The sequence below is a fragment of the Dermacentor silvarum genome, chromosome 4 (genome assembly GCF_013339745.2).
Source record: "Dermacentor silvarum isolate Dsil-2018 chromosome 4, BIME_Dsil_1.4, whole genome shotgun sequence".
Taxonomy (NCBI): Eukaryota; Metazoa; Arthropoda; class Arachnida; order Ixodida; family Ixodidae; genus Dermacentor; species Dermacentor silvarum.
Window position 1 is genome coordinate 161099828 of NC_051157.2, and position 72089 is coordinate 161171916.

A 72089-nucleotide genomic window follows, 5' to 3' on the forward strand; every position below is an offset into this window, starting at 1 on the left:
ACGAGATAAAACGTAATGCGGCATCCGAGTTCTTACTGTCCGCTTAGACATGTATGAAGGCGTTTTGATATCAGTACAATTGGTGCATTCAGTTAGGCTGTTGGTTTGCGGGTGGTAAGGCGTAGAAAAGTAATATCGAGATCCTCAATAGCACAGTAGTTCTTTCACAACATCAGCTGTAAACGGCCGACTGTGATTGCTTATCCCATAACGAGGGGCTCCGTAATGAAGGATAGTCGAGTAAAAATTAAATTATGGGGTTTTACGTGCCAAAACCAGTTCTGATTATGAGGCACGCCGTAGTGGGGGACTCCGGAAATTTGGACCACCTGGGGTTCTTTAACGTGCACCTAAATCTAAGTACACGGGTGTTTTCGCATTTCGCCCCCATCGAAATGCGGCTGCCGTGGACGGGATTCAATCCCGCGACCTCGTGCTCAGCAGCCCAACACAAGGATAGTCGAGTGCAGTAGAAACTACGACACAGCGAACGTGCAGTTGAGAGAATTACCATCGTTTCTGTACAGCATGCTATATATCCACGCATATATTTATCCAGTGGCACCCGGTGGAAGACTTGGGAAAAGGACCGAGTAAATATATACCGCCTTTCAAAAAAGGTGATGTCTTTGGCACAAGCGGTAGCAGAATCCTAGCAGGAGCCGTAGTTTGTTTTGGTGGGGCTGGTGGATCTCACAGCTGGCGAAGTACTGCTTGGTTGTATTTCAGAATCAAGGGCCAAAAAAGTCACAGTCCTGCGCGGCACACGCAGTACAGTCACAGCGTAAGCTGGTTGAGCGGCGCAAGAGTAGCTCCAATTTCGGCACCACGCACAACAAGGTCTTCGCGGCAAAGTGTCTTCGCCTCGATTTTGACGAGAACGATCTGAACTGTCTACCAGCGTCGACGGCGAGCTGCGGCTTGTAATGCTTTCTGCACAGCAGTCTGCTGAGCCCGATGAGGCCGGGTTGTAGCCGCACGCCGTGCACGTAGCTCTACGATTCGCTTCTTCAGCAGCGGTCCGTGCCTTGCGAGGAGACGCCATAACATGTACGAAGAGGCACCCAGAATACGTGGCGCACATTAAATATTGGGATAGCGTTGATTGCGCGCCTCTTCTGAATGGCATCTCGTCGCACGCGGCGTTGCAGGCACGTTAACTAGATGGCCTTAGTGAAGGATCGCGCTGCTATTCGTATTTGAAGACGGCGGAATCGGGAATGTCCGATGCGACTTTTCCTAAACAGTCGTATAATTTGTTATCATCAATGCCATTACTCTGTGAGGGAAGACGAGATAAGCATTCGGCATCTGTATGACGCCGACCTCTCTTAGAAGCAGCGGATAAGTTGTATTCTTGAAGCCGCAAAGCCCAACGAACCAACCGGACCGCTGCGTTGCATAGTACAAGCCAGGGGAGATAACGATGGTGGGTAAGAATCTTGAAATGGAATCCGTAAAATATGGTCTGAACTAGTGGACAGCGAAAACGACTGCGAGACATTCCAGTTCCTTTACTGTATAATTGATCTCAGCCCTCGTCAGAGTGACACTTGCGGATGTAATAACCTGTTGGGGTTCGTCCTGAAACTGGACGAGCACAGAACCAACGCCTACACCACTTGCATCCGTGTGGAGTTTCGTGAACGCCTCCGGATGGAGAAGTCGCCAAAGTGGCCAAGAGGTGAGCAAATATTTAGGTTGCTCGAAACCAGACTCGCACTAACCGGTGCAAACATATGGAGTGTCATTGCGAAGCATGTTGGTCAGCGGGTAAGCAAGCTGGGCGATGTCTCTAATAAACCTTCGAAAATAAGAAAGATGTCTTTCATTGCATTGGGCTGCTTAAAGTTTCAATCAGCAGGATTCTTTTGGCGGTCTGGCGGTATACCGGCCTTACGAGATATAGTACCGTATACAGAATATACGAGATATCCCAGCACCAGGAATTGACGGTCCCCGAAATAGCACGTTGTGTTTAAAATGAGTGAGTGAGTGACATAACTTTATTTGAAATCCGGCGATTGGGAGGCCTGGGCCTGGGGCCGCCTAGATGGCCACTGGGAGCTGCGGCTCCCGCACGGCATCCATGGCTGGCTGGACGGACCAAAGTTGGTCTAGGAGTTCTGAGCTGAGTAGCGTGGCCGACCACCGCGCCCGTAGATTTTTCGGGGAGACTGCCATTTTTTCTTGATATACTTTACATCCCCACAACATGTGTTGAAAGGTGGCTCTGGCAGACTTGCATAGCTTGCATATATCACTGGCGTATATCTCGGTGTAGAAAGTCTTTAACTGCACGGGATTCACATACGTTTCTGTTTGTAATCGCCTCCAAGCAACGGACTCAGTTCTGTTCAGTTTACTGTAAGGCGGTGGTAATATTTGCCCCTGATTTTGATAGAATTTTGTAATATCGCTAAATCTTGTTAATCTCTCTTTTTCTCTCCAGATCTCCTCCTCCGCGTTCCCCTGACCGATCGAAGTCACTCATTGCTCAGCTCGGCGAGTAAGACCTCGAGCTTCGCGGTGTGCTACCTCGTTTAAAATGAGGCCCCACAGAAATATGACAAGCAGGACCGAAAGGTTGAAGTTGAAAACACGAACTTAGAGACACAATCGCAGACAACAAACAGCCCTTTCTCTGTACAATAAACGTAATTTTATCACCTGGTAAGTTGAGGGGACTATAAGGGATCAGCGAGACATAATTGTGGCAACATCCGCTGATTATCAAGTGTAGAAGCAAATTATTGAGCCTACAAGGCACAATCAAATATATAAGCTTCACGGGACGCAATAATCTTTAACCAATTTAAACACTTTGTACACAATAGTGCATGTCAGGATTGTTCATCAAAACAAGTGCATTGATGAAAATACATTTAAAACGAGTCGCTTGCACTTCTAAACACCATCTCATTGTACGTCTGCTGGAAGTTTGAATAATATGGGCAAAGTCCTAATAAAATCAAGGAAAAAGTAGATGGCAGGGTGCTTGCTCTCAATATTACATAATACGAGTTTGTGATCAAGCAGTGGGATTACATCATTCATTGCATTTTACAATGTTTTACGTCACACATAATTTTCAAGCGGCTAGATTAGGTCCTTTTCCAGAAGGGTAATAATGAAATTGTGTACATTTCAAAGCCTTGTTTTTTTGTTCACAGTTTTCGGATAGAGTCCGCATTCTTTCATTCGAACAAAGCATTTGGAGACTTCACAATTGCTAAACCGTTCTGAAGCTGTACGTCTTTTATGATTGTGTAAATGCAACAAATGCTGTGAAACCCAACTCAATAGAGGAAATGAAGTGTAACCTTAAGGGTGTAAAATCCATCTCCTATTAGTGAATAATTCTGCATGTTTGCTCATGCAACTGTCACCTTTCCTTCCAGTGCATCCTGCTTGTGTGATGTCCTTAATACACGAACCTCGATCAGCTTGCCGAAAAAATTGTTCATGGTATTTAGTCGAGTACGTAGCGTGCAGAGAAAATTAAGCGCCGGAAAGCACGCGAAAGTTCCATTTCTGGTAGGTAACAGTGCATAGTAGGCACATTTCCTGAGATATCCCAAAATATAGGTGGCAGACTTCAAATACACTTCCCCTCTTCCCTATTCACACATTCTTGGCGAAGTGCATTTCGCTCAGCTCGTTAATTTTCCTGAGGCGAACACATGAAGCCTGAAAAGAACTATCATCCATCTATAAAGTTTGAAAATGCTACAAGGAATGTGCTCATGACACCATTTTTTATGCGAAATGCACTTTTTCTCAGTGAATAAGACATACTAAACAAGAAGCGCACTATCACCCGTGAGACAGCACGTCGGATTGCGTGCCTGTGGAACAAGGGTCGCCTGGCTTTGCGAAAGAATGGTGTTTGTCAACCAAAATCAATGTTTGTATCACCCTGCCACTGCAGTTTGCCAAATTGCAAGGCTTCAACGAAGCCTGTAAGAATGATTCCTTTGGTACCATCACAGAGGCTTTTTCCTGGTGCGTCGTTTGACACCTTGGAGAATGAGCACTACGAAGGCAGCTCAATAAATTGTAGTGCTTTTACTTCAGCGAGCGGCGACAGTGTGCGGCGAGGAACTTGCTTCGGTATTACCTTACGCCGAGGTAACCAATTGAAGAGCAACCCAAACAGCGTCGGCATCCAAGAACGAGGACTATTTTTATTGTAACCTCGCAGCAACCCTCTATGGGTTTAAATATGCGGCGGGTTCACTTCTTTCATAGTTTCTCAATGAACGAAGTGTCATGCACCAGGCATAATTTCAAGTGGCTGGATAAGTACTTTTGAAGCTTTTCAAAACACTAAATAGTTTATATTCGCATATCGGATGTTCTTGTAGTCAGATTTCGCGTGGACTCCACATTCTGTAAACTTGACAAAACTCACTAAACAATTCAAAGATATCAATTTTTTCTGCGCTGCACACTTTCTCTGCTTCTGAAGGTGCAAGCAATGTGAAAGTAAGTTTTCAATCAAAGGTATAAAGTGGCGTTTGAAAGGGTTAAAGCATTCACAAGGTTGAAATTGCTTCAATAATCGTTGCAGTGGCTTCCTGTCTGCGCATTTCAGATTATTGTAGCAAAAATGAGGGAATATATTTGACTACCTGGAAGCACTGGGAGCGTTTAATCCTTCCACTACTTTTTTTACAGCGAAGCTGATATAGGCGAGGTTCCAGGAGATCGCGTTCCGCAACGGAAGTAGATAGACCGGAAGTAGATCAACGATTTCGGCTCCATGTGCGTGCCTGTTTCCCGCCAGCTGTGCGTTAGCACACGTGTTAAAACGGATGATGGATGACCCATTGTTATACCTGTCGCCACCGCCGATGCCTCTTTCACAATTGTCGCCATATTCGGCGGCGGCACGACCCACCAATTCTTGTGCCCCTCTGTGTCGTGGCGTAGACGTCGCGCTGGCGCTATTATCAGCAGTTGCCCTTTGAACTCGCTATGAGCCGGACGCTTGTTTAACCACACCTTCCACGATACTGACGCTACCGTGCAGTGTTCCGCTCCTATGAACGCTGTGGCTCATACGCTAGTCTATGACGATGGGGCGGACTTGGCACAACAAACAAATTAGTAGGTCATCGTGCCGGGCGCTATCAAGACACCGGTGTCCTTGCTCTTTGACTAACATGCCGAAGAGGCTCAATATATTCAATAATGGTAACTTTTTTTCAAGTTTTAGAATTAATTTATCATGAGGGACCGTATCGAATGCCTTACGGAAGTCCAGGAAAATTATTTCTATTTGTCCGGGTCTTGTCAAGGGTTGATGCAAAGGAATGAACTACAGTGACCAGCTGTGTGACAGTCGAATACCCTCTTCTGAACCCGTGCTGAAAGTTAGTTAAAATTGAATGCTTTTCTAGATATTTTGTTATGCTTTTTGCTATGATATGTTCGGTGAGTGAGCATGACTACGTTAAAGATATAGGACGTTAATTTTCTAGAAGTAGACGGTCTCCCTTTTTACAAATTGGTGCTATTCGGGCTGTTCTCCAATCACTCGGTAATTCAGACGACAATAATGAATGATGGAATATTATAACAAGAAACTTTGATAAAGTTACAGCATATCTACGGAGAAACAAGTTAAGGATATGGTCAGGCCCACTTGAACATTTCGCTTTTAGGTTCAGCACCATAGAGCATACCAGCACCAGCATACGATATTAAATTCATATAAAACGGTTGGTACACTGGGCAGTTACGTAAACAACACCTGAGATTCGAGAAGGAACTGTGAAAAAACATATTAAAGTGATGAGCAAGTTCAACCTTCTCCGTAACCATCTGTCCATTTATTGTCATTTGGGATATTGGTTTCTTCTTCTCGGCAATGTAATTCCAAAATTCGCTTGGATCGTTTGTAATAAACTTAGGCAGAGATTAGCTAAAATAATAATCATTTGATCTACGCACGGCAAGTGCAAGCGTTTCTTGCACCAGATACTAAATTTGGCTGCGCACGGGCCTTTTTAATCTCTTAATTTTACGTTTCATATGAATGACGTTGCGATTGATCCATGGCGTTTGCTTGTGAACGTGTTTTTTCTTTTTTGGTATGAATTTATCAAGCCAAAAATGACACATGTCCTACTACAGGTTGATCAAAGTTAACTCCACAGGCTTTTTTTTTTTAAATTTGGCGCTTAGATGTACGCGAAGACCACCTCTACAGTAAGGTTATGCGTCCAGGGGAACACAGAATGAGGTGGTAATTATTGATGCCGGTGGCCTAATAACTAAAATTAATTAACTTTTTAGTGGCTGCTGTAAGCAGGCGTGTTTGCATTGAAAAGTTAGAGGCAGTCGTGTTTCTACACATTTTCATTTGGCAGAATTCTTCTAGCGCATCCGTCTCTGAGATATCGAACTGCGAAGTTTAATTGCAGTTCTCAAGATTACGCATGCAAGACAGTGAGGACCGGCGCAAAGCTGCTTCCTTTTGTGACGCTGCTTTTGTGTTTTGCGTACGCGCTGTCATATCTTGATTTCGCCAGCCGAGAGGGAAAGGGGGACAGTTATCATCTTTGCCAATGCCTCCTCCTCGTTTTCAGACTAAACTAGAGCACTGCACGGGCCCGGCCCGGGCCCGATTTTACATCGGGCTACCCGCCCGAGCCCGACCAAAAGTTTATGGTGAGACCCGGGCCCGGCCAGGGCCCGAAAATAATCTACGTTACCCGCACGGCCCGGCCCGCCACCCCTTTACCTTAGGCCCGAGCCCGGCCCGAGCCCGGCTCGAAACCGGCCCGAACCCGGCCGGAGACCGAAAAAGACCACCAAGCGGCATTAAAAAATCAAAATAAAGAAGATAATGAAAGGAATTTGTTCTTAAGGCATAAATACATGTCATATGCAATTATGAACACTATTTGAGCGGTCTGAACGCAAATACCAGCGCGCGAAGTAGTACGAATGACCCTGCCGAGCAGTATTGCCAGCACTTTCCAACAGCGCGACTTTGATGCCGCCCAGTCCACTTCTATCGCCACGCCGCCACAGTATTTTTCCACGTCGGGCGCCTCACTGCAAAGCATGCGCCGCCCCAGCCGCTCGTCCCACTCAACCGTGTTGCCGAAGCCACTCTAGCCGAAGCGGATCCACGACCACTGATCTCCACGGCACGACAGGTCCTGAGTGCAGCGCATGGATAGAGTAAATTTGAATTGAATCTTTTATTTTTACGTATCGTACATGAAGGATCGCGGGAGAAAGAATTGCATAATGGGAGCTTGACTAGCTCCCACTTCCTACAAAAGGGCTGCAAGGCAGTGACATCTAATAGTAAAGAAAACATAATATACCAAACAGAACATATGCAAACTTTTACAATAACAATAATGCAGAATTATTACAAAAAATAAAGTTAACAGGATACAATAGTTATTGATAAAGCATAGCAAAATGAAAGAGAAAGGGGAAATATATACGCATGTTGAAAAGACATAACTGGATTATAGTGACACAATTGGATACATCCCACATATAATGAATAGCTGGTATAAATTAGCATGGAAATTATAAAAACAATGCAATAGCGTCCATTGAAGTCATATTTTCTGTGTTCATATTAATACCACTAAGATAATTTAACATCTCTGAAATAACATTGCGTCGCATCTGGTCACCATAGTTAGTACGTGAACGAGGCACTAACCAACGATCATGCTAGCGTGTATCATATTTACTCCCAGCGGGTTTTAGGTTGGCTAGATCAGAAATTATTGTTATTTGTCTGAGTTCTTTCTTTATCGCCTTACAAATGTTGTAATTGTAAAGACTCTGCATACCTATTACCTTATATTTTTCTTGTATATAACTTACAGAATGATTAGACTGTTTTTTAGCAACAATCTTAGAAAATCTACTTTGAAGTCTTGTAAGCTTATCAATGTTTGCGTTGTGTCATCCCATACGAGAAAACAGTAGTGAGCATAGGATAGAAACAACGAATGGCAAATGATAAGTATTGTTTTCAACGGAAGTAGATAATGGTTGTGATAACTTATACCAAGTATACGCGAAGTTTTTGTTACTACCTGCTGTACATGTGTGTCCCATAACATGTTATTAGAAAATATGACACCTAAAGTTTTAGCATGATCGACAATTTGGATAACATCGTCATTAAGATACAGAGAAGAAATTACATTCACCTGCTTGCCTTTTACTCCAAAAATAACCGCCTTAGTTTTTTCTGCAATAATTACTACTTAGTTTACTGTATTAATTAATCCCAGTCATATAACTTCTGTAAAATATGATTGCCTCTTTGGATTAACGGTTAATATCTTCGTGTGCAAAAAATACACTCGTGTCATCAGCATAAACGATATATTTTGCTGAAAAATCTATGTGCACAATATCATTTATGTATAAATTGAAAAGAAAAGGCCCTAAGATACTGCCGTGAGGAATACCAAAAGAATTTGATTTAATCGTCGAAGCAAAATTACTTTTACATACATATTGTTTCCTTTCTCTTAAATACGAGCCAAAAATATCTAAGGCGCCACCGCCTTAGATGGAGAAAGAAAGCTTCTCGTTCATCCATGGTGTAGCCTAATGTGCTGCTGGTAGGTGGCCGGTTGAGAACATGCATGCAATCATAAATGGACGCAGTGCCATATTTCAGCCGCGTGACGAATTATCTTATCTTACAAGTAATCGTTTTCCCAATTCGTCTTTGAAGAAACAGCAAGTCGCGAACGCGCTTACACCGCGCTGAAAGCATTAATTACGTTTATTTAGGTAAGGAATACAATGGCATCCCTTGGTTTGAGGTGACTTCGGTCTTTCTAGACTTTTACATTTTGTTCAAACAGCGCAAAATAGGACGGAAGAAGAAAAGGGAGGTACACAGGGAGTAGCACTGCTAGCTTCCAGCTGCGCCGGGGCAACAGGTTTTTCAGAGTCGAGACGCGCCAGTTACATGCATGTTACATGCGCGAGTTACATGCATGTTACGCTGCATGTTACATGCACACCACCAGAAAGTCCGAGCCCGCCCCGGGCCCGGGTCAAAAAGCCCATGCCGTGCCCGAGCTCGGCCCGAGGCCGTGTAAAAACTGCTCTACCCGGCCCGCGGGCCGCGCCGGGCCCGGGTTTTTGGGTAAGCCCGAGCCCGTGCAGTGCTCCAGACTAAACGCCGCACGCAATAGCGGCGTCACATCAAGGAGGGGCTTTTATTTATTTATTTATTTACAAATACTGCGAGCCATAACTCTGGCCCAAGCAGGAGGGGGGACTATATACAAAATAGGAGCAGGTTTGTCTACGAACATGCCAACAGGACATATTAATAGAGCTTATTAATCCAAACAGGCAAAACATATTAATTCTGCGTCACGAAATCATCAAAGTAATGTACATTGAAAACGAATAAATACGACAACATTCACAAACAAGTCGAACATAACAAGGAGCAGCAGTATTGTACAGTGGAGAGGACTAAAAAAAATGCTTTTCTTTTTCCTTGATAAAATTATCTGAATCGAACACTTCAATTGGCGACAAAGTCCAATCAGCAGCAGTTCTGGGGAAAAAAATTATGCTTAGATCCTTCAGTGCGGGCAAATATTGGAGCTGGTAAGTGTGGGTGAAATTGCCTGATTTTCGTTCTAGCTGCTGGCTTAAACAATCAGGGAAAATAACATTTACCTTTCTCGAAATAATTTTGTGCAAAAAGGCTAGGCGAGCAACTTTTCGACCGGCCTTCAATGTTGAAATATTATTTTGTTGCATGAGTGAAGATGGGGAATCACACCTTTTATACTTTCAAAAAATGAATCTTATTGCTCTTATTTAAGTTCTTTCCAATTTTGCAATATCTTTTTTAGTGTGAGCATCTCAAATGGCCGCCGCGTATTCGACCTTCGACCTAACGCAACCATTATAAGCCACCAATTTTGTACTTATACGAGCATTTTTTAGTTTTCTCTTCAGAGTCCAAATTTGCCTGAGTGCAGACGTACAAACGCTTGAAATGTGACTACACCATGTAAGTTTATCGGTTAAAATGACACCCAGATATTTGTAGTTGTTAGGTTGACAGACTGAACTATTACGAAGACTATATGGAAACGTAGTAGGTAACTTCTTTCTTGTTATACGTAAGAGTACTGTTTTCTCCATATTTAGCTGCATGTCCCACTCCTGGCACCATTCATCTATTGACTGCAAAGTCTTCTGAAGCAAAAATTGGTCGGTTCTAGACGATATTTCTTTAAAAACTACACAATCGACCGCAAACAATCTGACACCCACATCTTTTGGAATTACTTGAACTAAATCATTAATATAAATTTAAACCGACAGTGGTCCTAACACACTGCCCTGCAGAACACCAGATGTAACTCGCAACACATCGGAGAAGCATCCACGCACTTTAACAAACTGAGTTCTGTTATGCAGATATGCTTTAATCCAATGAACAATTGCGGATGGGATCGAGTCCTAGACATTCCAATTTCAACAAAAGCCTAGCGTGGGACAATGTGTCAAACGCCTTGCAGAATTCCAAAAATAATACATCGATTTGACCAGACACATCAAGAACACGAGAGAACTCGTGAACAGTTGACACAAGTTGCGTGACAGTCGACATATTATTTCTAGAACCATGCTGGTATGACGACAACACATTTTCTTGCATCAAAAACTCATAAATGTAGTTGGCAACAATGTGTTTTAATAAGTTGCAGCAAGTGCTGGTAATCGAAACAGGACGGTAATTTTTTATCGACAAGAGATCGCCTTTTTCGATGATCAGGACAACGCGTGCCTTACTCCAGTCGAGAGGTATGACGCTAGCATGAAGTGACAATTGCAATATGTGGGTAAGGAAACCAGGTATTTGTTCAGCGTAACAGCTTAACAACGCGTTAGAAATTGCATCGGGTCCAGAAGATTATTTATGGTTAATATTGAGCAACATTTCAAGCACTCCCGCACGTGATATAGTTACATTCTGCGGCAAAGGAGACCTTGAAATAATCGTGTATTCATCACATTCCGAGAGAACGCTCTGAAAGTATTTATTAAATGATTGGCAATCTCTATGGCATTAGTCACAGGAATGGTATCCACAGTTATCTTTGATATATCGTTTATACCACTGCCTAAATAAAGGCAAAATTTAGCGGGGCTCGATCTAACATATTCTTCTAGGTTTCCTACAAAGAACCTGTGTCTCGCTTTGTAAACTTTTGTTACCAGTTTTTGCTTTATTTCGACAAACTGGGGCGTTAAAGATTTGTGCTGTTTCACAGACTCTTAATATTGCGCTTATGATGTATAATGTCACGAATAATCCAAGGATTAGATTGGTGTTTGTAGATTTTCCTAAGTGGAAGAAAATTTTTGACACAGTACTCATTAGCACCGCGAAAAAGTTCCCATAATGATTCGACATTGTTATTGGCGATGGCAAGATGTGTGTCGAAGTAGTCAATTACAGCAACGTCATCTGCCAGACAGAAGTCTCTAATGAGAATAGGCGACGACTCTTGCCTTCTATTATTACTATCATTTTTATTTCAATCGAAGTAAATTTATTTATGATCTGAAATCCCGGATTCTGTTTGAACCAATCCTCTATTAAACTTTTGGGAAACAAATAAAAGGTCTAGAATAGAATTTTCACGAGTAAGTTCTTTTACAACTTCTTCAAGACCGAGAGCAAACATTAGATCCAATATTATGTCACACGAAGTAGAAGATCCATAACAGAGGTTATTCCAATCGATTGCCGGTAAATTGATGTCACTTGTTATTATTAAATTTTGATCACGGACGCGTAGAAGGTGATCATACAAATCAAAAAGAACGAATTCTTTGCCGTCAGGAGGGCGATAAAAAGCACAAAGATATAACGCTTCCCCCCAAACAGACACTTTCAATAATAGAGATTCAAGCGATTCAATCCGCTCGGCAAAAGATCCATCAATCACACATTCCTTGTGACAACTGCTACACCACCGCCGGTAGAAGCACGATCACATCTGTACAGTTGATAGCCTGGTGGCACAATTTCTTCGTCATAAATGGCATTGTGCAACCATGGGCGATATAACGTAAAATGATTCCAAACTGTTTTGATTCCAATTTCTGCAATCAGCCTCCACGATTGGTCAAAACATTTTCCGGCCACTCCCAGCAGTAAAACGTTATTGAGCCCTTTCGCAACGCATACGACATCGCCCTGCCAACTCTTCCTTGCTGAGGATCTGTTTTAGCGGCATTCTTATCCTTACCGTTGCACGCAGCCGCGATTTTCGACTAGCCACCGCAAGCTAATTAAGGCGAAGTGGACCAATCGGAGAAGCAGGCACCACCCTCTTCATGCGGTTATCTATTTTCACTGTGCTGGTTCGGTCCCACGGAAGCCCTCTCCACTAGACCATGCTCCTCGCCTCTTGTCAGGCAATTAGATAAGAAAAACCGCTGAGTGTAGACGATGTTATTGGTTTTGAAAGCTAACAAAGGTGACCTCCTATAAACGAGGAGATTGTTTGATTGGGTTGTTCAGACAACGCTGTGGGTCACCGCCCGATGCTTGCGTCGGTGGTTACGTAAAGATAGCTTGCAATGACGTCAGTGAAAGGAATTCTGGGATATGCGTCTGCCATGCTTATGAACCGCTCCCTCTCCAACAGTCGTTGCAAGCCCCGCAAGACGTGTTGTCACCATGGTCATCTGCATGATGTTTGGTTGTTGAAACCGCAGTGACACCCGCGGGAGAAAGAAAACCGACTAACAGCAACTTCTTTTCATTACCGAAGATCGTGGAGAACCAGTGGGAGCGCACGAAAGCGTTGAGCACGAAGCGGCACAGCCTATGGCTGGCGCACATTAAACGTGCCAACTTACTGAGAACCGCAACCTGCGAGTCTGCGGCGCACACTTCTTTGCAGGTAAAAAATTCCTTTCGACTTTTACAGCGTGATAACGGCGATATATAACGAAAGGTTAGTTTTGTAACTTTGTTCATTTTGCCTTCTTAGGGAAGCGAGGTAAACTGTTCGGCGAGACAGACACTGACTGGGCATCCGTCGCTTCTCCTCGGCTACAGCGCCATGAGCACGGATCCCTCACGACCCAACACCTCGAAAAACGACTGCGCCGAAAAGTGGCAAGCGGACGCCGAAAAGCGGGAAGCCAAATTGCAGGAATGGCGTGCCGAGGCCGACGCGGCAGCGACAGGGATCCAGCCGTGTGCCGATCGTCCCCTCTCGTCGCACCCGACTGGCGAAACCAACCAGTTGAGAGACCTTGTAAGTGAAAAAAAAAAGAAACCTCTGCGCTTACCTCTCCAAGTAGGAGCACTTTGTCTTCTCCGAGCCTCCTCGCCGACGAACTCTTCACCCAACCATTCCCAGGCGCAGTGTGTGGGGATCGACGTTCTCGCACAGTTGAATTTTTTGTTGTACCGTACACGCGCAGATCCAATCAACTGTGTGAAGTAGTCCTCGCAAAAGGGCAGTGAAGTTGGAAATTCTGGCATGTCCACGGAAAAGACGAATAGAAGCCTGTCACGACACGGAGAAAACAACTGCTCGACGGATTCTCGCAGCGCGCGCGCGTCAGACTAGCGACAAGCGGTTCGCAAGCAGGGAGTCCGCGGCAGCGAGCCCGCGGATGTGACGTCACGTGCAAGCTATGTATATTTGACGTCAGGAGTTTGGAATCAAAACAGTTTGGAATCATTTTACGTTATTGCGCCCCATGTGTCGGTAATCACGCACACGTGCGGATCATACAGTAACAAAATAACTTTAAGTTGGTTAGTTTTATTTGTAATGCTTCTCGCGTTCAATGAAAGCAAGCGCAGTTAGGTCGGTGCCTGACCGCTAGCTCAGCCTCATTTCATCGTGCTTTTCCGACGTCTGTTTTCGAGAGTTAGAACCGTCATCCCAGCAGTAAAACCGGTTATCATGTCGGAATTTATCGTGAAGAAGCGATACCTTCTTACCATGCTCTTTGTCTTGTTTTGCGTTTACCCACACCAGCTTGCGTTTCCTCAATGTATCTGCGCAGTAGTCATTTTGAACATATATGCGTGTTCCTTTTAGTTTAGCTGAGCAGCGGAGCACCGCTTGTTTCTCTCTATAATCTTGAAAATACAGGATAATCGGTCGGTTGGCGGATGGCATTCCCAATCTATGAATTCTTGCCACTGAAGAGCAGGTGACTTGAAGTTTCTCCTCAAACACTTCCTTAATAACCATGTTATGCAGTGGAGATGCAGACTCATTGGGCATGTGCGGTATCCCAAAAACAACAAGATTTGAGCGACGGCTGCGATCTTCTAAACCAACCAGCTTGCTGTGTTGAGACTGAAGTGTACCTTGGATAGTGTTTATAGTTGCATGTAAAGTTTCAATTGACCCTGTTTGAGCTTGCAAGTGCCTAACATTGATTTCAAGGTTATTCAAACGTGAAGCAAAGTGAAGAATCACCGATTCAGTCGATTCAAAGCGTGTTTTTAACTCTACAAGTTCGGTACAAATTTCGGCTTGCCCCTGCAAAATGCTCTCGAACATCTCTTCAACATCAGGTCCAGGATTCTCTTCAACATTCCCACAGAACAACATTTTACAAACAGAAAGACACTCATATGCAATATTCAAACAGGTGCGTGGGCACGGCACAACCAAAAATACAATTTCATCGCCACTCCAAATATTGAACAGAGAAGAACTGACCTGTGTTAAGAAAAAGAGTTTCTTGATCACCGGCATGGTTCCAGCCACTTCGCCGTGCCCACTGTCGGTGAACCGTTGCGGGCAGTCTTTTAAAGGGTGTTTGAATGATGACGTCACTGTCAGTCGCTGCTCCTGAATAGGCCTTTCCAGCATGAACACCAATATTCCTCTGCTATTTCTTCTTCCTCCATTCCCTTCCCCCAGGGCAAGGTAGCCAGCCGCGCTGTGTCCTCGTTAGACTACCTGTCTATCATTCATATTTATTTATTTATCGTGAACTGCGTTAATGTACTGCTCAGAGTTCCGTATGCAGTCCAGTAAATCAAACGCTTCCTTTCGAATATTAAAAAGAGCATTTTTTTTGCTATCCCGAGAGCTGGCGTGCAAATTATAATAAAAGCATATCAATATTTATTAGAAATATTACACTGCACAAAATGTTTAATTAGGGAGACAAGTATGCGTGCTTGCTGGTTCACTTCTAGAATCCTGGACTTAGACACTCTGTGCACGTGCATGTTAATTTGCGTATCCTTGTTCTCTTGGTGCCGCATGTACGTAAAGCATGAAATAATGAAAATAAAGTCATAAATTATGAAAAAAAAGGATTTCTCTGTGTGTAGCCATGCCTAGAAAAACGCAAGTGCGCGCTCCGAAGCAGTGGCCTGCAAGACGGTGCAGGGACTCGAATTCTCTTACCAGTTGCTCCCGTTTTTTATGGACTACAATGTATATGTGACATTCTGCAAGTGAACTACTCAACACATTTAGTTTGACACACACAAGTTGGCTGACGTCGCCGTGAGTGCAAATAAAACAGAAGTTCACAATATGGTGCAGCTACTAATACTTGCATCTCTTCTCTAAAATATCCCGGCAGTTTTCATGCATGCCTTGGGCTGGATGATGGCATGAACAGTAGGCTAGCCATTTTGCGTATAGGCAACGTAATGGGGTCGCGAAGCCTGCTTCTGGTATATCGCATATCTCGTCTTATGTTTATGTCGCGGAATCCTTTTCTTTTTTTCTCTGCCGACCACCGAACTCAATTTTTGCAAGCTGCAACTTCACACAGTTATGCGTAAGTATACTTATCTAAAGGGAACATGTTAGAACCATTCACACGTGGAGTTACCATTGCACTTGGCAATAACTTGTGCGTTGTGCCTTTCGTCGTGGGCACGGGATTTCCTCTGAGACATCGTGCACAGTTGTGAAATTTATCTCACTCATTTCTGAATTTAATGATTATGCTGACCACACGAATTGCGTACAAAGCTATTTGCAATGTAATAATTCAGTGGAAAAGTGTTGAACTATAGCAGTAAATCGGCACTGGCGTTAACATTGTATAAGAAGTCTCAAGGAATTGGTATAATGAATGTGCACTTGCTAAGACTTAATGAGATGTAGGGTACATTAAAGCATCGGTGAGGTTCCTCTAACATATTCTGCAGCAAGCGCCTAACGCTCTTAGAGCCTACGTATTTCGTTGAATAGCTGTCTCAGAGGTACGCCGAATAAAATAAGCTTACAGGAAAATCTGCTTGAAGCTAAACCGGGAAATTTGCCCCAGTGCTTCTAATGAGTAAGCAGGCGAATCTCGTTGCCGTGAAGACGTATTATTAACATTTCCAGTTTTGCCTCTGTAAAAAAAAAAATGCGATGGCAATCAAGCGCGCGTAAATGGCGGCACCCGCGTTCTCCACTGCACTCAATCAGCGATTGTAAGCGCCCGTAATCATCTCCGTGCTCCCCTCTGAAGTGGGCTGCGCAGTAAATGGTTGTTTTTTGTTCTTTTTCCTATTAAATGGAGTTTTTTTTTGTTTTGTGTTGTGTAATTTTTAATTCGCAAGTAGAACTTGCTTGTACCGAAGGTACTGTCGCAAAGAAAGAAACCAGGAAAAGTGTGCGACGAGCCGAGCGTCCTCGCATACATCATCGCGTGCGCATTTGCTAGACACTGCACTTAGCTGAAGAAATGTTAGTTGTGAGAACAACTTAATTTTGGGCGAAAAAAGCACCTAATTTGATCCTTTTGTGCCGTTTCCCTCGCATAACGGGGCTTTCAGAAAACGAATTTTCAGGGGACATCTAAGCTAGCAAACGCTAAGAGTTCGCCAGGTGAGAAACTGTTCTGTAATTTATCACATCAAGTTACTTCAAGAACTATATTTACAATTCTATTGCCTTATAAAAGACATTAAATTTTTTATATGGTAAGAATCTGAAGCTATCGAATGAACCTTTCTCTACAAAATTCGTTTTCCGCCGTAAAAAACGACAAATTGCACAATCTATACTGTATATTGCACAATTTACTCGAATATGACGAGCAAATGTATTCAATTAGGATTATAGCAAGTTCATAGGCACATTGTCCCAATTAGCACTGTAAAGACCGTGAACTTTACAGCCTCAAAGGTAGTTCTGCCATTTTTCGGATAGTACTATGGATCGACACGTTCACCCCCATTTCTATCCTTATAACGGCCGCTTCTATTCGCTATTTTGAGGCTGCACCATTCTCTCTGCCTAACACTTTTGAAGACCACCCATCGGTTCCGGCAGCGCTTCTTGCTAGAGCATAATTTGTTCGAACATGTTCCTTGCGGATCGTGCGGCGCATCCCAAGGAGTTTTGCTTAGCTCCTAATGGTACACTTGTCATATCGACAGCGTCGGCGCAGGTCGCAAGGCTGTTGATTGTTGCTGACCAGTTATATCCTAATCTTACAAGTAAAAAAAGTAGGCTTTAGGTGTCATGCATCAGTCAAGGCACGAAATATTATCGGCGACATCATAGGAGAAACAAACAAAAAAACGCTGTATGAGTGCTGAAGTAACCACGGGGAGTTGGTGTTATATTCGAAAGGTCGGCGTACATTGCTTACTGCGGGCAAAACCGAAACGCTCCCTGCCAGAGGGCATACGCCCACTCAATACAGGTAAAATATGCCATAAAAACACGCCTACAATATCATGACTACTTGTACTGACAAGCAGTATAGGTGAGCAAAGCAAGTATCATCCTCAAGCCAACATTTTGTCTAGCCGACTTTTCTTCGTCCCACGTTCGTATGATTTCTGCAGTCTGCAAGCGAATTGTGTGTGGGCGTAAGTTTCCTTCTTCGAAATCCAGCCAGTCTTTTGTTCTCTTCTGCACATGGCCACGCGTGGCGCCCTCGGACGTGCTGGAATTAAAGTTCGCGCGCTTGATTACGTTTAGACTATATATCGCCCACAACAGTGAATGTCCGCTTTGGTCAAGTGGCATGCTTACCTCGCCACGTTACTTGCGCAAGTATTCAGGGGAGCTGTCGCCCACAGCAATCCTTGAATTGTGCAATCGCTGGTTTGTCTAACTGTCTAACTATCTACCTAAGTGTCTAACACGACACCTGCGAAGTGTGTGTCACGGTCTTCATTTCTCACCCTGTTTCCACTAAAACCTGCAAAACCAGCTAGCCCAATGTCGCACCCGTTTGCTAGTTGCCTATATTACAGACACAATTATATAATGATACACCGGTCAACTGGATGACATTGCCTAATTATTACCGGTCCTTCAAGCACTCGACTGCAAATATGTGAAACATTGAAAGCGGCTCTTTTAGCAACTGGACGAATATGCTGACCAAATTATTCTTCAGGTTTTTGTACCTAAGTCAGAGGCTATTGCTTGTCATTCTCGAGAGCGACTGCGAGCTTGATTGTAAGGTCATAGGCTATGCAGGGCGTTTCAGGTAACTTTACCCAAGTATTAAAAATGCAAACATAGGCGCTACGCGTGTCGTATTTGCACAGTAATGTTCTGAGCCGTATGGAGCATGGAATGATATTTTTTTCAATCCGCCAAGCTGGGTAAATAACAAAGATTACTTAAATAATTTTTCATTGTTAACTCTAGCGAGAAATCCTAAATACAAAAGTTGTAGCGCTTGTTCAGAAACATCACAATATTTCATCTCAACTAAGACAACAACCCTGATAAATTTTTCCAGCGTTTCTATAAATTGTGCTAAATTTAAAAAAAATACCACGTGACTGTCGCCTAACGCGCCGCACTTTTAGTGTCCTCAAATGTAAGTTGAAAGAATTAACAAATGCTGCTGGAAGAACAGAGGTCAATTTAACAGGCTATCGGTGACTGCGATGGACGTTAAGTGACAAAAGGGGCGTACCGTTTAAAAAAACATTCAACGAAAAAGCGACCGTAACATGCGAATGCGATACGGGACCGCAGGCAGCATTTGACGCAGCGCAGACATTTTTTCGTTTCTTTTTGGTCCAATGAAGAAACACGATGCAGGGCCAGAGGGTGACAGTGTGATGAACGACATAGATAAAAACCACGATCGCAGTCACCGATAGTGCTGTTCAATCAACCTCTGTGCGGAGAGCAGCCTTTGCTAATTTGTTCAACTTACATTTGAGGGCACTTAAGGGGACACTGGAATGCATAAAGTTTTTGTTGGGGGCAAAACTATGAGTTATCAGTGGAGAAATTCGGAAACAAAGACCAAAACTCCCTTCCTCAACTTCTCTCCCCCCAGATTCGACACTGAAGCAGTGTCGTCGTGGATTTCATTGCTCTCAGCGAATCATAGGGCGCCATGATACGTCACCGCTTGCGTAATCGGCCGAGGCGCAGGCTCCATCATAGGCTGCATGGCCGCTGCGTTTGTGTTCGCAGCAACTTTTGCTTAGCTGTTCTGTAGCCGCGATGGATACCGTTGCTGACGCCGAACCTTGCAACGAAGAGCTCGCCTGGAAAGCAGGAGTGCATTTCAGCGACTTCAGTGAAACGGAGCGCGAAATGATCATCCGTGCTCGGGCGGCAGGTGTTTACGCGTACGATGGCGGCGAGCCGCCAGCCGCACCGACGGAAAGCAAAACCTCGTTTTCGTCGACGGAAGGCGAGGCATCTGGTTCACCAGGCGACGATGTTTCCGATGACGTTTCCGACAGATCAAGCGCAGAAAGTTGCGCGCGTACTCGGTATAGTTTTTCGTGGCTTTTTTATTGACATTCAGCACTCACCGAGCCTCCAGTTTGCTACTACAGGGGCACCAGTAGGAGATTTGACAATGAGGAGAACTTCGGCTCGAGAAAGGAATGGCCTCTGGGGCACGCCAAGAGACTTTCCGAGGGCAGGAATGTATACGTAATCCGAGGGCGAGAAACGCAGAAAGCACACCATCGGTTTCTCTGGCTGTTTTGCCGTTTTATCATCCGCGGAGCACTGAGGGATTGCGAACGTTGGGGCTCATCGCGCCGCACCACATGAAAGATAACAGTGGGGTCAACACTGCCGCTACCCCTGAGCAACCGCCTTGGGCCATTTATACAGCACTCAACAGTACACTCACGAGGCATTTTCTGGCTGTTTCCCGCGAAGTCAACGTTTTTTCGAGACACGCAACACGCAACCAAACACTGTAACACTGTAGAGCGGAACAGGCGCGCGCGATGATGCATGGAGAAAGAACGAAACTATCACGGACCGCATGTGGCGGCATGCCATTTTTTTTTTCTTTTTATTTATTTAATCTTGCTTCAAACTTGTACTTCCTCGCTTGAAACGGTTCAAAAAGTTGGCAAATCCTGTTTATGTACGTTCAAGGTGTATTTTAATTTGCGTTTTATCAAGCATGATAAATCGCTCTCGACCAATCGTGACCGGGCTGCGTTTGTGATCTCCGCTGTCACGAACGTGTAGTGCAGGAAATACGAAGGAGCGGCAGCACCTATCCCTCATGTTTATCGCTATTTTCTCGCTTGTTATACCTTTGTTCGCGGTAAGAAGGATATGACTGTGATCATGAAAGGATAATCTACCATTAAAGCTCAACTTCCGGCTTCTCTTTAGTGTCCCTTTAAAGCACGGCGCGTTAGCCTCCGCTTTAGGCGGCGTGGTATGTTTTTAAATTTCGCACACTTAAAAGAAAACACTGGAAAAAATTAGCCAGGCCAGTTATCTTAGCAGAGATGAAATAATCCGATGTTACTGAACAAGCGATTTTGTACTGAGGATTGTTTGTTAGCGATAAGTTTCGTATTGAGGATTGTTCACTAGCCATAATCATTAGAAAGTTAATTAGGTAATCTTTGTTATGTACCAGTTTGGTCGATTGAAAATAATATGACGGGCTCCATACGGCTCAGAACAATGCGGCGCCAAAACGACACGCGTATCGCCTATGTTTGTATTTTTAATACTCGGCTGAAGTTAGCTGAAACTCCCTGTCTAAGTGTTTCATGGCAAGCGTAAAACAACATCGCTTCCTCAGCATCATCGTTGGCGACTAGAATCGGTCGTAGCCTCCAGTTAGCTCTGTGGATAAAACACCGCGCTCTCGCAAGTATTGTGGTAGCATTCAAAGCTACTGACAACGGCTACGATGAAATAACCACTCTTTGTGGTCTTCGCGTCAGCCGTGCTGTCATGAGTACTGTTTACTTTGCCAATAATGAGTTTCTCACCTCACATGATGGCTCTTCCAGAAAGATATGATGGCTCTTGTAGAGAGTTGGAGGAACTAATCTGCATTGGTTAACGCCTGTTCTGCATTGCTGAGTGAAAAGCGCATAGTGGTCAGCGAAGCGGTCACTGCGCGCGCGTATTTCACCTGACTTCGCGAGTAATTTACTGTTCTAGTTAATTTTATTCTTGCAACCATGGTGATGTTGCCCGCGTACCCATGCGAATACCGTTTTTTACGTTCTTTCCCTGCGCAGGCTCATTTAGGCCGTTTCTATGCACGCACAGTTACCGCATTACCATTCCCGAACTCTAGCACCGGAGCTAGTCCGCGCAGATGAGTTTGACGCGTTAGTTTTTGCATTCTGTTGCTTCCCAAGCACAATGACAACGCTCAAAGATGGGTAAGCTTCATGCCGCACCACACTGTTTCAGTTAAATAGACTTGCTTTGCGTGGAAACTGAACGCAAAAAACTACAACGCGTCGCAGACGACCCTCGCTTCCCGCGCGCTTCGCGAGCGCGAAAAGCCCACGGGTCGGGAGCAGTAGCGGCGCGGCGCGGCAATTCACAGAAAATGGCCCTCGCCGGAGCCGGCGCTTTGGACACTCCCCTATTTTTCTAGATCACTCTAACGTGACTAGTGTGTACTAGAATACGGTCGACTGGGACGAGCGGCTGGGGCGGCGCATGCTTTGCAGTGAGGCGCCCGATGTGGATAAATACTGTGGCGGCGCTGCGATCGAAGTGGATTGGGCCGCATCAAGGTCGCGTCGTTGGAAACTGCTGGCGATACAGCTCGGCAGGGTCCATTCGTACTATTTAACGCGCTGATATTTGCGTTCAGACCACTCAAACGGCATTCATAATTGCATATGACATGTATTTATGCCTTAAAATTCCTTGCTTTCTCTTCTTTATTTTATTTGTTTTTTAATGCCGCTCGGTGATACGCGTGCATTGGGCCGCAGTGTCGGCTTTCAATCTACTATGTTATTGAACGGTTCTCTTTGGGGAACAAATATTATTCTCGTTCTTCAAGCAGCATGTATCTCTTGTGTGTATTGTTGCGCATATAGTTTTCCGTCAGTAGGTCTTGCGAAACGCAGACGGAGAAACACATGTAACCTTCCTGCTTGCCGCTTCAGACAAGTATACAGCATATCTGCCCCATCCAGCACCTTGTACTCAGATTTACGAGAAGCATTGTTATGGATAAAAAAAAGAGTAAACTGTAGCGCAACATTCCATTCAAGTTTCCGCCTTCCTCGCTTAACAGAATGCGGAGTAATTGGTACGGAATCATTTATTACGGTAGGACCTCGAGAGCCGAAAACAGTTTTAGTTAGTCATTCTATATGCTTATCTTTGGCCATATAAGCCGTACGTGGAAATTTTTTTCCCTGTCAATACTTCAAAAAAAAAAAAAAGAAGGATGAAAGAAAGCTGGCGCGGTAGCCTAATTAGTGGCTATGTAGTGGATACGGCGTTGGGCTGCTAAACTCCATGGAACTTGCGGGTTCAATAAAGGTCGCGGAATTCGACGGGAGCGAAATGGGAAAACCCTCGTGTACTTCCATTTAGGTGCGCGTTAAAGAAGCCCAGGTGGTGAAAACAAAACATCATAATCATATCCTGTTTTTGCCACGTAGACCCAAGAATTTATTTAACCTAAAAAACAGAGAGAAAAGCATGTGGCTGCTTTCTTCGGCTTTTTTCTAGGGATGCAAACAAAATAGTCGTAAATTGTTCTCGAGTCTGATTTTCGAGAAAAACATGTTAAGCTTATCAATATTTCATACATAAATGTAATGCCGTTCCAAAATGTATGACCGCTCAACTCAGCAGCTTGTATGTTATTGCGATAGCAATTATATGGACACTAAAAAGGAGATTTCTGCCGTCGCCGTCGTCGTCGCCGTCGCCGTCGCCGTGAGGTTCCGTATGACGTCAATGGAGATGAAATCGTCGCCGCGCGCCGAACGCTGTATGTGCGAGTGAAAGGGCGCGAGGGGCGCGCGCTTTCACGGGGAGTGAACGCACGGCGGAGAACAAACGCGCGTTCTGCGCCGTGCTCGCTTAAGGGCTGCAGAAGTAGGCGTCTCTTTCCTCCTTTACAATCACCATATATGTAGAGCAAACGCGCCTTCTTCCGACGCGCGAGAGGCCGTGGGGGAGGGGGGGGAGGGAGGCGACGTTTAGCTGCGGCACTAAGTGCCTATTTATATCAGAGGCTCCGGCAACAGTCACCAACGCCGCACGCATTTTGAGCGAACGCGGGCAAAACGCCGACGGCGTCGACAACAGTTCTGCGTGTTGCCGGTGCTGCTGCATGTCCAAGTTTATACAGCTGATAAAGCTAATATCATTACTCCGTATAGCTCTCTACAATTTTGCTATCGCAATTGATGCTTCGCCTTTCAGGTAAAACTGCGACAACTTTTTATAAACGGCGGCTTTCAGTTATCCGGTGCACTATCATAACGACCATAATGAAACAATTAAAGGAACGGCATACCTCACACACACGTAGAAATATGTGCAGATCTGTTGCGTTCGTTGAAGATAAGTATGGTACCACATGGGATACACAGTTTTAATGGCTTGCAAACATGGTGAGACTGTCAAAACAGTTTTCCTTGCCTTAATTAAGTTAGCAGATTTACAGGCTGCCCCCAAAGGGGGGCATTTATATTGAATGGCAGTTAGGAACTTGTTAAGCAGGACTTATTAACACCCGTAAGTTAATTCTCTCAGAAACTGCTCCTCTGCGCAACAGCCACGACTCCCCGGCATCACATTCATTCGGAATAACAGTCCTCACTTGCATCGGTCACTCACCTTTGAGACTTCAATGCTGCTGTTATGCGTTACATTCGAACGGAAATGACTATTCGGCGTAGTACAGTATATCAATAACACTTGCGTAAATATATATAAAAGATGGTTTGGCCTGCTACGAATATTGTTTCTGCGAATGAGAGTTTCATATGCAGTATTCACTAATAAGTGTGTTTGTTACTGCACGAACGTGCGCTTATTACGGACGGAATTTCTCACTTTTTCAATTATTGCATTTAGAATATTTGTTATTTTTCCCTTACACTCATGTCGTGAATATATAAGTCTATGTACCCTTTGGTTTACTTGCCTAGAAATACATTCGCCCCTCTTTGCGCGACACAGTTAATAAGCTTGGTTTATTTGACTATAATATTGTTTTCTTCGATCATGGTCCCTGATCAATATCCACCAACAAGAAGCGTGCGTAAAATGACACGATATCAATAATAAAATGTTCTTACGAAGCAGCATATTGCAGAGACACCAGATACTTTTAGAAGAGAGTGGTAAAAACAGCAGTTCACTTGGCTAAAACTACATTTGGTACCGGCCATCAAGAGTCATGGGCGCACCAAAGCAACTAAAACATTAAAAAAAATGTACCGCACAGATGTTCTGCGAGAAAAACTGGACGTCCGCCAGTGTCCGCGTAGTGAACGCGCGCTCGCTAGCAGACGATGCGCTTGACAACGACAGCAAAATGGAAGACGTCGCGTTGTATAATCCATACCTCAAATATATATGTTTGGCAAAAGGGTGTAAACATAAATTTTCAGTTGAAATAAAGCAATATTATAAGAGCGTACTATGCGCAATCGGCTTCGGCGCCCGCAGCAAAACTACGTTGAAGATGCCGCGGAGCGCAGCTTCGCCCCAATCCTGTTCGCTCGCAGCGCCCTTGCACAATTTTTCCACACGCGGCGCCTCAGCGGGAGAGCGCCGTTTGGCCCACTCGACCTAGTACACTCTGAACGGGATGCACTATGTTTTTTCGAAGGTCGAGCAAGCACCATGTTTGATGTCCACTCGCTTTTGCGTTGTTTACTTGATCGAATGCAGCCCGCGCGCCGAGGCAACGATGGGCGTCGAAGCTAGCGCGCGCCATTCGAGCCGGGTCGTGCTCGTGGCTCTCGCGTCCGTAGTTTCCTTGTGGACAACATAGAGACGCTCCCGCAGCTTCTAGGAGAAGAGTTAGAGGCGAAGGGACGCAGTTGGCGCTACTTTAGTTTTTTTCCAAGGACTTTCCAGATGCTTGTTGCATCTTGCCCCGCTCAACCGACCATCAGGTTAAACTCGTCTGGTTGCCAGCTCATGTAGGCACCGTCCACCCGCACCTCCCCAAGCTCAACGAGGTTACCCACTCCCTAGCGCGAGGGCTCGTTAACCGCGCGGGAGACGGGGAGGCTGCCCCCACCGGTAGAGATCGCCTGACACGCTACAATGATGTAGTGAAATCCTTCTACTTAAAGCGTAGGACGTTCCCCGGCCAGCACAGCAAGCTATCCCGAGCGCAGGCTACAACTTTCCGCCTGCTACAAACCAACACTTACCCCTCGTTACACTTTTACAACAAGATTTACCAAGACATTTACCCCAATCCCACGTGCCATATCTGCAAGACACAGCCAGCCACACTTGCACACATGCTTTGGGACTGTACACAACAATACCCCGACACTAACCCCACACGACCCTCTTGTCGAGATGGCACGCTGCCCTGCGTAGCTCCAACCTCGACGACCCACTGTGGGCGACCTAGCAAGCCTGCGAGGCGGCGAAGAGGCAACACCTCGACGTCCCCACGGGGAGGCCTAGGCCCACCACCACCTCTTGCTGGTTTTAATGAAGTTTATTCAGTCAGTCAGTCAGGACTTTAATCGATGCTTGTAACCGAAATGCGACATTAGTTCAAGCCCTACATTAACATGAGAAAATATTTATTCCACAAAAAACGAAACTTATTGATTAATAATAAATAATAACTTCTCCGATTTTGTTTACTATTTTGACTTCCTGCCTTATTTATGAACCCAAGCATAGCTCCCACTTATCTCTTAATGATATTTTCAATCGAAGCACTATGTCCAAAAGTATCAACCAAAACGCAATTTTCTGTCTACTAGAATAATCTCTGTTCCAAGAAAACGATTGCCCACAACACGCGAAATGCTCAGTACCGCATAATATACCTTTAGGGTACTTCACCAAGCATCCATAAATGAAGATTATTGAGTTAGAGCAGGCGCACATTAGGACATCTGTCTGAGGGAGGACGTATCGAGCTACATCGCCGTTACGGTTGTGCGTAACGTGCCTGTTGCACCATAAAAGCCCTTAGCTATCACAACCAACTGAAGTGGGCTCTTGAAACGAACAGGTTACTGGTACCCCAGTGAATAAACAATGTGGCTTGGATGACATATGAAGAGAAGCAAACCTCTGTCTGCGCTGTCGGCAATGTATTTGGTCTGCTGAAGGAGAATGGATGAACAATGCTTCCTTAACAAATGATTTGCCTGTCTTGATTCCGGTGCTTTTCCTCGCTACTTCTCCAGCGTACCTAACATGATACATTAAGCAAGGTCCTTGTGGAGACTGGGTGCTGCATGCACGAAGGGAAAACCTTAACGATCCTTAGAGATTCAGGGGCCTTTCCTAGTCCCAGCAATGGAATAACTTACCGACCCGCCGTTGTAGCTACATGGCTGTGGCGTTGCCGTTGTGAGCTCGAGGCCGCCGATTCAATTCTGTCCGCGGCCGCGGCATTTACATGGGGCGAAATGCAAGAACGCTCGTGTACTTAGATTTAGGCGCACGTTACACTTTAAACGGCAACTGAAACATAACATGGCCTCTACCGAAACAATTGCAAACTGCTTTCTGTAAAGGAGTGCCATTATGTACTGCAGCAGCAGTACCTCATGCAGTACCAAAACCTTCCCCAAAGAGGCCAAGATATGAAGTCAAAACTAAATAAATGTATGTATGTATGTATGTAGTATGCATGTATGCATGTATGTATGTATGTATGTATGTATGTATGTATGTATGTATGTATGTATGTATGTATGTATGTATGTATGTATGTATGTATGTATGTATGTATGTATGTATAGAGTCGGCTAACGAACTAATGGGAAAAAGGAGGCCTCCTTTACCCCTCCAGCCCGTTGTACGGCTTTGTCAAAAAGCTCGAGGATCTTTTCATGGAGTGCTTCTGTCAGAGCATTATGGATATGCTGGCAGTTCAGAGCCAAATTTCCCTGGAAATGAGCTGCAATGCACACGCTCCTACCCTCAAAGCTAATTTAATTAGTTTTTACGTTGTCACACGTCTTCATTTTTATGTCAAAGGACTTAACAGTGACAAGGCAGGAAAGCGGCAGAGGGCCAAGCAGCTGAAGTTGAACCCTTGCACATGAGGTGAAACACGTGAATCAATGGCTGAGAACTAACTGAGAATAAAAGCTTTGTGACAGCCTTGTTATCTTCATTTTGTTTACCTTATATAGCTGTACCTAGGCATAAAAAAGTGTAACCTGTATAATGATGGTTAATAATAAACACAGAAGGCTACTGTCAAGCTTGAAGCAACTAAAGTGGAACAATGAAATATTTAAGCCATACATGCAAATTTATTTCGGCTAAGCAAAGGCACAAATCTGGCTAGCATGCCTGCATTTTTTTAGCTCAGCTAGGAAGTATGCGCGCAGTTTTCTGACTAATTCAGTGAGGACTACCAAGCATAATCTTGATACAAAATCGTTTTAGGTTAGGTCGACACGGCATGAAGCCATATATTTAGTCGCCGACGCTCTAATTAAACAAGATGTGCTTTCTAATTACTTTTTATGATTGCCCCATAACTCGGAAAATTTGAAGGCCCCTCCCGCAGAAGCAAAATCCGTCGGCGACCACCTATTTCCATGAAAAAGTCTAGCAGTTAGGATAGGCAACAAATTGCCCAAGAGTTGCCGTCGTTCTTTTCCGCAAGGCAAATATCATGTGGCAAAGATTATGGCAAAGATCATGTGGCCTAAACAAATGTAGTGCTTGCTAAAGATAAGTAAAGACTCTTAAGTATGCCAAAATTAAAAATAAATAAGAGTGTGCACTGCTTCGAACTGAAACCAACAGAAGCGCAAGGAAAATGAAGCTGAGTAGGCCCACTGCCCGTTTCTAGGGCACTGTAGCTATGCTGAAGTCGTGGCCAGACCCCTACAGATCCCTGCGGCGGCGCCACTCAGCTACTCGGAAGTCGTCGCCAGCCCCCCCCCCCCCCTCCCCCTCCCCTTCTCTTAAGGTGGGCCTCTCACTTACACCGGAGTCATGACTGTGTCCGACCACACCCCGCCATGCCACCATTTCACCAGCCACCCCGCACAGCGCGTACCCCGACATGAATGGGACCTGTCACAGCGAATCGTTGGCGTAATATTGACAATCGGCAAATCTGTTTTGCGTGCGGCTACGCAGGTCACACGTCACACGCTACTGTAATCGCGTCTAGTCGCCTAACGCTACACCATGTACGCCAAGTTGTATGGTAGGTTCCCCACGCCTATATTACGAGAAACCTTCGGCATCGTCATCAATATTCCGCCCGACGCCCAACACCCGCCGCTCACCTTCTCCACGCCGACGCTCGCTATCACCGATGCGGCCTCCTCCAGTAGCTCGGGAAGATGAAAACTAATCGTCGCAGTCCACGAGGCAAGGTCTGCGACGGAGTCCCTTGTGTCGATCGCGTCGAAAACTGTACGTTTGCCCGCATATGACATTCTGCAATAAATCAATTGTGACATTTCGTTGAAATGAAAGTGCTGTTCAGGAAAAAATAACTTCCAAGTTTATTTTTTCCGAATAATGATGGTGTTCACTATTACGCAGTTCTTTGAAACAAGTGCGGCTGTGTCCGGAGTTTATGCAGTGTCATGCACGCAATAAACAATAACAAGAAGGTTACCCGCAAATACATTCTGCGATGGCACCAATGTAAAATAAGCACAGCGCGTTTCTTATGTTTTGCTTATATCTCAATACAAATAGAAAAAGAGAACTGAAATAAACGGCCATGATGACATCCTGTTGACGCATTGACATGGCGAGCGTTCATAAAGTACCATGTTCTATGTTATTTTCCACGGCAAAGCGTCTATTTTATTAGGAAATGCCAAACTGCTGTGTTTAATTTTTTTTCGTCAAGGTATAACTAAATATCGGCGGAGAACAACAAACTTCGGCATTGTCGCAGGTATATCAAAAAATTGTGCAATAATTTCTCGAAATAAAATGTGCTTCACTAGAGTGATGAAGGGTACACATAATAGTTTATTATGAAATAGACATGATAAAGATATGAAATAAACTTCACGTAAGTCAACTGAATAATTCCCCGTGTGCCCACAGTAAAAGTGACATCCAGGGATGAACGAGATATTCAAAGGTAACCAGGGACGTCTAAGCCTTCTCTCAGCCTCGTAACCTACTATACATGGCACGCTTTCTCAGCCCTGTTTCATCAACCTTTAGTCTCGAGTTCCTGCAGCGTGCCTGCTGGTACTTGCATTGCAGTTTTTCCGGGGAACCTGGTGGAAATGCAGAGTCCGTGGAGTACATCTTTCCTTGAAGAAGCTTTGAGTGTTGTTCGGTGCTGGAAAAAAAGAGGCCGTGTTTCATGGAGTTGAATTGTTTTCAGCGAAAGTGGCCCCCAGCCGCTGTTCAAGAAATGCCCTTATGGTAAATTATTATTTGTATGGTGAAGCATTGCTTGCTCTGAAGAACAAGCAAGGAACATCAAATGCTGGTCACTCTACAAAAAAGACATTGTTACATGTCGGATTAATTCCGCTAAGGAACACTTTGAGGTGGACTTCAGGCAGACAGGAAAAATTGTTCCCGAATCTCTCTTGCTGCAGAAAGGTGATTCCCGGAATTCTGTGCCTAACTTCCTATATAACTGGCAGTGAACCGAATTGCCTCAAATTGACTTCGGTGCAGGACAGAATCGTTGCGTGATACGAATCATTCTGATTTAATTGCTCTCTAATGATTAATTGGAAAAGTTGTTAAGCATCATGCATTCATTGATGAGTCATAATTGCAAGATTAAACTAAAGGACAAGCGAACGTCTTAAATTATTGAAATTTTAGATAATAACACTATGTTTGCTCGAATTCCACCTGGGCGTCAAAGATGGATTTGTAAGGCTGAATGCGGTATAAATTCTTGATGTCATAAATATAGAACAGTAGCATGCAGACAAGCTACAAAAGAAGTGTTAGAAGGAAGAAGCCAGCCTCCTTGTAAAAAAGTTAGACTTTTGTTTCCTCATTTCCCTGACTGCACTTTCTACCTTAATTCATCGTAAACGATGAAAAACAAAGAACAAGCAACGAAAGCAAAAAACAACACCGAGAAAACTCCCTCACAACTGCCCTTGACAATCCTTGCGCTATGTCCTTCTTCTTTTGTGCATCGTTTGTAATAAATCTGTTCCGGCATAACCATTTTCCAGTTGTTCAGTCATGATTGTTTCCTATCAAAGCAACCTTTAATTTATTATGAATGAAACGTGGTAGTATAGAAGGTCAGATCGTGCTTTTACTATATCCTTCTACACTCATGTTGAAAATTTATTTGCTGTTATGAAGGCGCAAGTGACGTTCCTTCTTTCAAATGACCGAATTCAATGACTGCAGGCATTTCACTGTCTTTTTTTGTGTGTGTCAACGTGTGTATTTGTGTGTTCTTTTTTCACCTTCTCTCTCTCACTTTCTCTCCGTGTACCTCACTTCACTTTCATTTTCATCTGTTTTGTATCTCCTGACCCTTTTTTCAATGCAGGCTCGAAAACTTGACTTTTTGGATTCAGGTAAACCTAGCTGCTCATCGTATCTCATCTCTCTGGTTAGCCTTGTCTGACCGTCCCGTCTGTCCGTCCATTCTTTCAAGCTGACAACGACCGTAGTCGTTATCGACGACACAAACGATGCTTTTGTTGTGGTTATTCAACCACATCATACCCACTTGCGATACTGCCCCAGAGTGAAAAAAAAATTGAATGTTCTCCACAAGCATCGGTGTTTCGACCACTAGAGAACTTTAGTTTGTTCGTAACCGTCTTAACGTTTGCGGATTCCGGGTTGCGGAAGAGGTGTGCGGCAGCAACAATGCTGGCAGTGACATATGGTTACACGGTGCCTAACTAGAGAGCGCACTAAACTAATACTAGAATGACTTTAATATGCTACTTCAATAATGGTGTAAAATGTTGGTTGCGACATAATCAATAATTTTAAGTACATATACAGGGTGTTTCAGCGAACACTTTTAAAATTTATTTAAGGTTGCCTGTGGCAGGTAGCCCAATTCTTGTTAATGTGCTGGTCTACTCGAAGAGGTGGACATTACTTGCACAAAAAATTGAAATGCATAATAGACTAATTAAGAAAATGTACTAATTAAGCGTTTAACTAATTACCTGATGGCCTATATTGCAATTTACAAATTGTAGCCGTGGAGTTCGCAAGACGGATCCACTTAGAATTATTTCTCAGGTTGACACCAGTTTCCAGATAATAATGCCCGAACTTTGCGGAGAAATGCATTGGCGTTCCAGTTAATTTTGTGCTTCAATGCATAAAGCGACGTTTTCTTAAGAACCTAACTGGAACGCCAATGTATTTCTCCGCAAAGTTCGGGAATTAATATCTCGAAACTTGTGTCATCCCGAGAATTCGTTGCAAGTGCGAACTCCACCGCTGCAATTAGTAAATTCCAATATGGGCCATCACGTAATTAGTTAAAAACTATAATTGGGCTATCAGCCACAGGCTACCCTTAAGAATTTTTGAAAGTGTTCGCTGAAACACCCTGTATAATTTTTAATCCGTAAGAATTCAATGGCTTCCAGCGTAAGTATTCTAGTTGTATGACTGCAAGATGAGCGACTGGAAATAATGCTTATGCATATCTGACAAGTCCCACTAGCGTGTTTCTGCAGTAATGTTTCGAAGATAACACTGACGTGACACAATTTTTCTCTAAAGACACTGTAGTCAAACAAAAATTTAGAGGACGCTTAAGCTTCGCCTTCAAGAGTGGAACGCAATAGCATTCAAAGATACTTGACTGTTTCTCACACTTCCCGGCAACTGCAGCTTATGTAGCCGTAATGTTTACCGGGAAACGCTAGCGGTGAACGCTATGCACGAAGGCGCGCTTTCTGGTATAAACGCGGCCTCTTTCGTGGGCCGGCTTTGTTTTATTGTTTGCACCTTTAATATTTCTTCCTGAGAAGATTTAGCATAAAAGGCATGCGCTGTCGGTGTTTTGTTTCATGACAATTGTTTGTGGGCCGTTACTCTCAAAATTCCGAGGAATAACGTTGTAAAGAATGCAAGACAAAGTCTCAGCAACTTTAGTGGTAAAATATATTTAGAGGGCCTGCGTGGTTGGGGATGATATTTGTCGGCCGCGGGCGGCAATGCCGACGCCGACGTCGGATTTTCTGCGACACGGTGTCCTGAACGCTATCGTGTTAAAACGCCACAAGTTGTCGCTACTACATTTGCTGCTGTCATCCTCGGCTCCGCTAACCCAATGCGCATATGTGAAAAATCTTTATGGAAAAACTAAAACTGTCTAATGTCAGTGAAAAAAAAATGCGTCTTTGGGAGTCACGCGCACTAATAACCGAGCTATTGCGTAACAACAATAGCGAATTGGTGCCTAGACTTTGCACTGTCGTCGAACTCTGATAGCAGTAGCGTCTCTCCGTGCATTTCAGAGGCCAGAACAAGCAATACTGTAGTGAACGAGGATTACGCTAAGTTCCTCACATAAAAATTGCTCTTGAAGGATGGCGGTGTGTTTTGCGTGCCACTCTTCATTGCTGTACTCTTGAAAATTATGTCGGTGGAACAAAGGAGGCATATATGCTAATGATAATGATAAATTCAAACATGGAACATATTCGCAATGGGTAATGCGCCCAGAATAAGGCGATTGCTGGAAATCAATGGCGAAAGCGCCGATGACTTCAATGCCATCAACTGCGTCACAGTGACATGCGCAGAGTTAAGAGAACTGACAGGTATCACAGCTGACGACTGTCCCATACAGCAGCACTGCAGATGTACAGGGAAAGCCAAATTACTCACATTCCATAAGTGCCACTGTGTCATTTCGCTCGTGACATCATTTGTAGCAGAAGTTTACGCTTCAGAAGTCATTATTCCCCAGGCTCCTTTTTCCAATAATATCTCCTTATTCCACTCGATAAAAATCAACGTTAGACAAGATTGCAAACACAAATTCCCGCTTCTGTAGAAAACTTGATCACGCCGAATTCATGAATGCAAGTTTCAACGCACTTTAACAACTGTGCATGTGAGAAGGAACAGTACAGGTCAGAGATGTCGATAGAAAAGGCCTTCAATCATCTCTCTTAGTGAGCCTTCATGTAGTCTAAAATGTTCTCCAAACTGTTAACTAAAACGGGTCTCTGTTCTTGAGAACGTTAAGCAAGTCAATAAACAATGTGCAAGATATAATAATCCTGCGCGATGCGGTGCTCTGCTCGATTTGGTTTTCGCTAGTTCTAAAATTGTTGCAAAGCGTTGCAGAAGTGACGTCATTGAGGGAATTGCTGATCACCAGGCCTATCTTTTCTTCTTAAATTTCTCGGTTACTAAGTAGAATCTTGTTTTTCTCTGCATTTCCCGATTTAATTCGCGCTAATGATGCTTCAATAGTAGACACTCCGTCTGATGGTTTTTAACAATTTGTTGCTCTAAGTTCTACTTGTGATGTTAACGCATTGGTAACTTATGTCGAATGCTTGGTTAAAAAATATGCAGTGTTTTATTCCTTTCAAAACAAAGAAGACAATTGTGAAAATTTCCAGGATGATATATTATATGTAACATCTAACACGGCGTGTAAACTTAATATGGTGTAAGAGGCGCTCAAACAATCAAGCAGCCATGACGAGTTTAATTAAAGCCAAAAAGGAGCTTAGACTGAAAATTAACTGCGTTAAGGATTTCTTGTTCCCTGTGCAGCTGCACGACCTACCAAAAGCTATCCCGCGTAAATTTCGGTAGCCTGTTTTGCCACGTGATACGACGGCTACTTCTATGGTGATTAACAGTGATTCTACCAATGATACATTTCATATATCAAAGGCATTTAATTAGTATTTCCAGTACATTTTCACTGGTGACTGGTCATTGAACCAGACACCATTGTTCGTACGTAGTGACCTATCCATCAATGACATTAACATTACCGAAGAAGATGTTTTGAACATAATATTGAAACCCGATATTAGGAAATCTGCTGGATCGTATGGCATTCCGAAGTTTTTGGTACGGTACTCATTATGGACCTGCCATTACCTTGCTGTCATAATTCACAAGGCACTGGGATCCTCCACAGTACCCGCATCCTGGAAAATTGCTTTGTATAAGTGAAATTCTTGCTATGCGACCCTCCTAACCTGCCAAGATTCTCAAAAGCGCTAGCTTGCAGGAGCGAATTCCTGCAGGAGCTTTATGTCGCCTTTTTAGGCACGTGTTCGTGAGGCAGTTAGCGCGCCGAGCTTTTCGCTGGGAGTGCCGGTTTGGAAACACGAGTTCCTAGGTGAGGGCCACAGATTTGCCGCTGGTAATGTGAGCTTCGGAAGACAAATTAACAAAAATTTATTAACTTTTAATTAGCTTATTAGAGGTCATTGTTTTATTGCGAGATTGAATGCAGTCACTTTTTAATGCACCATCAATTTCAGAAATTTATCATGAAATTTAACGATAAATTTCTGCTTTTCTTAGCTTGCAGTGTACAATTTTTTTTCTCGAAACTTGCCTGATGAATTCCTTGTTCCCTCACTCCTTTGTCCCTTTTCGTTTATTCTTACGCCATCCCGATTGCGTCACTGGAGCGCAGATTGTACAGGGGTCCGGGCCTCAGTCAGGCGCATGCTACCGCCTTTAGTCCTGACCCTTCTGGTTTTCTGTAAGCAAACTGGAAAATTTGTGAATAAGAAAAATCCAGACAATGTCGAAACCGACCGCCAAGCGAGCGCATAATGGGCGGCTGCGATATCTTATACCGAAACGCCCCATGGTGACCAGCGCGAGAAAGCCAGCTACTGATATTACACGCTTTGCTTGGTATATAAGAATGTGGAGCCGTGTGTCCGGTCAGGATTTGCTGTGGCATGCTATCATTCAAACTTCGCCCCACACTACTTTAGGGGGCGTTGTCGTCTGACGCAGCGGGAATCAATCACTCTCGATATCACCTCAAATGAGCTTTGTAATTTGATGATAAATATCTTCAATTAGGCTTTCAATATATTTAGAAGATAGGTGTGCTATAAAATGTCACTTCCTCAAAATTAGCCATGTTGTTAACTTCTCCCAAGGCACTACCTGAAGAGATAACTAATGAAATTTTGTTAATAAGTCTTCTGAAGCTCACGCTCTCAGCGGCAAAGTATGTCCGCCTCGCCTAGGAATTATTCAGCAAAAATGCCACGCTAGCTCCGCGCATTCCATTTTTCAATACAAATATGTGTTTTGTAAAGAGAACAAAAAAAACACCATATATATGCATGTGCCAAGGTCACCTCAACAGCCAGACAGAAATTTACATATATACATTTTGCAAAGTGTGAGGAAGAGAGAAAGAAAACGACCGGTTTAAAAATATGTGCGCAGTGTGCCCCAATTTTGCGTGCGTAACGAGTTTATCTAAGCACTGCCGTTAGGCTACCTTGAATACGAAAAACGCGCTACCTGGAAGTTGTAGATATTGAGGCCTGGCTGAAACGTCGGAGAGCATAGGACTCGGCGAGTTTCTTGTGCACCGAAAAACACTGATTGAAGCAATCACATTTAGTTTGTTATTCTCGATTTCCACCCTGGTGAACACGTAAAAAGATCACGAGCTAAGACAAAGTATGTGAGTTGTTCTGTTTGAAGTGCAGTCTAAAAATGATCACATTGTCTCTATTGTTACACGCACGGCTGATCAAAGTGCTTTCTGTAACCTAGAGCTTTAGAATGCACACACCACTTTCAGTGTGTTAACTTCACTAGCTAAGTACTTTACGTTACATGTCTTACTATAGCGTTTAGTCATCGTGCCCTACTCCCCTTTGAATCCCGCGCAACGAGAGAGAAGAGCTACACGTGAACGAGAAACAAATCCCGCTTCACTAGCACTGCCATCCACCAAACAAACAGAAACGTGCAATGTGAACGTTTGCAAGGAACCTCCGCTATAGTTTAGTTCCTGGCTAAAGTTTTCTGCAGCAATAGGAGTAAAGGAGGCCTAAACTAGGACAGACGCCCACGAGCGAACGCTTATCACGTTCTGCCAGCAATGACGAGACAGTTTTCGCGCACGTGGGATGCTCCAGACAACTCGGCAAATACGGACTCTGGCAACTCCAGTTTAGAAGAGGTTAATTATGACAGTGTGTTGCAAAAAGCATGCAAACAAATAATCGCACTCTCTAGCTTGGCAAGCACTACCAAAACGTCAAAAATTTATACGATCTGTAGCCCCGCCTTTTTTCTGTGGCAGAATGCAGACAGCGGTGTTAAGCAAGAACCTTCGCTGAAGTATTCAAGGGGTACATTGCTGCACATAAAAACAGGAAAAAAAACAACAGTGATGCTGGCTGAAACACACAATACGAGTGAGTGCTTAAAAAATGTCGCAGTTTCACCCGAAAGGCGAAGCATCAATTGCGACAGCAACTTAGCAGAGAACTATACGGAGTAAGGATAGTAGTTTTATCAGCTGTATAAACTTGGACATGCAGCAGCACCAGCAACGCTCAGAACTGTTGTCGGCGCCGTCGCCATTTTGCCCGCGTTCACACCGAACGCGCGAGGCGTTGGTGACTGTTGCCAGGGCCTTTGGGGGCGGCTCGGAGGTTTTCGCCGAGATCAGAACAGGAAACTCGTCGAGCAGCGTCGGAACTCTTTATCACGTTCTCGCCTCGCTACGTTTTCTTGCGATAGCAATTATATGGACACTCAAAAGCAGATTTCTGCCGTCGGCGTCGCCATCGCCGTGAGGTTCCGTATGACGTCAATGGAGATGAAATCGTCGCCGCGCGCCGCCGAACGCTGTATGTGCGAGTGAAAGGGTGCGAGGGGCGCGCGCTTTCACGGGGAGTGAACGCACGGCGGAGAACAAACGCGCGTCATGCGCCGTGCCTCCCTTAAGGGCTGCAGAAGTAGGCGTCTCTTTCCTCCTTTACAATCACCATATATGTAGAGCAAACGCGCCTTCTTCCGACGCGCGAGAGGCCGTGGGTGAGGGGGAGAGGGGAAGGGAGGCGACGTTTAGCTGCGGCACCAAGTGCCTATTTATATCAGAGGCTCCGGCAACAGTCACCAACGCCGCACGCATTTTGAGCGAACGCGGGAAAAACGCTGACGGCGTCGACAACAGTTCTGCGCGTTGCCGGTGCTGCTGCATGTCCAAGTTTATACAGCTGATAAAGCCAATATCATTACTCCGTATAGCTCTCTACAAGTTTGCTATCGCAATTGATGCTTCGCCTTTCAGGTGTTTTATATAATACGCATTTGGTGCCGCAGCTAAACGTCGCCTCCCCTCCCTCCCTCCCGTCCCCCACGGCCTTTCACGCGACGGAAGAAGTCGCGTTTGCTCTCTTGATATATATGGTGATTGTAAAGGAGGAGAGAGATGCTTAATTCTGCAGCCCTTCAGGGAGCACGGCGCAGAACGCGCGTTTGTTCTCCGCCGTGCGTTCGCTCTCCGTGAAAGCGCGCTTCCCTCGCGCCCTTTGACTCGCACATACAGCGTCCGGCGCGCGGCGACGATTTCATCGCCGTTGACGTCATACGGAACCTCACGGCGACGCCGACGGCAGAAATCCTCTTTGAGTGTCCATATAATTGCTATCGCAATAAAATATGTCAGAAATATATACAGTCACTCTTTTAATATTTGAAATGGGCCCTTTAGATTATTTATCGTCACACGTGAGGACAGACGTTTTTGTTGTTACCTGTCATATTGTTACGTGCTGTAGGATTTGGGCGATGACAATATTTAATAGGAGGGATAGGACTGAGCCCCTGCTTCATTCTGCTATCCTTTTCGATATCTTATGTTCTATCTTTAGACTCCTTTGAACTCGCCATAAGGATAGATTACGTCTGTTTTATTTGTGAAGGCTAAAGACGCTGGCAAAATTGATGCTCATTTAATATATTTGAAGACATGTATTCGCGACACCTGTGTGCATTTATGCTTTTCGTTACTATAGACATCCAAGGCTGCAATATTTCCATACTTACTCTGGCCAGTATCACGGTGACCAAATAGCCTCACGCACACATCCCACCGGTAGGACAAATGTATGTAACCATTTAGGATGTCCAAGGAGCCCACCTTTTTTCTGAAAACATTCTTGATGTAGGCTCAACCGCCATGCATGCAGCTCCAGTACACACTGGTGGCAGAGTTACCTATGGCTATTATTGTAAAGATCATTACGCGTCCCAGAGTGAGTGATTGGCGCAGCTGTCAACAGGAACGCTAAGGTGTGCGCGCAGAATGCGAATGACAGCAGCGGACGTCAGAACACTGCCCTGGCTTCAGCTAAGCCTATTGAGCCGAACGAGACGAAGCGCCCTGTCACAAAAGAGCGCGTAATCCAAGCGCGCACCGAGTGTCGCTCAAGCCAGCGAAAGAACACGCCGGCCCCGCGGGAACTTCAACAGAGGGGGAGAGCGCATACGCCTCAAGCAACAACGCTAACAACGGCGACGAAACGTCTGGAAGAGGCTCGGCGAAGCGACGTTAACCGGAGAGGGAGAGAGAGAGCACACGCGCGCGCCGAGACACCTCACCCGGCGAGTCGATAGAGATAACTACAGCGTGAACGCGCGCCAACAGCATGAGTCATCATCACCCCCCCCCCCCCCCCCCTTGACAAAGCTCCGACAGCAGCGGTCGAAGGTACGAGAAAAGAGTAGAAGCTTCCCAAGCTTTGGCCATGCTACGAGATCACGACACCGATAAGAATGTTCGAGAACGCCTGTGGAAGCTACATAACCGCCGTGCGAGAATCATTTAGTGGAATTCGGGGATCCAGGAATTCAGGAGTTGAGTCCGCACCGTGAAGTGATGTAACGTGAAGACCAAGCGTCTGCGGAAGAAGGGGATTCCCCGGCAAGCTAGTCGACGAGTTATTCGAGCGTCTGCATTTACGGAAGAAGTTCCTTCTTCGAGATTTGTCCCCAAGTTACGCCGAGATCGTCTGACTCCAAGACCAACCAGCACGGTGAATACGATTGGAGACTTAGTGTTCCTATTTATTTTGTACTTTACGTGTTGGACTCTTAGTGCTTGTCGTGAATTATTTTCTTGTGTTTAATACCCATCTGATTTGTATTGTGTTGTGTCTAGCCTAAGTGTGCAAGTTTGTGTGTGTAACTGCCTTGTGTGAAGAATATATTTCGATGTGTTTTGACAACTCTAGGCTCTGACTTGGTCTTTGGACAGCAACCGGCGTTCGCTGGCGCACCAGAGGGCCCATTCTTAATTGTCCTTGCTTTCGTGGGATTATCTTCGGAAGCTGATAATTCGGCTTTGGAATTTAGTCCGGCGTCTGCGCCTCGTTCACGGGGTCTGTGACACGCCCCCTTTTCCGTCGATGGGCCGCGCATGCGCCGTCGATATCAGAAGAGCAAGAGGGAGGCGGCGCCCCCACCACGAAGGCACCTTGCGTGTCCGTGTAATTGTTGTCGCAATAACAAAGAGTTGCCTTCTAAAGAAGTTGCTGAATGAAGTAGACAACGTGTTCGATGACTCTGATGCAATGCTAGTTGATTTAGTTGTCGGGTTTACCAACGCAAAGTTACGCTGTGGCTATGAAAGACGCTGTCCTGGGGAGCTCCGGGCTAATTTTAACCATCTGGCGTTGTTTATTGCGCGCAGATAGCTAAGCACACGAGCATTCTTGGAGTTGGCCATCCACGCCCACGTGCGCCCTTTGCCACCAGAAATCGAACATCGGCCTCGTCTTCTACAGCGCAGTGCCGTAGCCACTTCGCCATTGCCGCGCATAAGTGATGCTTGTCAAAGACCAGATTTCTGTAGAGGCGTAAGTGGAATTCAATTCAAGTTAGTCTTACACGAAGACATCACTTTCTCAACGTTACTACCGCCGAGTAGTTTGCAGCATTGCCAAAACTGTGATTAACTAAGACAGAAGGATGGTTGTCAAGTAACTTAACAAGTAATACTGGTGTAAACTTTCATGACTCATCGCGATTTCCTTGGTGTCCTCGATGCGAAAAAAGACAGCGACTACGTACATGCACGTAAAAAAACAGTTAATGTAAGATCTCGACTTCTAGAGGGTCGAAGCAAAAAAAAAATTATCGCTACTAGCGCCATTTGCCGTGTATGCGCCAGCTTATATGCACGCGCTGGATATACCTGTTATTCCCGCACGTCCCACAGCATCGCCACCCGCGTCGAGTTTTCGTGCTTTTGAAAATAAGGTCTTGTGTATTGACTTCAAACGGGTTTTTCGTATCTCGTATCTGGCTACGTATCTCGTAACTGCTTCCAGAAAAAAAAAGGGGGTCAGTGAAGTTTTGATGCTAAACAAGGGCAGGTCATCGTAATTGCGCTTGAAGTACGATACAAATAAGATTCGAAATGAGTGAGTAGTGAATATGAAGAAGAGATGACATCGAGAGACATATTCCAGAATTATTCATCGAAACATTGCAACCACCACGTACGTCGACTTTGCTTTCTTTGGCATCGCCAATTGAGCGAGCCTTTAATTCTTTTATTTTATAAGTTTTTTGTACATATTTAGACAATTACTCCTCTGAATTAGATATGCTTTGTTCTTGTTTTCTTTTGTGTCTTCTCTTTTTAATCTTTCGCACACCAAATTAAACGGTAAGTGCACTGCTTTCTGGCACCGTGATAAACAACTCGACTGAATTGAACTTCGAAGCTTTTCAAGCATAATAAAAATGGCGAAAGACAAACAGCACGACAAGGTGCTTACGTCTTACATCATTACACCAATACGTCACTACATCAGTTTGTGATAACACTATCGAAAAATTGAAGGCGTCGAGACAACGGCATGCAGTCGTACAGATGATTAGAAAAATATTTGCAGTCATTCGTACCTACATTGTACAGCCCATGAGATAAAGGACTTAATTGGCAGATATATGATTCAAGTACTGTTTTCAGCTAAAAAATAAACATATTTGCTCCCGCCTTCAAAGGAAACCCCTTGCATACACTATTGAACACAGTGTACTGAAGGCGAATGACGGGCGCCTAGATAGTTGCAAGTGTCCAACTTGCACGTTCATTCACATCACAAGACCAGTGGCGCCAGAAGCAACACCACTATGCATCCGCTACAACTATGTGCTATGCTCCTGGCTCGCTAGTTTGGCTGCGTGTCCCGTCCACTACTCCTGGACTTTCAACGAAGCTGGTCTCCAAGTACCAGGGTCCAAATCGTGTACTTAACCAAACATCTCCGGTGAACTACCTCATCGAGACGTCAGAACAGTCTTCTGACCATCGTCGTCGCGTCCAGGAAATTGTCCACGTGTCCCGACTCAAGCAGTGCTACGATCCCGCTGTGTTTTCTAGCCCCTAGGTCGCCAGGATGGCTCCTTATTCCGTGGGGAGTTATTGTACTGAAGGCGTATGACAGGCGCCTCGATGCCTGGAAAAAGAAGACGACGATGATCGGTGGTTGTTGTTGACACTCTAGCTCGCGCTCGCTGGTAGCCAGACCTGCCTTTCGAATAGCCTTCTACAACGCAACGTCCAGCAGGCCTGCTTGAAGACCAATGCCCCCATTTGAACAGTAAGAAGTTCTGGAACGTATTTAAAACATTGTATGAATGATTCTGTTTAGCTGTGGTAAGGTGTATGCAGGTAAGTGTGCCCGCTGCATTAATGTCCATCCAAGCGGGCGTCAGGCACCACAAAATTCCTATGGACGTCCCCATCTAGCCCACTTTTGCAGAAAGTGCTGCTGCTATTCTGTGTTTGGGGAAGCAGAGGTGGTTGTCGAAAGTAGTAATCACCTCACAGGGGAATCAGCAGGGACCTCCCATATCGGCAATTGAGGAAATGCTTGTGTGAGCCTTCCTTCTGTCCTGCTACATGAAAGGAATTCGCTCTCATGATGGTTAGCTCACATTCACGTCCGGCTTCAACATAAGTCAGAAAGAAACAGGGACACGACAAGCACGCCGGGCTGGCGCTAAGCGCCAGTCGTATGTCTTCGTCTCGTCATTGTTAAGGTACCGCTGCGGCTAAGTATCGGTTACAATATTTGTTATTTACCCCTGTTTTGCTCCGCATGAGGCGATCGCTTCTAGATGTGTATATGTGAAGCTTGCTGAATATAATATTCAACTGCGACTAAGAGCCTGGCCGTGTCATTTATGTGTTTTTCTGCTGGTAGCGCTTTAACGTTATATGAATATCAACTAACCAGCACGCCTGTTCATCTTGCTGCAATTTGATTTCGCTTACGATTGCGCCATGCCAGACGTATTAGCATACGGCAGCTAACAAGGCTAAGAGTGCGGCAAGGGCTAGTTGTTGGTATAGCAATTCAAGCGTCTACTAGAAATTACGTGAGGACGAACCCGAAGCCGAAAATTCAACCAATCTAAAGTATCCGCTTCCATTGTGTCGATCGTGTTTTGTCTTCGCATTCGCGTTGTCTTCAGTGCAGCGCACTTATAATCCTAGGAAGGCAGTCGAATCTCAGCCTATACTAAAATATAAATAAATTCTGCAGATTTACGCGCCCCATCCACAATATGATTATGCGGCACGCAATTGTTGAGTACTCCGGAATGATTTTGACTACGTAGAGTTCTTTTAGGTGCAACTAAATCTAAGTGTACATGAGCGTTCTGAATCAGAGCTTTTTCTGGCTGTTTCCCTGCATTTATGGATCCTGGCTGCTGCCTACAGGCTTCTGGCTGCTGTCTTGCGCATTTGGCGGGTACCGGACCATCTGCAAACCAGCACCGAACACTGTGCAAACCGAAGCGGAACGGGACGGCAAGTGTTCTTTTGAATAAGCACGGAACTTCAGCTCTAACAACACACGCCGTCGTCGTCATCCATTGTCGTCGTTCGATTGTTGTCACTTCATGACCTTGATTTCATTCTGATCAGTACTTCGCTGTCACGCCGTCGTAATCCTTCTGTCGGCTTCACTCCGCGGTCGTCCCTGCAGTTACAGCTTTGCCGGCATAACGCCGCTGTCGTTACACCGTCCTCGTTACTCCGTCATCGACATTCTGTTGTCGTCATATAGTCATCGTCATGCCTTCCCTTTCACGCAGTCGTCGTCCTCACGCCTCAGTCATGTCGTCGTCATACCTTCGTTACGGTGGCTAGATCAGTAGGCGTGCCGTCCGCCGGGCGTGAAGAGCCGTTCAGCGCTTCTCCGAATCATGACGACAAAATTGGCGCTGCGGTCGTTTTGCAGTGAACGTTCGGCGCACCTATCCGTTTCTATCAACTGGAAGCTGTCTTTAAGTGACATCAGAGACAGTTACGAATTATATCAATGCATGTCAGTTACTTGTTTGTCGAAAGTATCGTATTTGAGTCGTCCGTCGGCTGCCTCTAGGATCGAGAAGTAAAATGTACAACTGCGTGGTCAATTCTAAAGATCTTTCACGTAAGTCTATTATTAAGGACACTAGTTGTGAATCGAAGTGATAACTTTGTGGAAGTTCTAAAGGCGAGAGAGACGAAAATTCGTATTTCGAGCCAGCATATATACAGGAGCCCTAGAGCGGCGTGTGGCAGCTTCATTCGAGCACGAAGTGTGCTTTCTTGAGACCGCGTCTGAGTATTGTTTTTGCTTTAATAAATGCGCTGAACCTGTGTGTTATTGTAGCGACCGCGTGAGTATTGTTTTTGCTTTAATAAATGCGCTGAACCTGTGTGTTATTGTATATATTACATGCCCAGCAATGAACCAGTGGTTGTTAGTTCAGCGCCTTGTCTGTCGTACTCACTTCGTCCTTCCTAGCACTGTTCCTGTCCTAATGTACCAACCAGCCCAGACCAGCACACTCCACCAGGAGTACGCTCATTTCCTCAATTGCGTGCAAATTAATTAGGTCTTCCCCAGTACCACTGTTGCTTGACCACAGACACTAGCGAGAATTTCGCTGCCACAAAACTGTACAAGGACAACCTTTACATAGGGTGATGCTGTGGCCACCTTTTGAGCAAACTGAAAACGCCGCAATTTCTGGGCTATTGTTCTTTGAATGCGGCGCCCATGAACTGTTGGGCAAAGTGCAGGCCGTCGCATCAATGTTTTTTGAGTGGTTACAACAGGCGGATCACAACAAGCGCTTCTTCTCTTTGCAGCAGTGGTCTTTGATAGGTAAGCGGGTGCGCCGGCCAGTATTCATGGAACAGCATCGCTTAGTCGAGGATATGCCCTCGGAATCTGTACAACCTGCCCGCCTATCGCACGAGTGTAGTGACGCTCCACAAACTGGTCCTCAAAGTGGTGCTCGCACACTACCGAATGCGGTTAAAGTTCTTTGTCAGCGAGGCGAAGGGGTGCACCCTCCCGTTTTTTGAACAGTTCTGGGTCACGCGGTGTCGCAAAAAGCGGTATCTTCTGCCCTTGACTCGCATGTTTGTAGCCGTACTTAGAATAGGCGCAAAGCAAGTGGCGTCCTTCCTGGTTTTTTTCGGCGTAGCGGCATTTTCACTCGGTCCTGGATCCTGAGGAGCTTGACACTGAGGAGTGTTATCCACGGGATTCATTCCACTAGCCTAAACATTGAGGTAATTGATCAAAGAACTGCGCAATATCACGGCTGCGAATGCGGCTCAGCGTGCCGTCTACCGCTTAGCGGACGACATAATGACCGTTTTTGAGGTCGACTGAATAAAACAAGAAACATCACACGCTTGTGGTGTCTTTCAGCGCATATTTCCCACTTTATTTCGAGTTTTAGTTCGAAAAAACAAAGTATTTGAAATCTTAAAGGCGCGCCATAACTGTAGTCTGAGTAGCAGACGACGCGCGCTTTGCGACAGACCTCCGACCACAGCGCTAGTCCTGCTGTCATGACGCGAAGAAACCGTGAACTACGCCGGTCGGCACACCTACCAATCTAGCCACCGTACCATCGTCGTCATGAAGTTTTGGTCATGCATTCGTCGTCATAGATTCATGGTCGCGAAATCGTCCGACAGCGTCATGCTTGTTCCATCGTCGTCATCCCGTCATCGCTATTACAGCTTTCTCATCCAATTTTGAAGCTCTCATCTCCATACAGCCGTTATAGTTCCAGCCTTAGCATCCAATTGTCCTCTTGCGGTCATCGTCTAACCATTGTCATCATTCCAACGCCGTCATTCGGCTGTCGTCAAGCCATCGTAGTCCTTCCTAATCTGATTGCAGTGACGCCGACTTCGTCGTTCTAGCATGGTAATGCCAGTGTCATCATGCTATAGCTTGTAATGCCATGAGTCGTCGCCATTTCGTTGCTGTCATGCCACACCGTCACGTTCACGCCATCGTCTTCGTTCTATCGTCGTCATTCCGGAATCATTATTCTACTGTCGTCATTAGAGCACTGCACGGGCTCGGGCTTGCCGACGCTTCCCTGTCTTTCCTTTACCTTCTCTCTCTCTCTCTCTCTCTCTCTCACTCGAGCTTACCCGAAAGGCCGGGCCCGGCCCGGCCCGGGCTCAAGGTCAGTTGAAAGGCACAAGGTCACTTGAAGGCTCAAGGTCACTGGGCTCAAGGTCACTTGAAGGTCACCTGCTACAGGACCTAGAAGCATTTCATGGTTAAAAGTAAGCAACGGTCACACGCATGATTCTATCCTTCCAAAGCAGGCCATCTCTTTGAAATACTCGGTGGTTACACTTCGTGCAACTTTGTCGCCTTCTTTCCTTGTGACTTCTCAAGTTTTCAGGCGCGGTGCTGGACTGCACCAGCTCCGGAACGGGCACATTTTGACCAGTACTTTGAATCGTAGCACCTTACCCGACGTGGGAACTGTAAGACGTTGTAGCGACTTCATTTTCTGCCCAAAGCAAAAATGAAGCTTTACCACTGTGTGGCAGCTTTTTCTGCGTGCCCCTCGCGTCATGTACTGATGCAAATAAACATCACTGTCATTGTCATTCTTCGCCGAAGTAAAAAACGTTACAGGCCTATATAGAATTCACGACATCGCCGTCACACGATCGTCTACAACGTTGTTCTCGTCATGCTGCTGTCGTCACACACACACGTGCGTTTGCCACCCATTCACACAACTACTCATTTTACAGGAACACATTGCTCACCCTGGTATCGTATGACGGAACCCTAAACAATGCGGGATAGGCAGGTACCTGCAAAGTGCTTCGCATAACACAGAATCCCACGGTGTGAGGGATGAGCAGAATTGTGTTTTTTTTTCATTCAGCCCCCATCGTAATGCGGCCGCCTACATTAAACCAGTGACCTCGAGCTGAACAGTGCAATGTCACAGCCACTAAACTACCAGCAGCAAGCTAGGCAACAATATAGAAAGACTGCGTTAGCGTTTCTTTGGTTTCCATATCCTAAAAGAAAATTACTTTTTTTGATACCTATGGCACATAGTAATGATATAACTTGTCGTTGTTAAACCTTGTTTCTTTTACATTTTGTCTTTGCACGCAAGGTGGATATTTAGGGGCATGAAAATTTTGTTCCGGTTTTGGACGTGTATCGGTGTGTCTCATCCGTGTCTTTGTTACGCTGTTTATTGTGCAGACATGTAGAAACAGCGCATCGTGGCGTGCCCTTTACTGTAACACTTTAACCCACGTTGCCTTTTTTCTCGCCTGTACAGTGCTTTTAGGGAAGTATTTCTCTGCGTGACAGGCACTCCTCTCTGTGGTCTAAACACGATGTATTTCTAGTTACTGTATTTTTAAATTAGGACACCTAGTCTGGAATCCTGCTGCTTGTGAGATTACATTTCCTCACCCGTTCCGCCCATAACTTCTGTGATTGTTGGTTTTGTACATCTCAAAAAGACAGTGGAGATAAAGAGTAGTTGTGCGCCCGCTAACACCTGCGGTTACTCAGTTTGCCTCTAAATTTGACATCCTTCAGAATGCGTCTGGCACAGCCGCCAGATGAAGCCGCGACTTCGTGTTCAGGAGCAGAATGCCAGTGCAAGCGAGACGCAGTTGCGTAACTAGGATTGTACCGCCGTGCGTATATGAGTAAGATAATACTTGAAGAGCGTGTTTAAGAGCTACCCCCGTCGGTGGCTTACTTTGTACGTTATGAAATAATCATAACTGCTAACTGTAGTGTTGTCATTAAATAAAATGATGGTGCTTTAGCTTGTGCATTGGATGCACCTAATGATCCCCTGGTGATCAAAATTATTCCGGAGTGCCCCACTACGGAGTGCGTCATAATGAAATCGTGGTTTCGGCACGTAAAACCACAGAATGCAATTTATTTTAGCCTGCATTCGTTATCCTATATATATATATATATATATATATATATATATATATTAATAGTTAACTCTAAAATTACTGTCACCATTATACTTCTCTACAGGTCATATCATCAAGTTGACTCTAGATGAAACTTTTATGTTCACCAGGCATTGTACACGATGCTGAAAAAAAAAATCCGTATGAAATTTGCTGTGTAGTTGCATACCAAATAACACTAGTTCACCACTCGCTCACGGCATTGGTGGTTCCAGCTATATTCTTCAATTGTCATTTCCTTTACCTTGACGTTCATTGAATTTAGTTTCTAATTTCCAGCGTCGCCTTTAACACACTCTTGAATAACGCATGCGAGTGTTGTGTTCCTTTGAAACAGATATGTCAGCTGGTCTAGATGTACTATCGGCCCAAAAAGTTTACAGACCAAGGGATCTTTAAAAAAAGCTAAATATCTCCACAGCCTCAAAACGTAGCCTGGTATTCCCATTGCCAGCCTCTACTGGTATATGCGAACAAGATTATAATGTACGGTTTTGCTGGCTGCTTTTAAAGGCTACTCGGATATGTAGCGTTTTCTGAGATCCCGCGGTACGTAAACATTTTTTTGGTCGATCGTACATTGCATTTGTAAATGGAAGTCTGACAATCGCACTTGTAAGGAGCAGCAGCAGAAAAAAATCTAACGTATATATGTCCCGCAGTATTGTAGTACGCCTTGAATGACTGTTTTAAGCATAGAATGTTTTAACTCCCGTTGTCGGCGACCTTCAAGTGACCTTGAGCCCCAAGTCAGAGCCGTTATCCGGGCACTCACACAAGAGTATCCGGTCATTGCAACGAGAACATCTGGGCATCGTTGCGAGAACAAAACGAGATCATCCGGGCAACCAGTCAAAAGTTGAGAAAAGTTTCATGCTGTGGCCCCCAACCAAAAGTCAAAAGTTTCATGCTCTTGCCCCCAACCATTTGTACAGGACCACATTACATAAACTAGTTACTTCCTAAACAAGTTACAAAAAATGTTGCTTCCGAGTTTTTCCTAATGTTTGTTCACAGTATCGCTCAAGCTGTAACTTCTGGTACGCTGAAATTTTATTTGTTGTTTCCAATAACGACGTTCAAAAGGCGGATAGAGGGCACCCTACATCTTTTGGCGCTGATACAGGGTTGTCTGTGCTCTTTTGAACGCCAGCGGTTCGTGAGTCGCGGGCGGTCCGCGACAAGAAGAAAAAGTAGCAACAGACGCCGAGCACGCTTCACTGATGAAATTAGAAAAGCGGTTAAAGGCGGTGGCATCACACGTAGCAAGACGCCCTATGGTAGCCATTTCATGCTTACATCTACTCTCGAATACGTGAGAGCCAGCATTTTTTTGTGTTCACTTTGGTTTGTAGTGCACCAAAGCTCGTTTTTCAATTATGACAATAATTGCTCAAACGCACTCGCGCCTGAGCACAGACAAAATTTGCAGCTCCCATACAGCTGTTATAGCAGTACGTGTTGGTGGACGCTGGAACTCGAATGAGGGTGTTGCAAGTCATTGTATGACCGTTAACGATAGCACAGTGAGTTGGCTATACATGTCCTCGGGGTCTGGGAGCCAATTGATCTCTGAAACACGTCTCGGAAATATTCGTCCTGAGGACACGCCGCGATATCTGTGAGCTGGCAGCACCTCTAGCGCTGAAAATGACTCGCCGCCTCGGCGTATATATTTGGCATCGCACTCAACTCCATGCTTCATCGATCGCACACCACAGTGCAGAAAGCGTTGGCCAACGAGGCTACGTGCTCTGGTTTCGAATGCTCTGATCAGCGCCAGCCCTCTCTGGCGTTCTTACTCGGCCTTATATGCCGGTCCCGTAAGTTGCTTAAATTAGGAACTAGGGAACAGCCAGACATCACGTTTCCTTAAGAGTTACTTGAGTCTTGTAACACTTGGACAGTTCCTTTATCACGTTTGGAACGTAACGAGGTTAATTACGGAGTTGGTTCATGCTTAGTTTTCTGGTAAAATAGTTGTGAAAAGAAGTCAGAGTCTGCATCTAATGAAGTTCTTTGAGTTCTCAGGAAATACAGTTCACTAGTGCACTACACCTATACTAGTGTCCATTGAAGTAACAGTTCTGTTAAGTTGCGGTCACCCCGTCTTCCAAGGCATCGCAGTCGTCCATGCAGGGCGTGTCCACATCTCAGAGAAGGTTCACAGAATGGCCATATGTAAGTTTCACTTTTAGGGTTTCAGGAGAGGGTGATGTGAAAAGAAAATTGCCTTGTTTTGCTTTATTGTCTTTGAAATTTTAAAGCGAAGCTTTCTTTGCTAACTTTCCCAGACTTGTCTGACCGTAGCTAGGTGCTGCTGTTCTGCTGAATAGCTCATACGCCGGAAAGCGCTACCATCTTTACCGGTCTTCCGAGTGTCTTGTTTGTTGGCCTCGTTTTCTAGGAAATGAGTGGGTGTCAAAATAAACGGTACCTAATTATTCTCATTGCGAAAGATATGCGTTACCAAGGGCACAATTTTTGATGCCTTCTTTCGCAGGGTTTCGGTTCAGCGCATAAGCGTGGTCGGTTTTTGACTGAGTTAAGTGCAGTTTACTGTTTCCCTACCACAAGGACTGGCCCAACTCTAGTCGGCGCGCCGACCCTGGATACAGTGCCATAGCAAAGGGGCCGATGTTGGAAACAGTGTATAGACTGAGACAGTGCGGTCACGTATGTCACGAGGAGTGGGTATTCGTGTCTTGCCGTCTTCAGTGGCAGGTAGTAAATCGCTATGGCGCAGAACGATGTTCAGAATAAGATCAGTTGCATGACATCTAATTATCCGGTTCACGAAATTTTCACAAGGGTTCTGAGCCGTTCTTGTTTGTTTACGTCTGCGCTGTTTCAAAATATTCTACGAAAACTTGTCAAATCCGAACACGTGGGTTGGACCGGAAAAATGTTTTCTGTTTATTTCTACAAGACATTTACGGCAATTTACCTGGGATGATTGTGCAGGGCAGAGGTAGACAGGAAACAAAGCCAGTTCATCGGTATCAGCAGTTTCTCTGTTGACAACTCGTAAAAAAACGCCTCTTGAAAGCGTTCCGGCGTTCCAGGCACATAAAAAACAGATAAAGAGAGACGATGGCTTTTGCTTTTGTACTGACTGCGACAGGTTTGCTTCTCCTGCCGTGCTATTTATTGCACTGATCATTTATGACTTACATCATCGCAGGGGATCTTGTTCTACAAAAAATTAAACTCACCACTTATTTTGTGTCAAGTTCCTCCTTGCGCTCCTGAATTAGGGCCACTGCTTCCGCGTGATTCGCATATATGGACACAAATCTCCACTGATGAATGAAAGTACTGATTCCTTAGGCAAACCCTATATCAACAGCCTGCTTCGTCATTTTCTTTACCAGCATATTCGCTGGGCTGCAGAGCAATTATGATTATGGGACATTATACGTATACCAATTCCGTGCATAACGCGGACTTGATGTTGCCTTAAAGCATGCAGTTTTACTACCACTTGCTCATAAATTGTGCTTGTTGCATTCTCCTACTGTATACTGTCGCCAGCATCTTCACCTTTAATGATACGCTGCACCCATTATATTATTACGGAAACCGAGCATACCATTTTCGTACAAAGTAGAATTTGTCTGCGCACTAAGAAAAAGCCCTCTGCGCTGGGCGTAGCCTTTCTGTATCTTGAATAGCAGGTACGTCCATGCCCGTTGTACTTTTAAAAGGCGCTGGCTACGGTGACTCACTGCACAGATGAGAAGACGTTCGGGCTTTATTCCTGAATCACTAGATGTTTTACTCAGTCTCACATGTCTGTTATCTCGAGTGCGTCATGTGCGCGCAAATTGATTTGTTTACAATCTATTAGTTCGGTTAAAGCTGCCTTGATGCAGTGAATGTCTTGGCTTTTAACTTCAACTATACCGGGTGTTAAAAATTAAGCTTTACGGAATTTTTAAAAATCGCCTGTGGCAGGTAGCATAATTCTTATCATTGAGTTGGGTTATTCGAAGAGGCGGACGTTAGTAGCACGAGAAATCAAAACACTTATTCAACTAATTAAAAAAAGGGACTAATGAACTTCTTAGTTAAATACTTTACAACACATATTGCAATTTACGAATTCTAGCTGGTTAGTTTGCTAGATGCATCCACTTGAAATGAATTTACAGGATCACACCACTGTCGAGATATATTTCCCAAAGCGCTTGAACGAAATACACGGGCGTTCAGTTACTTTTGTGCTTCAATGTACAAAACAGCGTTTTGGTAAAAAAGTAAGTGGAACAACTGTGCATTTTTACAGCGAGTTTGATGGCGCATATCTCCAACCTGGTGTCATAGTGGAAATTTATTCCAAGTGGATACACCTGACAAGCTCACCGGCTACAATTCGTAAATGGGAATACTTGTCGTAAAGTAACTAAGAAGTTAATTAGTAAATCTATGTTAATTAGTTGAATATGTGTTTCGACTTCTCATGCTACTAATGTCCGTCTCATAGAATAACCCTAGCTCAATGATAAGAATTCTGCTACTTGCCACAGGCGATTTCTAAAAATTCCATAAAACCTAAAAATGAACCCCCTCTATGTGAACCGCCGTGGTGATGTAATGGCTTTGGCATTGCGTTGCTAAACCCATACCACAATTCAGTAGGATCCAAAGGCAATAACAGCCCCGTACCGTGTATTGGGTGGCCGTTAAAGAAGCCCACGTGCACGGTCGAAATTATTCCGGAGTCCCACAGTACAGCGTGCCTCATAATCACATGGTGATTTCGGCAGGAAAACTACAAGATTTAAAATATTTATTGTACATTAGGAAGACTATATTTATAATGGGAAATACAAAAAAAACTTACTATTTCAAGAATGAATTGATGCGGCGTGTCTGATAGTATGTTACCACCAAGTGCTCTCTTTCGCGTATCCCAATAATTGAGCCGGAAATTAGGCTTTTTAATGGGTTTAGCAAGGGGGTAAAAAAGATGAAGTATTTCTTTCGCGTTTGCCGAGATTCATCCAGTGAATTAAACTTTATAAGCCTGTTGTTGGGGTGCGAAAAAGATAAAACAATTTCAATGAACTAGAATGATGGTGTACAAATATGCAATTATTATAAATTATTCAACACATCTGAGCATCAGCACACGTTCCTTGGTTCCTTAAAAAACTGTTGGATGGTTCTACAAAAGAAACATATTTTCAAGGACATCTTGAGTACCAATATATTGAGCAAGCGGAATTACATGCTCCGTACATTTCTAGACACGTCCTATTCGAGGCGCCCGAGAAGCAATCATTACCTTAGCCCGCTCTTTAGATGCAGTATAGAGTGGCCAGTGCCCGCGCCCTTTACAGGCAATCATGAAAATAGCGCAGGAATCAGTAGCGCAGGAATCATGAAAATAGACAACGACAAAAACACAAACGCGAGAAAACGCCATGTTTGCTAGTATTTGTGTTTTTGTTCGTGGCTGCATTCTTTCTTCCGGCTATCAGTATCATTGCGCCCAATGACAGGCTTCGCACTCATCACGTTTATTGCGATAGTAATTAAATGGTCACTCCAAGCGGATTTCTGCCGTCGGCGTCGTCGTCGCCGTCACCGTGAGGTTCCGTATAGAGTCCAATGGTGATGAAATCGTCGCCGCGCGCCGTATGCGGTATGTGCGAGTGAAAGCGCGTGAGGGACGCGCGCTTTCACGTGGAGCAAACGCACGGCGGAGAGCAAACGCGACTTCTTCCGTCGCGCAAAAGGCCGTGGAGGACGGGAGCGAGGGAGGGGAAGCGGTGTTTAGCAGCGACACCAAATGCGTATTTATATGAAAATTTTCACAGTTTCACCCGACAGACGAAGCATCAATTGCGATAGCAAATTTGTAGTAGGGATAGTAGTTTTATCAGCTGTGTAAACTTGCACATGCAGCATCACCTGCAACGCCCAGAACTGTTGTCGACGCCGTTGGCGTTGGTGACTGTTGCCGGTGCCTATGGGGGCGGCTCGGAGGTTTTTGACGAGATCAGAACGGGACACTCGTCGAGCAGCGTTGGAAGTCTTTACCACCTTCTCGCCTCGCGACGTTTTTAATAATTACGCATTTGGTGCCACATCTAAACGCCGCCTCCCCCCCCCCCCCCCCCACAGCCTTTCGCCTGACGGAAGACTTCGCGTTTGCTCAATCTATATGGTGATTGTAAAGGACGAAAGAGATGCTTAATTCTGCAGCCCTTCAGGCAGCACGGCGCTAGAACGCGCCTTAATTTGCTCTCCGCCGTGCGTTCGCTCCCCGTGAAAGCACGCGTCCCTCGCGTGCTTTCACTCTCACATACAGCATACGGCGAGCTGCGACGATTTCATCGCCGTTGACGTTATACGGAACCTCACGGCAACGACGACGCCGATGGCAGAAATCCGCTTTGAGTGTTCATATAATTGCTATCGCAATAAAATGTTACGAGGCGAGGAGGTGGTAAAGACTTCCGACGGTGCTCGACCAGAGTCCCGTTCTCATCTTTTCGAAAACCTCCGAGCCGCCCCCAGAGGCACCGGCAACAGTCACCAACGCCGCGCGCGTGTGGTGTGAACGCGAGCAAAACGCCGACGGTGTCGACAACAGTTCTGCGCGTTGCTGGTGCTGCTACATGTCCAAGTTTGTACAGCTGATAAAAGTACTCTCCTTACTTCGTATAGCTCTCTACTAATATGCTATCGCAATTGATGCTTCACGTTTCAGGTGAAACGGCGACATTTTTTGTCGGAACAATGCGATTCATGGTTAAGATTGCGTTAGAAAGAAGAATAGATGCTTTCCGTCACAGAATGTGTCAATTGACTTCTACCTTTCTATTTCTCGTGTTTTTCTGCGCCCGCCAACATTTCCGACTTACTTTTTTTTCGATGTGAACGCTCACAAATATCCAGAGAAATAAGAACATTTCATTTGACGAAAACATCAAAATTTTAGTGCTTTATTGAGAGCGCAGTTAATCCCTAATGATTCGATAAGCATGGCGGCCGTGCTACTTAGACTTTTGAAAACGATTATCCGTCGCTATGTTTCTGGACCTAAAAGGAGCATGTGACAATGTTGCTCATGATGCCATACTTGATGTTCTTGAATTGTTTGGCCTTGGTAGCCGAGTGTACCAGTGGACCCGCAACTACTTACACATGAGGTTCTTTTTTGTGTTAAGGTCCGACGTCTCAACACTGCACATACCGTGGTTTTTCCCCATGGGGTGTCTTGAGCCCCACACTATTCACCCTTGTTCTTGTCGGTTTCGTGGAACGCATATGCTGTCCAGATATCAATGTACGCCGATGACATCTGCGTGCGGACGCCTGGTGTAACAAGTCCTCAGGTGCGCGCGAGACTTCAAAAAGCCGCGACTTCTATATGGGCGTATCTCAGCGAACAAGGCCTCGAGATTTCGCCTGAGAAATGTGCTCTGGTCGCTTTTACGCGGAAGCCAATGACGTCCTACTCCGTATTCATCAATGAGCGAAACGTCTGCTACGCCAGGACGCACAGGTTCTTAGGGGTGATCACCTGATCGAGACCTCAGCTGGAGTCCTCATGTGGTCTACCTGAAGAAACGCCCAACGGTCATTTCACACGTTTTCAAATTTCTTGGAGGGAAAACGTGGGGAATGTCAGTACACATGATGTTACAACCCTACAGGGCGCTGTTTCTCGGACATCTGAGGTACAGCTTACCTGTACTAAGCAATACCTGCAGAAGCAACATCCGCACAATCGAGAGTGCTCAGGCGCAAGCAGTAAGGGTTTGTCTTGGATTGTCGCGCTGCACATCAGCAGCGGAAGCAATTGCGATAGCTCAATATTACCCAGTGACAACTCATATGACATTGGAAGTGTTTAGAGCACACATCAGGCAGATTGCCCGCGCCCCTTTCCATGACCTCCCCGCACTGCAAAAAGACCGGCCCAGTGCCTCGTTTTGCCAGGAGATATCGGCGAACCGTGACTGCCTCTCTCGAGATTATACGTCTGAGGAAAGGCTGTTATCACCTCCTTAGTGTTTGGCTCGTCCACAAGTTCGACTCTCGGTACCAGGGATTCGAACGAAAGCAAGACTGTCATCGCCAGCTCTCAAGCAGCTCTCTCTCCTCATGGTGCACGAGACATATAAGGACCATTTTTACATTTACACTGACGGCTTGACAACTCTTAAAGGACGTGCAGTGGCTGTGATCTTCCCCGAAAAGCCGTGACCATTCAGTTTCAAACTTCTCACCGGACAACATCTACTGCTGCGGAGCTTGCTGCAATTCGCAGCGCACTTCACATGATTCACGAAGACTTGCCACGAAAATGGAGCATATTTACAGATTCGAAGGCAGCCCTGCATTGTCTGCTATCCGCTTTACGTCATGGACCACAACAACAAATTGTGCTAAGGCACCTTTATCAACAACTAGCAGAAAAAGAAGATGACATCAATTTTCAGCGGCTCCCAGGCCACTGCGGCATCATGGGCAACGAACAGGCCGATGAAGCTGTGAAGAGGGCTGACGAAAATGCTGTGAAGGAACCCATCCGGCTATCAAGAACCAATGCAGCAACAAAGCTTCGCATACTCACGCGTGATGCCACAGAATCCACGTGGAACACACCAGGTTTCCGGAGTACTCGACGTACTGCGCCGCCTGGGCCCATCTCGACTTTCTCGAATCGAGACAGTTGCTCGCTGCCGACTGTGGCTTGGAATACTTTTTTACGAATGATTTTGCTTGCCGCATTGGAATGGCTGACAGTGCTTCCTGTGATAGTTGCGGCAGCGCGGAAACAATCCAACATATCCTGTGTCATTGTCCCAGCTACAGCTCCCAGGGACAGTCGCTCGTGACGGAGTTGGCACGCCTCGACGACCGCCCCCTTTCGGAGCAGACGATCTGAGAATGCCGGCTGATGCGGTCTTCACGAGGGTGCCACTGATGTTCCTCCGGTCAAGCGACCTGTTTGAATGACTGTGAAGCTTCTGAGTTCCTTTGTGTGTGTATGTTTGTTTTAAACTCCCTCTCTTTCTATGTGTGTGTATTTTTCTTTATCTTTCTGTCGCCCCTTATCCCTTCTCCAGTGCAGGGTAGCAAACGGAATATCTACCTTCCGGTTAACCTCCCTGCCTTTCACGTCTCACTTCTGCCTATCTCTTCGTCGTGCTCCTCATCTTCACAAAAAAGTTATTGCAATAAGAAAAGGCCAATTTACTTACTAAAGCCTCACGGAATTTCAGGTATAACGCAACTGCACTAGTCACTTCTCATTGCTCCAGCTGTCCGGAAATGTTCCCAAGACAACTTCGTCAGATAAACCATAAGCTCCTTTATTACAGGATTCGCCATTGTTTTATAGTTCCGACTTCCTGTAAGAGCTACCCTGCCATGTCTTCCTATGTTTCTTCCAACCGCTAAACAATGTGTCCAACCCTTCACTTTCGTGTCATCACTTTAACCACCCCACTAGTGCCGCGGCTGTGTTAAGCTTTCTGGCTACATGGCTAGGCTTTCTGGTTAACACTAGGGTTCGTGAAGAGAAATAAGTGGGGTCCCTGTGTCACATCAGGTAATGAAGAATCCACCCTTTCCCTGGTTGAGCGTTCACCAAAGCCAGACGAATGAACTGAATACAACACGCAGTCTTCTATGCACGAGGGCAAAGTGTAAGCTCAACAAAAGAACAAAAGGGAAGCACAAAAGCTGAAGCGTCTTTTAACAAGGAATGTATTCCCTGAGCGCGCGGCGGCGGTAAATTATTTTAATTAAACACAGAGCCTTGCGGCGTCGTGTGATTTCACCCAGAGCTTTAGAGACGTGCCTCAACAAAAGTAATTACGCATTCGCGAGCAAGAACTTTTGAGCCGAAGAACTGCCGGGATGAGCGGAGAACCAAAGGCCGATGAACCCTTCACCGTCTCACATTTGTTCCCGCCCACACTCAGTCGCAGCGCTCTGATGCTCGCGAACGTATGCTACATTGGGCATACGTCGACGGACCGCGCCCGAACCTATAGCACGTCTTTCGAAGTGGGGCAAGAAGGAGAGGTAGGTAACGTCGGCAGTATTTTTAGGTCTGCAGATATTATGCAAGATTATAGCACTCTAAGCAAGGTACGATATCAAAATTGGTATTACCAAAGGGCCAAAAACTAGGAAACGAAAGCAGTGAATGATGCCATTATGGCCCAACGTTATACCTTTACGTCGAAAGAACTAAATGTGTTATGCATTCTGTCATGCTAAAACATACAAAAGGTATGGTATGTGATTACTGTGCACTATGTGGTAATTATCTGCCATGAAAGCGCGTGGAACAGAGGCGGATAGATTGTGCAACTGTATGCGCTATAATAATGTTATTGCGCCATGTGGGGTTTCGCTGAATGCTTCTCGTTCACACTGCTGTCGGCGTATACAATTAAAATTATAAGAATCTGCTTGCTAGATTTATGAGTTAGGTAATTCACTTGAACCTTTTTTTAGCTCTAAAGGCACTTCTAGGACAGGCGAATAATGACGTCTGAGTTAGGCATTTGAAAAATCTGTATAAATGGAATATCAGAAGAAAAGTTAATTTCAAAATGCGCATACATAACATATAAACATATAACATAACCTAATTAACACGTTATATTGCCTTTGAAAGGAGCACATTGAAACAGATGGTGTTGGCGAGAATTAGGCCAGACAAGAATTACTTATCGTTACTTCCCATGTACACAGCAAATTATTTTATCCGCAAGCCGCGCTTTTTTTCGGCATTTACAGAGAAAACAGCAAAGCACCGTTACCCGTTCACGCCGTCTATGGAATGGACATAACTTTATCCCATCAAATTTAAGACCTGAATTTGTATGTCCCGATATATCGTCTATCTTGCTATAATTCGTTTCTACAATTTATTTTTTATTTGATTTTCCGTGGCAGACGACATAAATAACGGAAGTGCATAATCAAGTTTGCCTTTATTTTTTTGCAATGTGTGTTGTTCCAAAGGACTACCTGAGCCGGCGCGATTAAGACTACGCATTACTGCAACATTAATATAAGGTTCCATGGATAATTATACAAGGTGACAAAAGTGCGCATGGCAGATTCATGTGGGAAAGGGAGGCACAATATTTCATTTTGCACCAGGCGCAGCGACGCAATTACCATGGCGTACTTTAAGCTGTTGCTGCAACAGTATACCAGACAAGGGCTCAACATGAATGGCGGCGTACATTTTCCTGTGATTAGGTTTCATTGCGAAATTATCCAAGTGGGCGGTATGTGTCCCAGGAGACAGCCCAGAGACGACAACAAAAAGGCAGTAAAGCTGGCGTGCCACATGACTGAAGGTACCAAAAACAATTAACGTGATATGTCTGTATAAGTAAACAAATGACAACTGGAAAGCTTGCATACCCGCTGTATAGCAACATGTTGCCTTTGAGGAGAAGCATTACGGAAAGGAGACTATCGCCGAAACAGAAAAATCAATACTGGATAGAAGATATGCGAAAGTGGCAACACGGCACACGCTGCCGGCACGGCGTAGAAAGGTGCGAGAAAGCATTATGCCAGAGCACTGATACTGGGTAGAGCAAAGTCAAGGTACAGTTTTTTTCCCTTTCCCAATCCACACAGAACTTGTCACAACTTTAAGCTGACATTCGATAAATCACTTGCAGAAAGAGATGAAGTATGGAGGTAAACAGTCACTTGGAGAAACTCGACTGCCGCTTATTAAAGGCGCAACGGGTGTTTTAGAAACATTATTGCGCAAAATTTAATTGATGTGCAGGATTCGCAAATAACTAACCCAGTTTTTTTAGATGGCTCTTCAAGAATACACAGTTTTTTTAGACGGCAGAGTGTACTTAGCAACATAGAACGCTCATGGAGCTAAAGCAGCGGCGTTAAGGAAAACAATTTCCCAAGTTCTCTCTAGGGCATACTTAGAAAAACGCAATCGATTAGTTTCATAAAAGATGCTGTTGTACGGTTACTTTCTCCTGGATCCGAATACAGCGCGCTACATTTGAAAAGGCAAGACATTTATGTCCTCACAAAAGATTCAATTCAGCAATCAGTGTTGTACGCAGACCGGATGTATGAACATGGTGTAAGAGAGTACACGTCAGGGACCTAGACTCTCGTCTTCTAAATCAAGATGCGCCACAGCTGCCTCGTTGCGATTTACGAAGTTGATGGATAGCATAAGTGCATGCACATTATCTGCAATCGAAATTGACTCGTCAATCCTTTTCCCTATGATTCCAGCATGTTAGAACGACACTATTGCCTTCAATCAATAACCGTCCTCGATGAGTATTCACACGCAGTATTCTCCTGGAGATTACGAAAATAATATCTATGACGGCGCTCTCACTGAGGCAGCATTTCTAAGCCCATTTCATTATACCCTCACTGAACTTTTATTTTAGTTGCTGTTCTTCGTTTTTACCCAATAAATGTGAAAAGGAATATACAGGCGTGTAGTGGTACCTGCGTCGCATCATCAGAAATCAATCTACGTATTTGTTATTTGTTTTGCTCTTACGTTTCTCAGCGGTTCTGGTTTATTGCTCACTTTCTGCTTGTCGTACCCTCATTTCTGCTGCCTTTTAATTCTGTAATCAATGATGTTTATTACTTTTTAGTGTTTTCATAGTTGCTACAGTTTGGTATTCGACCTTTGGACTACCCGTTCTATATGGTTTTCAAATAAATAAGTAAATACGTAAATGAATTACCAAGTAAAATTTAAGTAAAAAAAACATTCACATCGGAAGAGTAAACAGCACGCTTTAAGATCGCGTTAACAGCTTTTCAGTGATGATCGAAGCTACAACAGGCGAACGCTGAATATTTGATACAATTTTGAGCAATCGCCATTTACGACCCTGTATACCGCATGCAAGCACTGTCCAACCTAGTGCTGCTTATTGCTGTTAAAGTCTTGCGCCTAAAGAGAAACTGCAGGCCAACTTTGCCGTCACTGAAGAAGTATGGGCAGAGTTGCGGTAGCCATGTCTCACCCGATTGCCGATATTGTTGTGCTCTCATTTTTGGGTCCTCCAAGAAACACATTACATTTAGACTTCGCACAAGCGTCTATAAATAAAAAAGTGGCAGGCATGGTAACACGTTTTCATATGCTCATTATTTCCTGAAGCAAATCATAGATGACAGCCCCCTAAATGTTTGTTCATGTAAATTGTCTTTAGTAGGGCCAGTGCAAGGCAACCGTGCCCGCGAGCCTCAATTTATTGCAAGCTTCTGGAAAACCTGGCTATTTTCTTCTATGCATGAAATCACAACGCTGCCAGGTTAACCTCCCTGTCTTTCCTTTACCTTTTTTCTCTCTCTCTCTGCCAGAAAGACGTTTCAGAAAACACTCATAACAAATTATACTTCCCGCTTCCTGTCACTCAGTTGATTAGCGTTCCATGCAAACATCGCGTGGAGTAAGCGTCCTATAAATACAGCAAAATAATTGTAAACTTGCATTGTGACGCACTACAAGGCAACTTTAAGAAAATTATGCGGATCACACGCACTGTGGGAATCAATGTAAGCGAAAATTTCTGTGATGTTTGCGTTCATTGACTGCAATTGGCGGTGATCCTTACAGCGAATGTTTAAGTTCATCAGTGCTTAGAGCAGTACTGGAGTGGCGAGTTCATGTTAAACGTTACCTGCGTGTGCCACTGTTATTTGTCTACCAAGTACATAACACACATAGAGATACAAGCTTAACGCATTGTTGTGCGCCATTGTTCATAACCTCCAACAAAGCTAGCGCTTTGATTGCCTCACACGGCACAGCGCATCGTGGCAAAAGTGTTAAAATTTGTATAGAATATGGGGCTTCACGCGCGAATCCCACAATTTTATTATGAGGCACGCGGCAGTGGGGACGGCGTTTTGATTTTGACCCTCTACCATTATTTACCGCGCACCTAAATCTGAGTTCACGAGCGTTCTTCCATTTCGCCCCCATCGAAATGCGTCTGCGCTGCCCGGGATTACATCTCCGACCTCGAGCAACGGCCTAATCTCAATACTGCCGACGCGGATACAGAAGTGTTTATTTGATGTTATTTGACGGGCGGCCGCTTCCTTAATGTCGCCTATGTTCTGTATTCTGCAGTGCTTTAATGGGGCTTTGCGCCTGAACGCCCTACGTGAGTTGTCCACTTGAAAATTGTTCCGAGCGTACAACAATATATATATACATATATATATATATATATATATATATATATATGACGCGAGCAGGAGGTTGCGGACGGAGACAAACATGGTCGCCCGAACTCTCCTTTATTCTTCGTCTTCCTTCTTCACCACTATGGCACCGCATCGTCCTTGTGTAGTTCGTTGGACACTACCCCCTACCCCCGAGAGAGTGTCGTAGGAACAGGGGCGGTTGATACCGTCTTAATCTCCTCACATGAATTAAGTCAGTCTGGCAGTCCGGTGACGTCCAGAGAAAACTCAAGTGGCCTAGGCTGGCTGTTGTACTCTGGACGACATATGCATTCCGCGATGAAGAAAAGTTTGGACACACGGCAGCCGTGGGAACTCAGATGTCGTTGCGAATTGCAGACACACGGTGTCTCCTGCTCGAACGTTCGATGGACTGGGTCGTTGCGGTGACGTCTCTGTTGGTCCGGTATGCCGGGAAAGTGTCCTTGTCTTTTCCGTCGTCGTGCACTGCGTTGTCGCAGGAATCCTTGGGGTGGGCGCAGTCCTGATAGGTGGTGCTGAAGGTGTACTTGGCGACGATTCTTTCTTGCAAAAGGTCTTAATCGTTGAGTTTGCTTTGGGTTTAGTAGCCTTACGCACTGACATTTTCCTTGATGCAACTGTGCTTTCGGCGACGGTCTCCGGCCGTCGTCGTCTGTGTCGAAGTCGTCGTCGAGGCAGTCGAGGTTGGTCTTGGAGTGACTGATTTCGATCTTTCAGATGTGGCTGTGAGAGTTGGTGATGTAGCACTGATTCAGGAATAAGCCTGGTATATGTTTGGCAGATTCGTGTCGCCAGCGGCGGGTAACTGACACGCTGCTTGCTTGCGTGTGGCTTGTCTGATGGCGAGGTCAATCTGTGAAGTTCTTCAGAAGTCACTACTAAGGATGCCATCCATGTGCCGTCGTGATGCGAAGACACTTCTGTTAGTTGGCAATGTGTGACACCTGGTGCCCCCGATGATTTTGCAATATCAGCCGTTTCTTGGGCTCTAGGGTGCGCGGACGAGTTTGAAATATGCAAAACAGCGTGAACTCCCGCTGTAAGCTGTTCATCTGCTGCTGCTGGAGGTAAATTCTCTTCATTGCAAAATGAACATATTGAGTTGGTGGTTTCATTGTGGTTCTCTAGCCGAAAGTAAGTTGGCTTATTTTGACTCGTTCCGTTGTTTGCGTCCATGAAGCCTGAAATCCCAAGTGGTAAATTATTGGACGCCGCCGCACTGGATGTGGCTGGACCACTTGTTTCCAGTGATAGGTCTGTCTCTATAAAAGTCGAGGTTTGATTTGTGAACGAAGCGATTCTTTGAAGCACGGGCGGCGAATCAGCTTAATAGAAGAGTCTCGTGGCGTGAAACCAGGCGGTGTGCCCCACGTACCAGTCGCAGTGAACGTATCCGATGCATTAGGGATGGCAGGAGTTCGATAGCGTGATGAAGGCGCACGTATTGGCGATTCCTGCACAAAAGTGAAACCTGATGGAAGGTTTGGCCTTGAAGGAAAACGACTTGGATATAGCTCAGCAAACGGAGGCTCTGCTTTGTCCATTGTGCGTGGTGAAATCATAGTAAGCGTGAGATTCTGTTTCGTCTTTTCCGGTGTATTACTGCATGACAAACTTGCTGACGATCTAGTCATGCGTGGCTTTGGTTGGAACGGATGATGATTGCTAAGTGGAGTGTGCGGGTGACTACGGCGACCCAGTTGCGATTTCTCAAGGTGTTGGATAATGAGGGGGTCTGCAGCGTATACTTTAAATCGACTGATCATCTCTCCTTTGATTTTGTCCCACGATTCGCTGTTTTCAAAGATGTGCGTCAGGTAAAAGTGAAATGTCTCACCGGTGGCCTAATCAGTAAAGTTGGTGACCATCTCCCGTTCCGACCATGATGCAGCGGATGGGTGGAACTCGAAAAGGCGGAACCAATTTTCCACGGGCTCATCGTCCGTTGATCCAGTTTACTTGGGGACGTCCAAGTCTTCCGAGGATGCGGTCATGATGCTGGTCTGTTTAGGTGGTGGATCTCTGCGCTTGGAGCTCATGGCGTAGTGTTAAATACTTGCACGATGATGTGAGCCCGATGCGGTGGCTTTATCCTGTCGACTTGTGTGACGTGAGCAGAAGGTTGCGGACGGAGACAAACAAGGTCGCCCGAATAGTATGGTATGGTATGGTATGGTATGGTATGCCTTATCTGATGGCGCATACCCACTGCGGGGGATTGGCCAAGATTTGGATGGGATTAGGCAATATTTTTTAATACTAAAATCGGTAAAGCTAACTGGAGAAAATGAACAAAAATAAAATATTTAAGAATTCAAGAAACTCTATTTGAAGCATTTATAAATTCCTCCACGGCTGAGCAAATATCCCTGTGGCACTTTCCAAGAGAGGAGGCTCCTAAAGAGAGGATGTTTAGAATAGAAAAGCTTAAACCAAGCTGTGTAAATTTTGATTCTAGAATATTTTTCCTTAATGAAGAAAAACGTCGGCAGAATATGAAAAAAATGATCTATTGTTTCATCTTCTCCACAGAATGGGCACAGAGGGGAGGGCACCAAACCAGCCCTGTGACGATAGAAGTTTAATATTGGTACCCGACAACGTAATCGGATAAAGATGACTTCAGTTTTTCTGGTGTGAAAGGAATTTTTGGGCCAAGGGAATAGGAGGTGTCGATATTCTGAGAAATTAGCTACAGCTGGGTTCAAGAAGTCTTGAATAATTGAATATCTCCTGAATCTAGTAGTCGTTAGGTAAGCTATTGTAGGAAGTAATCGTAATACAGGGCCACTGAGGGCCGCTCTTGCGAGACTGTCAGCCATTTCATTCATGACTAATCCTTTATGTCCAGGCACCCAAAGCAATCTAATTAAATTTATGTGGGCAGGCACTAGAAAATGAAATGTACGTAAAAGGTTAGTGACACTACTGCCTTTGTTCTTCGTTTTCCTCCTTCACCACTATGGCACCGCACCGTCCTTGTGTGGTTCGTTACATGCATATACAGGGTGTCCCAGCTATCACGCAGCACGATTTCAAAAAAGTGGAACGGCATCACGCGAAGCCAACCTAGTGCATTGTTTCCAGTACAGTGGAGTAGCCACCCGTAATTATTTCGTTACTGAGATTTAATTATTTAATTGTAATTATATCTAACTCGAGCAGTTCTGTCCTAATTATCGAAGTGTCAATAAAAAAGTTGTAGAGCAAAGGGAAAAACCCCCGATACAGCTTTCTGTTGCTCAATACGTGCTACAAAAATGTGTTTTTATAAGTGTGAAAGAAGCCAGCGAATACACGCAGAGTTACCGCGCGACTGGCCGCTCGAGGCACTTTGCGTGTATTCGCGGTCTTCTTTCACGCTCGGAAAAAACACTTTTATGTAGCCCGTATACAGCAACAGAAAGCTGTATCGGGAGTTTTTCACGCAAAAGTGTGCGACAAAATACGAGAGCATTCCATTTACTTTTGTGCTTCAATGCCTGAAAGCGTGTTTCGTTAAAAAAGTAAGTGGAGCAACAGTGCATTTTTACCGCTAGATTGATGGCGCATATCTGGAAACCCATGCCTTGCAAACTCACCGGCTACATTTATGAAATTGAAATACGGGCCGTGAAGTAATTATGAAGAAGTTAGCAGCAGCTTTGAACGCAATGTTACCCGTGATTGTACATTGTGCGCTGTCGAAACACAGAAAGAAGCATAATGCTATCGTTAAATTTGGCACTAGCAGAACGCGAGACATGCTGCTGTCCACCGCAAAGAAAATTAGGTGGAAGACAAGGCTTTTGGGTTTCACTATTACCTAAAGAAGCTCGAAAACAAGTTAAGGACCACACAAAGGTCAATGGAAGGAAAAATATTAGGTCTAACATTGAGAGATAGGAAGAGAGCGATTAGAGAGGAAGAGAGGAAGAGAGACATAATTCGAAGAAAGGCAGTTGGGCGGGCCATGTAATGCGTAGGATGGATAACCAGTGGACTATTAGAGTTACAGAATGGATACCAAGAGAAGGGAAGTGCAGTCGAGGACAGCAGAAAACTAGGTGGGGTGATGAAGTTAGGAAATATGCAGGCGCAAGTTGGAGTCAGCTAGCGCAAGACAGGGGTAATTGGAGAGCACAAGGAGAGGCCTTCGTCCTACAGTGGACATAAATATAGGCTGATGATGATAATGATTACCTAAAGCGCGCGTTATTCCAATCATTTGCGGTGCCTTATCAGCCAGAGTAACATTGAATAGTTACACTGCAGTTCGGTGTACTGGCGTGTATAAGTGTTCTTGGAATTTCATGTGCCGCATTAGTAACAAATTCTTACCTTTAGAATACAGTGCAATGTGTTCAAGTCTGTCGAAACCATGCTCGGTTATTTATTACCAGTACACTCAGCCTCTAACGTTTCTTCACATATACATGCAGTCACACCATTGTGAAGAAGATAGCTTTTCCATTGTAAACAAAGTGTTCACGTTGACATTTTTAATGTTCCCAGAAACTTGGTATCATGACGACACATATGTGTGCATATAGCAGACTACAATATAATTTATTGTAATTGAAAATCTCCAAGAGGTGGTGGTGTTTGCTTATGTATCAGATTTGGAATTAGATTACCTTGATTAACTTGATGACTGGGTGGTAGGTTCTCATCATTTTGAGATGGAATCTTTCAAATGGGGTTATTTCGTATTATCAGACGTGTATGGGCCAGCTTATGGTAAAATAAAATATTTTTATTTATTTCCGGAGAGGTATTCCGGTTTGTACATCAGTTGTACATCAGTTTTACGTGATGACCAAATTATAGGTATGTTGGGTAACACAAGTGAACAAGTAGAGCTGTCTGCAATTCTTGCTTAGAATGATTCTTAGCATGTCATCTGTACTCCAACTGGAATAACCGCCACAGAAGCCCTCTGATAGATATATTTATTACAAACACTCACATTACTTAGCAAAATGCATTCTGGTGTTCTTAACACCGCACTTAGTTACCAAGAGCTCATATATTTTGTTCTAAAGAAGCAACTTTGAGAAGAAAGTGAAGTTTCTCCAGACACTTATTATCAGCCTATAAGTTCACACTCTAGTACTTCAGAGAAGAAATCACCTTAATAAAATGGGATGAGGTGCTGCCTTGTTGTATACCTGATAACGCATACGACTCATTTGTGTGCATTCTCGGCACTGTGTGAGAAAAAAAAGAACATTTACCATACAAACATATGAATAGGGCGGAATAAGCCTGGAAACTGTGCATTATGCTCAAATACTTAAAATGGGCAACTACAAAATAGATCACACGTGTTTCCTGCTGGCTATGATACCAATGCATCGCAAATATTAAAAAAACAGGAATAATTTCACTTAATTGCAGAGGCAAGCTAACCTTATTATTATTTTAGTTGTTTAGTGACACTATCTACGTCAAACAAATGTGGGAAAAAGTAAACGCTGTTATAAATGTCAAAACGCCAACAAATGACATTTATGAGCTTGAAAGGAACAAAAAGTCTTCAGACGAAAAGAGCTGGCTAGGAAAATTAATGAACCTTTTACTACTTTTTTAAAAGCTCTTATGATGGCCGTGCTCACTGATGCTCGCCCACTTCCTTAAAAAGTTCTTTTTTTCAGTCATCGATCCGATGAGCTCGAGGCAATTAGTGTATTTTCAGAAGAATAAGGTAAGTGAAATAACAACATTGACGAGTTAAAAATGGAACCTAGTATATTAGTCATTGATCTCCCTAGCCTATTAAACTCACATATCTATTCTAGCGTTATACACCGGTACACAAGTATTATTTTTTTTCTTTTCGTTGGCTAACTTATGATATATGGTGCATTTGATTCTACTTGTTCTTGCCATAGCCATGCTCATGAGGGTCGCCCCTATTTTATTTTTATATATTTTCAGAAGTTGCCTAGTCACTGACACATTTCATATTTAGTTGGCTGCTTTGGTTAGTATCTTTATTGTATTTACGCACACTTCCAATGCTAGTGTCTGTGCTAAGCTTATTTTTTCTTTATTTTGCTGCTTTTTATATCTGCATGTTTATTTTACGGACAGGAAGTCCCCATACAGCTTCATGCTCTGGGACCTCCTACTGTATATTCCATTATGAAGCTACACCTCTGACTACCCTGAATAAACTGAAACTGATTTCTTCAGCATTTACATACCTTCAAAGTAACAGTTGTACACAAAAGTGGTGACAAAAATAACCTAAATATTATAGACCAATCTCTATATTTCTTATTTGCTAAAAGACTTGAAAACGTTATGTCTACTAGGCTCTGTACACTTTTCGACTGATCATTCCGTGATCACATCATCGCAATAATGTTTCACACCTGGCCTTTCAACCCAAAGTGCTTTAGTTCAGCAAAAAAGGAACTCATTATACCACATGTAAAAGCGAGAAAGCTTACATTTGCCATTACATGAATCTATCAAATAGAGTCTATAGAGTAAAAATAATGAACATTATTAGAACAATTAGCCTGCTGTTGCTATCGAGGCATCGTTTTCGCTTTATATAAGAGTTACTTAACAGATGGGCATCTGTGTGTGTCTATAAATAAGATAATTGTTGAAAACGAGAAAACTTAAGCTGTGCCTCAAGACAGTCTATTAGGTCCGTATTATTTATTGTTGTTGTTATTGGCAATGTAAGCACCCGTACTTCTTCAGAATATGCAATCTAGATCGATGATATAAGTTTATTTTTCTCAGGAACAAAGTAGAAACATCAAAGGTTCCACGAAGGATGCATTAGACAAAGTATGCCATTGGAAGTAAGAAAATTTTTACAAATTATATTCAGTTCATTTCCCGGCCAAGTCAACATACACGATCTGTCCCACTTACTAAACCCTAAGAAATGTATTATTTGCTTCAAAATGTCGTGGAACACAATACTCTTTCTTTTTCTTCCCATTTACATCACTGTATTTCAGTGTGGGCTGCTGGCACATAAGATCATTGACAAAATTAGAAGTGCTGCAAAAAAATGACTAGCGTTATGCGGCTGGTTTGTCGTACAACGCCCACAAACCTGACTGGTTTAGGAAATGCAAAGTAATAAAAATCGCGACTCATTATGAGTACCACCTTTTAACAGCTTTCAAATCCGAAATTATTCAAAACGGAATGCTGCTGTTCACCGTCACTCCGAATCACAAACCGGTTCTTCACCGTCACTACACCGTGAAAAATGTAAAGCCTACCTAATTTAAGACCAAATACGGCCTCTTGTTTACCTTGTAAATGTTAAGAGTGCATATTCTGTTTTTCATGAACGATTTCACGTGTACACTCCTGCACCTTTGCTTGCTGCTGTCTTCGTACTCTCAGGGAGTGTGGGGCCAGTCACGCTGCCGTTCCGCAGCTTTTCCCCGCTATCCTTACCGCTCATATAAAAATTTGACATGTGCCAATGTGGTCAGACAAAATGAACTTCAATCTTCCAGTGCATACAAAGTTGGGGCGATGGCCGTCATTTTCAGCGGTTTCAGGCGGGAAACATTGTGTGCATAATTAATTTTAAATTATTCTTTCACATATCCCATTCAACGAACAACCTCTTTGCGTAATATGTACACGGATGTTGCAGAGGTTGTAGTTATTGTGGACACAATGTTCTTGTGCATTAAAGTTAAATAATGGTAAACGCAGAATGAATAAAACGAGCAAAGAGATGTTGGTATGCCTTGGGGGCCTCGGTGCAATATCCGGTGTTTGCATCTAGCTCAGTCTCAAAGTGTCAGCTTTGGTCTTCATTCAACCAACAATTGAAACAAGCACACTAATTTCGCCTTGCTTTAGTCTTTTCTTAACTGCGCTTTTATTTTCTTAGGTTTCCTTAAGCCGAGCTTTTTGCGCGTACTGCGATAGCAAGCACAGACTGCGTGCGCTTTGTTGTCACTTGCAGCAAGAAATATTCTTGTCCAATAAAAAAGGAAAACAGGCGAAATCGCTGCGCCGCATCTCCCATGCCGGAAGTCTGCAACGTGAAGTGATGAGTGGCTTTAACTAGAAACGAAATAATATGCCCAAAAAGGGGCGAAAGGGGCCTTGTACCATTGCACTCACTCATGCTAAGTACCGTCTCCACAGTAGCTTTCATTCACGTTTACATTGGATTATATATGGGGATCATGTTGTGGGCATAATGTGGTAGTAAACTACCACATTTTACTAACAGCACAGCTTCACTAACACAATTAAAAAAACTTCAAATTCCGCTTAGCTTGTCCAAAAAAATAAATCACACCGAATAAAACCTTGCACACTTCTGTGCCATTGAGTGGGTATTAGACAGCCCTTCTGTAGACTTCACATGCTGGGTCCTTGCTCGTTAAATATTGAGCCATGATTGTATTCTGCTGCTATACATCAATCAAATTCCAAGGGAAACGCACGCGCGCATTTTTCAGTGCAAAAACGAACATTATAGAAAGGCGTGGAAGTGAGAAACATTACTTGGTTGAGAGGTGTGAAAAATACTGCTTTTAAAGGCATTTCTTGCCGGCATAACCTGACAGCGACTTCATAACCACATAAATAGCGCATAGATGTACCGTGTCAGGTGTCGTTTAAAGTCACCATTGGAGGTGCAAGTGACTACAAAAATGTTACCACGCACTCAGCTTCAATCTTACGCTTCGGAGAGATTGTTGTACCGATAAATGGGGACGTTGTACAGAATGGAACAGCTTCGCAGCTCCTACATTTAAAATTTAAAAAAGACCCCAGGCACTGCGCAAAAAGTGGCACGCGCATGCAAAATACGACGCCCTTCCTTGCATATTTCATTTTTCTCGCTGGCCGTAAAACTAGAAAGGCCGTGAATGTAGGCACTTTAGGGGTGATGGTGCTGCAACGGACGTGTGCCCAAGAAAGAGTTGCGGACGAGACAATACAAGTGTTTCCCTTAGAGGGAAGCATCTTCGTTCAGACACAAGAAGAGGGACTATAGGAAAGGCTAGGCTTTGTGAGAAGTAGGCGGGGCACGAATTGTGCGCTCAGCCTGATAAATGCCACCAAAGAGTGTGCGCCGGCTTCTCCGAATGAAAGGAGCGGTGGTGCACAGGAAGAGAGTATATTTGTCAGTTTTTTAGATGATGCGATGTGATTACCATTTACCCCATCTTCTTCCGAATATGGCTTTGGCGCCACATTTTTAGCCGCATGTTTTTCTTACGTTTGTAGGGTGGGTTCTTTTTGTTGATGCTGCCTTTCTTTGTTCCCGCACGTTGTAGAGGGATCGTCTATCATTTACAATTTTATTCGCTGCTTGTGCGCACTTTATTCAGGCCGCGCTTCTTTTTTGTAAAGGAGAACTTACTTGACCAAGGACACCATATATTGCGTGACTCAAGGAGTTTTCTGCCGATACTAGCACTTTTTTTCGGCAAAGCTTCATTCCTCCCGGTGACCAATAAGAGTTCGCTATTCCCAAAGGTACAAATTTTATATAAACTTTAACAATCGTAACTGGAACCAGAATAAAACGTGCGCCAAATATCTGCAGGTGCAAGACACAGTATTCGTAGAAAATGGCCATGTTTTATGGACGGTAGGTTTATCACTTTGTATACATTATCAGACCCATAAATTTTCCAAATGAAAGGTTCTGTAGCGAGTTTCATTGCAAGCTGTCAACCACCCATCTAAGCTACAGGTTACCAAGAAATACGTCTTAATTTGTGCTATGATAACAACCTGCAGGAATTCCTCTGGAACAACAGGCGTCTTAAACATGCACTCACAGAAGAAGAAATGCAGTAAATGACGCGTTTAGTAAGACATCTCTCAACTAATGAAAGTGGGCAACAAATATTGTACTTGTGCTTAGTTTGAGGACGATAGCTGCTCTGCGCTGCTGAACGCGACGGCGCGGAATCAAATCCTGACTGCGGCAGCCGCATTTCGAAGGGGCTGAAATGCAAGAACGCCCGTTTACTGTGCACTGGGTGCACGTGAAAATCCCGAGGTGGTCATATTGAATCCATAGTGGGGGACACTACGGTGTGCCTCACTTTAACATCGCGGTTTGGGCACGTAAAACCCCCAAAATTCATTTTTTTAAAAGGACGATAGTTGATTCCGGTGCAGTGATGTCTTCCAGTAGAAGGTACGAATGCTCTGGA